The sequence below is a fragment of the Pseudoliparis swirei genome, chromosome 8 (assembly GCF_029220125.1).
Source record: "Pseudoliparis swirei isolate HS2019 ecotype Mariana Trench chromosome 8, NWPU_hadal_v1, whole genome shotgun sequence".
Classification (NCBI taxonomy): Eukaryota; Metazoa; Chordata; class Actinopteri; order Perciformes; family Liparidae; genus Pseudoliparis; species Pseudoliparis swirei.
Genome location: NC_079395.1, coordinates 4,124,524 through 4,194,932, shown reverse-complemented (window position 1 = coordinate 4,194,932; position 70,409 = coordinate 4,124,524). Strand labels below are relative to the sequence as shown.

Genomic DNA, 70,409 nt, shown 5'->3' with positions numbered 1-70,409 from the left:
ATGAGATTTGGTGGGATGATTGGTTATTATCCGGGGACCATTTGATTAGATTTTGGGATCGATCGGGTCAAAGGTCAAGGTCATGAAAAGGTCAACATCTTCTTGAATCGCATGAAATTTGGTGGGATGATTGCTTATTATCCGGGAGCCATTTGATTAGATTTTGGGATCTATCGGGTCAAAGGTCAAGGTCATGGAAAGGTCAAAATCTTCTTTTTACCATAGCGTGGTCAATTTTTATCCAATTGGCATGCAACTAATGCCAAAATGTTCATAATTCAATGCCCAATCTTGTGATATGCGAAGGTATGCGCTCTACCGAGTGCCCGTTCTAGTTATAATTGTGTCAATCCCGGCCAATTCGGAAAGCGCCCCACATCGTGTCGCAAACGTGAAGCGTCACGCCGTGTGACGCTGCGCGATGACGTCACTTCTCGTCTCCGCTCTGGCCAACATGGCGAAGGGACAACGTGGGAACACGGCTTCGTCTACGAAGACGACGGAAATGGACCCGAGGACCGAGGGCTTCAGTTTAATGCTCACGTCCAGCGACGACGAGGCGCCCGAGGAGATGACCTTTGAAGACTCGAAGGCGGAGGCGCTGCGGAGCATGAAGGAGGCGCTGCTCTCCGCCAGAAGGTAGCGCGCATGAGGCCGGAGAACCACACTCCGTTGAAAGGAGCCTGGCTTCGGTCGTTTTCCAAATTGAATGCACTACATTAAATTATTATTATTTATTTGGTCGCACTTTTCACGTCGGTGTGCATATTATACCCTGAGCGGTTCCCAACAAGTCAGAACTGTGTCTTTACACGCTTTAAGACTCGCGCATGCGTGTAAGCAACATACGTCTATTTGTTCATATGAGTGTAAGAGCCACTAAACCCCAGATAAATGTTAATATTATCATTCTGATGTGATTGCATTGCCATGTTTGCAGGGACAAAGAGCTGCTGAAGGAGAAGAGAAGGAAGAGGCAGGAGTTGTTCCAGGAACAGAAGGTGTGTGTGTTTGTAGAAACATTGGTGTTTATTCATATATATACCTGCGCAGATGTTAAGAAAAGCCTGTTTGTGAATATGTACATCTTCTATTAGAGTACCCACTTGTACAAATGGGACACATACAGTTATTATCTCAAAACAGATGGTGCAAAAAACTAGTGAAATATTGTGAATCAAACTTTTTAAATTTGTACTTAATTTGTGTTTACATAATTATTTATGGAGATATTTTGCCAATAAATGCAAATTTACTCTGCGACATGATGGATTAGTCCCGTCGACAAGTAAGAAAGACATAAATAATTTATATTATGAGATGAATGTTGCATCCTTTGCCTTCCAAAATATTGCCATATTTTCAAATGTTGGTTTTCTATTGAACTTCATCCACTCAAATTAATCCTTTTAATTGTTTCGTAGTTACATCTAATAAATAAAACTCCCTTTGTTCCCACAGAAAAGAAAACTCCTATCGGCTGAAGTGTTGGAAGAAATCAACTCCGCCCCTTCAAAGTAAAGTCACTTCCACTTTGAACATCTTCTCCACCAAAATTCACTCAAAACATGCTTTTATTTTCTTTAAACAGGAAGCAGAAGCAAACTGAGGCTAAAGGTAAAGAAGCTCATTTGTGCCCTCACGTATTTTAGACCTTTAGAGGAAACTGGTGTAATAAAAAGAGCTTCAGGTCAAATCTGTGTTTTTATTTGTCCTCCAGCGGCTGAAGAAGACGAGGGGAAGAAGGAGAGCGGGAAACCAGCACAGGCCCGAAAGTATGTAAACGCACCTTTTCCCAGAGCGAAGATCAGGAAGAAGAAACCTAACGTCCAACTCGTCGCTGCAGCAGTTTAAACTCCGGACCGGACTCTAACCGGACTCTTATGTTGTCATTTCAGTCTGAAGGGAAACTACACAGTGACGACAGTGAAGGGGCGAGTGGCGGCGGCCTCGCAGCAACAGGCGGCGGAGGACTTCCTCCAGTCCCGGCTGTACGGGCCGGGAAGCTGCAGGACCACGAGTAAGACGGGGAGCGTTACGCGTTGCGTATGGGGTGTTGTTTCCATAGCAACGGGATTATTAAAATGGCTGTTGTGGTTGAGGAAAAACAGTTTTAGTAAGGGTATGAAAACCATCGCACTTTTTTTTTTTCTCAAACTGCTGGTTTTTATATCGTGAGCAGAATAAGTTCTGCCATAAATTATTATACAGAAGAAAAAAAACTTTTTTTATTTGTGGGTGCATTTTGAACCAATTGTTTTATGATTTTAAGTGAACACAAATAATTTAGATGTTTATGCTTCTGAAGTGTCAATCGAGTGTTTTGTGGTTGTTATTTTTTTACAAGTATATTGATTTATTACATTTCACTGTTGACACTCAGGTAAAATATTTAGAGCAGATAAATCGTATAAATATAACAAATTCTTACATACCTGATTTAAAATCTGATCTTTTTAACAATCTGAATGAATGAATCCAAATTGATCAGAATTCTAGGAACTTATTTTGAAACTAATCCTATTAAAAGATGAATGCCGCTCCTCCCTCGTGTCATGTGACGTTCTGCAAGCTACACTCTGTGCCAGTAGTCTGAGAAGACGATGATCTGTCTCAATTTTGAGTTTTTGCGACAGCGACGCTCCGTCCGGTTCCACCGAGGCGTCTCCTCTCTCGTGGGACGCCTGGGAACCCGACGGCGACATCTTGTTGAGTCTTGACCGTCGTCCCGTCGGCTTGTTTTACGGCTGATGGCGTTGACCCGTTATCTCCTCTCCTCCTCCCTTCAGGTAACGAGCTTCTCTCCATCCAGAACAAGACGGGGAAACACAAAAGTGCAGCGGTGCTGTTTGTCAAGAAGGACTGGGGTGAGTTTGTTTTCAGGTCACTGTGGTGGTGGAGCAGCGACGTCATGCTGCTGTGGTACCATGAGGGTTTCACAAGGGATCTGGTGCTGGAAAACACTACCGCGTTTGTCCACCGGGGTCGCCAACATAGAACTTTAACCCTCTAACCCAGAAATAAGTTTTTAATTGGTTATTCTTTTGGCTCCTGCTACATTTTTCTGTTGTGTTGTTTTATATCTGATATTAAAGTCCATCTCCATGGAAACATAATGACTAGAAAGAGAATTTTTGCAAGATTAAGGACATTTAACTCTGTTTAGCGCATAACTGCAATACCATAAAAATAGTTGAATGTCTTTAATCTTGCAAAAATTCGGAACCCCTGGAATCTATCATTTTGTCACCAGGCTTTAAGCGTTGTATATTTTTCCAACTTCCACTTCCAGTCGATGTGGTCATGTGACTGAGAATCCATCATGGCTTCCTAGTTGCTCTTTAGAGCTCAGAATGTTTTGTACAGAATCTGGTAAATCAAAAGGTTTATTTGGTATGACATCAAATGGACACGTATGTTCAAGGACCATTGGAGATGAAAATCTCCCCGCTGGCGAGTTTATATTTATTGGACGTTCTCTAATCCGTCGTGTCCTCTGTCCGATCAGCCCTTAAAGAGAAGGCCAAAGCAGAGAAGCTGAAGAGAAGGTGGATCCACAAGCAGAAGCTCCCCCCCTGCTGACCGGACCCCGGTACTGCACGCTGGATTTAACTGGACCCCGAATGCAGAGGAAGCCGAGCTCTGGACCTCTCGTTGGGGACCGGATGAGAACCTGGCAGCAGCCCGGACCCCCGGCTCATCACCGACATGTTCAACAACCCTCACGCGGGTTTGAAATACAGGACGGCTCCTCGGCTGCTTTTTGTTTTTAAAGAGCAGAACATGTGGAGCTGTTTAGTGTTAAAGGTGGGATTGTGTGTCTAACCTTAAACTAGTCATTTGTTTCATAAAAGATTGTTATAAGTTGCTTTTACGTGATTAGATTACTGAGTCAAGAGATTGTCGTTGATTATCTTTTGACCCAAAATGTCAAATATTTTCTGCTCGTGACATTCAATGAAATGTTTATAAAAAGATTCTTTACAAGAACAATCAGTTTCTGGATGTGATTATTTGAGTTATTTCACTTTAAATAAAGCTCAAACCAAACATGTGCACTGGTCAAAGTCAGAGTCTGATATTAGCCAAGTTTATTTTGATGTGGAGAATGAATTTTAGTAAATTAATTGAATAACTCAGTTTTTCCAGCAACACAAACCTAAATTAATATAAATGGAAGCTTGTCTAACAGTCGTTTTTAAGTGGACCCTTTTCCCTTCCAGGCTCCGTATGTGGAATAACCACAAGGGGATTATTTTAGGATCTAACTGAACTGTATCAGGACTTCAGCTTTTTTTCATTTCCTTATTTTAATAAATCTGTTCACCCTCAAACAAATAGCACTTTGTTTTTTTCCTCTAAAATTCTGCGTAACGCTTTCCTTAAACGGGCTAAAAGACTTCCACCGTGATCTTAGCACCACTTTACGACGGCATGCGGAGGGTTCAGACACTTTGTCTAACACGTTTTTTCCAAACGATGCCACCACTGCTTGCGATCCAGGATTAAAAGAGAACGAGAAAAGCTGTTTTCCACCACGTCAGTCAACTCGACCTCCTGAGGCGAAACAAAAAACAACTTAAAAGACGAGACGGTGTGAAGCGAACGCCTCGGACTTCCTGTTTCTCTGCAAGTGGCGAGAAGGAACCGTCGGAGCACACGGCTGCGTTGTCTTCCTAAAGGATTTCTTTTTGATCTTCTGAACAGTGCGATTGACAAATACTGATTTTCTTTTAATGGTTTTATTCTCCCTCTCGACTCGGAGGTCTTTTCATACATTAATGCTTTTTTCTCTTCCCAAAAGCAGAAAAAATAGAAACTAGACGACAGCGAAAACGCTACCAGACAGCAACCGAAGTAAAAATTAAAATCCACAGAAAATAAAATTACGACATTTCACTGCTGCTACCCGACATCAAAGCCAACTGAAATACATCCTTTTTTTTGTTTTTTGTGCACGCTCGTTTGAAAATATAACTTTTAATAATTTTTCAGCAGCAACATGTTTTTTTTCTCACCCGGTCTATTTGTGCACATCCAACATTTTTACTACGGATAAGATGACGAGAATGTTGGAGGAACCCCCCCAAAAAAGAACTGGAACTACGAAAGAGAGACGGCCAGCAAGAGCTCCTCCTCCTTTTGCATAATCCAGAACGAACACAGTGTGCGGATACCGAAAGTCGTGTGTGAATCGGCGCCGACGCGTTAGCAATCGGAGCTAATTAGCTTAGCTCGCTTCCACTTTGAGTGGATGTCGACGGGGGACGGACATCTTAACTTGCTAAAAATTGACGAACAACTAAATTTGTATCAACATCTTGGGGCTTTGAAAAAAAGAAAGTGCTTAATACGAGCTTAGAAGCGCACGCGGCGCCAACTTGCAGCTAACTGGACAACAGCGTCGACAGCTAACGGCTAACGTGCACTAAAAGCAACGCGCGACGAGGGGAAAGAGCTTGAATTGCGACCGAGGGAGAGCTCAGACGCCGCTCTGGTCGTTTGCTGCTTTATTAATGCTCTGAATCCCACGGTAAGTGTGTGTGTGGGGGTGTCTACTTTTAGGCGGGAGCGCTAGTTCAAAACGCCGCCGCCGCCACTCAGTCAAAAGACGTCCAATCGGAGGCTTAAAGCTTCGACACCGTTTCCACAAATGTCCCAAAATACTTATCCTCTGTAAAAAAATAAATAAAATAATGTGAATCTAATCTTTGCTCAGAGGGCAAAAAAAAAGTGGAGAGAACTTTGAATTTTCCGAAAAGCGGATCGATGCGCGGCTAAATCAAAAACTGACCGGGGTCCGGTTCTAAAAACCGAGGAGGAGCGACGGGGGACATTTTGGCTCCTGAGTTCTTTGTGGGTTGAGCAGTGAGCGTAGACGGATACAAAAATAAAGATTGATAACAATGTTTGCGTCAAACATGCTGTGCAGGGTTTGCTTTAGGGGCGGGGTTAACAATTAAAAACCGGGTCAGAGGTCATTGCAGGGTTCCTACACAGTTTCTTTCCCGTTAAAGTTCTGGCGTTCCAGGACTTCCCAACTCTTCATCTCAAAGGAACCCTGGAGTCAAAATACCGTACAGACGAGGAACAACCTCCAGGAGCCACTGCTGTCGGGACAAAGAAGTAAAGGAGTGTGTTTTTCCTTTCATTCACTAAATATCTCACTCTATCGATACATTTCCATTTAGTTAGACTCGTATATAAACGTTAACATGTGCACACGCTGTCATCGGTGGGATCGTGACCTTTATTATTATAATAATAATGAGTGGAACTTGCTCTTGCTGGCGCTCAACAAATATACTGTGAATGCAAGTAACAATAATTAATATGATAATTAGAATAATAAGAAGAATCATCGTCTGCACCATACTTTGTAAACTGGAGAAACTAAAAAAAAAAAAAAAAAAACACACGAGCCAGGTAACCACGCCTCCACCGCGCCGCGGGAAACCACTAAAAACAAAAGGTTTTAAAAACGGGGAAACGTGGAGTTGAGTAATGCAGATTCTCTCCGGCTTCTTCAAAGTCCAGAGTCCGCGAGAGTCACGCGGATCTCTGCCAAAGTCCTGAAGTGGGGGGGGAGGGGGGGGGATCTCAGCGAGTTGGTTTACGGGGACCGGGTCAAAGGGTCGGCCGTGACGGTCAATCGTCCGTCGTCTTCGTCCTATTTTTCCATTTAACCAGTTGTTTTTTGGGAAGTCTGTCCCACCCCTGTACGGTGCCCCCCCCCCCCCCTGGTATATACGGGAGGGGGAGGGGGGGTATCTGCGGCATCTTAACACCAGTTTGAGTATTTTCCAAGTTGCCGTCCCCGCTGTCGGTCATAATGATGCAGACGCCAGCCTCGCACGGCTGGAGGGGGAGGGGGGTGTGTGGATCGGATTTTCATATTTAAGATGGAAAGACAGTTGGTGTGTGTCTGAATTGCTATGCTTGTGGTGTGTGTGTGTGTAAGCGATCTAAAGATCTGCCCAGAAAGGAGTCCTGATCCTCGGCGGCGAGGGGAGTCAGGTGGTTAACGTCGACACTGATGGAGGAAGTGGAAGGAGACATTTCTAGACAGGCCCTCAGAGTGAGAGAGTGTGTGTGTGTGTGTGTGTGTGTGTGTGTGTGTATACGCAGGGCTAGTGCAGGTAATCGTCCACAGAGGCGAAGGCGCAGGAGCCGCTGCCAGTCCGTGCCATGATGGTGAGGCACTGGGCGGCCTGACCCATGGCCTGGGCCAGGGGGGGCTGCTTGGGCAGGTTGTGAGTCTCTGGAGGGAGGGAGAGGGGGAGAGAGGGAGAGGGAGAGGGAGAGAGAGAGAGAAACACTGTCAGGACTGCAGACCCCACCGCCTGATGATGGCGTCAGTCGTGAAGCAGTCAGTCGGTACGTTTGTTCCGCCGCATTGTTTTACGACACCCAACGTGCGTCGGCTGACTCACCTAATATTGCACTGTTGAGAGTGGAGCACACGGGCTCCCTCTGAATGGCGTCCAGCTGGTAGCCGACCGGGCTGCTCCAGGGGTCCGAGTAGGCCAGCAGGCTGAAGGCATCCTGCAAGGAGACAAACAACAACAACAACAGGTGACCTCACTTCCTGTCGATCTGACACCACGAGTCCTTCCACGTTCTGTTCTCACGTTGGAGTAAAAAGGTGCTTTATATCATTATTATATGATGTTAAATATAATAATAACCAATCAGCAGTTTGTAAGAACTGAACATTTATAAAAAAACAGGCAGGCAAAGGGATGTTAAGTTGCATGATGGGAAATGTAGTACCCGATGTGTTGGCTCTTGTGAGTCCAACTATCCAGGAGGTACAATCCTAAATCCCTCCAGTATTACTGATGACACGGCACCACTTCAGTGTTTGGGGATTTCCCAAAATGCCTTTCTGCGCTTGTTACTGTTTTCAAGTTTCTGTCCAGGTTAGGGCACTTTAAAAGACATCCTTTAGAAATGACGGTTCATAATGTAATTTAACATTTAGTCGTTCCAAAGTGCAGAATATCTCAGCCAAATCGCTTTAGAAATATGTTGACGTGGGTGCAGTGATACTTGTGTGTGTGTGTGTGTGTGTGCATGTGTGTGTGTGTACCTTCAGCATCTTCTTGTTGGCGGAGTTCTTGCCACACTCGCGGCGGAGGTGTTCGCTCATGCTCTGGAGCTCCCTGCCGAAGTGGATCATCCTCTCGATGGCCGCCTGGCTGCCGCCGCACAGCTGCCTCTTGGACTGAGTCGACTCCACCTCTGCAGAGCCACGGGCCAGAGTGGGCACAGCGCTCACCCGCCAATATGCACTTACACACACACACACTCACACACTCACCCATGTCCGCGTCACAGTCGTCGGGCTCGGCGGCGTGTTTGGAGCTGCCGTTGAGGAAACCGTTGGAGGACAATTCGGTCACTCCGTTGGTGAAGTGGTCGACCTCCATGTCCACGTCGCTACTGAGAGGAGAAGGACGTTCAGTGGAGTCAACAGGTCCTCCTCCTCCTCCTCCTCCTCCTCCTCCTCCGGAACGAGGTCAACCGCGAGGAAAGAGCGGCGCCCCGGCGCCCCTGTAACCCTAACCCAACAGTGATGATGTCACAGCGTAACGAGGCGGAGGTGTTAAAGCCACCGGAGGAGGCCGACATTAAAGAAATGCATTTGACTGAATCCAGTCTAACAGCGCGTTGTCCCCCATAAGGGTCTGTGTGGGTTTGAGCTATTCAAGGTAATATGGGTTTAAGTGTGTGTGTGCGTGTGTGTGTTGCAGTTCCTACGAGGAGTGGGTACTAATCACAGGCTCCTTTTGAGGTATAAATTCAGCTTTTAAAAAAGAGTTAATTCCATGTGAGCGAGGTCCTCCCAGTACCTGGTTACGGGCGGCTGGCCGTGGCTCCCGTTGAGGCCGACGTCAGACGCCGGCAGGGTGGAGCCAGCGCTGGGGGGGCAGGGCTTGTGACTGTGAGGGGAGGAGCTGTGGCTCTTATTAGACGTCACGCCGTTACAGCAGTTGGTGTCGAACCCTGGGGGGAAATAAATGACATTCAAAAAAACGACGGGAAAGACGGTTTTCTTTTTTAAACAGATACTAGGAGGAGAAGAGAGGTAACTGGCAGTGAAATGGAGAAGTGTTGATACCTGGGAGGTAAGGCTGGGAGCTGCTGGCTTTGTGGCTGGGGCTGCTGAAGGGCCGGGGGGAGCCGGGGTAACTGTCCTGAGACTTCGGGCTGCGGCCCCCCAGACACCTCACCTCACTGTCGGTGCCGTTCACCATCTCGATGAACTGTCTCACCCTGGGGACGCAGGGGGGAGGGAACGGAGGAGGGAATCCAGTAAGACGAGGTTTCCTTTCATTACCTTCGCATTGAAAATGCGGAAGGTTATGTTTTGATCGCCGTGTATTTATTTATTTGTATGTGTGCGTGTTATTCGCATAACTCAAAAAGTATTAAACCGAATCGCGTGAAATTTGGTGGGCTGATTGGTTATTATCCGGGGACCATTTGATTCGATTTTGGGATCGATCGGGTCAAAGGTCATGAAAAGGTCAAAATCTTCTTTTTACCATACCACGGTCAATTTGTATCCAATTGGCATGCAACTAATGCCAACATGTTCATAATTCAATGCCCAATCTTGTGATATGCGAAGGTATGCGCTCTACCGAGTGCCCGTTCAAGTTTAAATATTGGATTTAATTCAATCAAAATGTGCGAGAGAAAACAACAACATCGGTCTTACTTGAGCATGAAGAGAAGGTCCGGGTTCCTCTCCAGGAGGTTGGGGTAGAGCTGCTGGGTGGTCTCGATGGCCTCGCCCATTCTACCGGACAGCACCAGCTTCTGGATTTCTGCAAACCGACAGTCAACATGTTGAGCGGCGACAGCGGCACCGTATCGATCCAGTGGGGCCGCGGTCCCGGCACCAGAAGTTCTGGTTATATTTAAAGACGGAAACCACAGGAGGACTCACTCTGTCGGTTTTTGATGGAGGCCAGCTCCTCGTGCACGGCCTGGTCTGTGGATTTGGCGAAGGCTTCCGCCGTGGCACAGTAGCTGTGGTGCACCAGGTAGGAAGCCACCATCCTGACGAGGTGCAAACAAACAAAAAAAGGCTCTGCGTGAATACACGCAGCGGAGACGCATTCGGCATCCCTCTCTTGTGTACAGTCTATTTGCTGATGCAGTGTTTGGCTTAATTTTACACCAGCATAACTGTAGAATACTATATTTTTTATTAGAAATACAAGATTGGAACCGTCCGTTTGACTCCCAAATCCGACAAAATTCTGTCTTCTCTTCACACAGCCCTTGATAATCTTGGAAGATTTGAGCTCAGAGGCCTCAGGTCATCAGTCCACATCCACTGGCTGACACCCGCACAGAAACTTCTGTTTCCTGGATATATATATATTAGTGCTGTCAGCGTTAACGCGTTAATCTATGCGATTAATTTGGCCGCGTTAACGCACTAAAATATTTTAACGCAACTTTGTTTTTATTTTTTATTTTTTTTAATATACTTTATTAATCCACAAGGGGGAATTAGTTCTCTGCATTTAACCCATCCTTAGTTATTAAGGAGCAGTGGGCTGCAGTGATGCGCCCGGGAAGCAACTGGGGGTTCGACTTGCTTCCGGTGTTCGTTGAAGTTTTTACACTCCTCTGAGTGTCAAACCGCGGCAGTACGGTTTGACACTGTTTCCGTTTTTAAAACAATTATTTCTCTGCGAAAATAAGGAGCAGAAATCAGTTTAACTCGTGGATGAATCAGTCGGGTTTCCTCCTCCGCTCCTTCCTCCCGTCTCCCCCTCTGATACAGAGGAACGGAGGGGCGACGTGTCGGGTGACGCGCGCGGAAAGAACTCGTCACACGAAACCTTCAACGTGATTTGTCAATCCGTTTGTCTGTCAACATTTCGGGGAAAAAACAACCAATGAACACTCAGTAAATCACAAAGGACCTCCCACCACAGATGAGGCTGGATGGAGGATGGCGCGGCTGTGTCCAGTCGCCGTCGCGGCAGCTCCGCGGAGATTGTGCGCTCTTTTAGTTTTTGTGTTTATTTTTAATATTTTCTTTGCCACAAACACATCGGCACTAACAGCATACGACCGCAGCACACTTTTGGACATAAACTTTTGCGCAAAACAAGGGTTTTTGTCCACTTTTTCCATCGATCCAGCGTGGCCGGCAGAGATTGTCGGCGAACCAAAACAACAACAGTGGAGCCGCTACTACGGGAGAGACGAAAACTTCGAGGGAAGCGGAGCGGAATTGAACAGACTGAGAGTTCAAGCCCACCGTCCACCTTTGCCCAGCATCCTTCTTGCTAACGTCCAGTCTCTGGAAAATAAGATGGATGATTTTAGGGCAAGGATCAGATTCCAACGGGACATGCGGATTGTAACATCTTTTGTCTGACGGAAACTTGGCTGACCCGCTGGTGCCGGATCGAGTCATATGCCCAACCGAGTCCTTCTCTGTTTTCCGTGCAGACAGAACGGAAGAGTCTGGTAAATCTAAGGGTGGAGGGTTTGCTTCATGACAAACAACATGTGGTGTGACCCCAAGAACATTAAGACTCTTTCTCGTTCCTGCTCGCGAACCTGGAACATCTGGCGATCTCATGCCGTCCATTCTACCTTCCCGGAGTTCAGCTCGGTCATCACCACAGCCGTCTACATTCCACCACAAGCGGACACCGGCGTAGCACTATCGGACCTACATGATGTGTTATGTCGGCATCAGAACAAGTATCCCGAGCGGCTGTGGTGGTGGCTGGGGACTTTAACAAGGCAAACCTAAAAAGTCATGCCGAACTTTCACCAGCACATTACGTGTGCTACCAGAGGGAAAGAACGTTGGACCACTGCTATCGCCATTCAAGAGAGGCAGCAAGGCTGTCTCTCTCACTCCGTTAGGGAAATCAGACCATGCCGCCATTTTCTGCTTCCGGAGTATAAACAAAGGATCGCGCGGAAGCGGTAGTGACGAGGAACGAATGCGGTGGTCTGACCAATCAGAGGCTGAGCTACAGGGCGCTCACGTATCGTCGACTGGGACATGATCCAATCCAGTTCCAGTGACGTCAGCGAGTTCGGAAGTAGCAATGAGCCTCATAGCAACGCTTAACGGACACCATCGCCCCACGGTAAAAGTTAGGGACTTTCCTAACCAAAAGCCGTGGGTCGATAGAGCCATCCGTGGAGCTGTGAAGGCCTGGACTGCTGCCTATAACTCGGTCTTGTATCCGCAACATGGACGAGTACAAGGCAGCGGTCTATGGACTGAGGAGGGCGGTGAAGGACGCCAAAAGGAGGTACCGAGACAGAGTGGAATCACAGATGGAGCAGCGCGACACCAGGCGCCTATGGCAGGGGCTACGGACTATCACAAACTACCAGAGGAGACCCGCGCAATGGTGAGTGCCGACGCATCCCTAGCGGACGACCTGAACTCATTTTATGCACGGTTTGAGGCTAGCAACAACAGCGCTAGCTCGCCGCTAACAACAACACCGTTAAGCGTAGCCGGTGAGTTCTACCGCTGGGGATGAACACACACTCTCTGTGACCGAGCACAGTGTGAGGAGGGCTCTGTTGAGGGTGAACACCAGGAAAGCTGCAGGTCCAGATGGCATATCTGGGCGAGTACTGAAGACCTGTGCTAACCAGCTAGCTCCAGTGTTCACCACAATATTCAACCTCTCCCTGGCTGAGTCCGTGGTCCCGCCTGCTTCAAGAGATCCACTATTGTCCCTGTGCCCAAGAATGCTTCTCCAGCATGTATGAATGACTACCGACCGGTGGCCCTCACCTCGGTGGTCATGAAATGCTGAGAGGCTGATAAAGGACTACATCTGCGCCTTCCTCCCTTCCTCCATGGACCCGCTGCAGTTTGCTTATCGCCCAAACAGATCCACGGATGATGCTGTCTCCCAGGTACTGCACACCACACTCTCTCATCTGGACAGCCAGAGGGGGCTATGTGAGACTGCTGTTCATTGATTATAGTTCAGCTTTCAACACCATAGTCCCCTCAGACTGGCGGCAAGCTGATTGAGCTGGGACTGAACACCCCTGTGTGCTTGGATCCTGGACTTCCTGACCGCCAGGCCACAGGTGGTCAGGGTGGGCAGACACACCTCAAATCCCTCACCCTGAACACAGGATCCCCCAGGGTTGCGTCCTCAGCCCCTACTGTACTCCCTGTACACACATGACTGTGTGGCCAGGTTCAGCTCAACACCATCATCAAGTTTGCGGATGACACAGTGGTGGTGGGCCTGATCTCCGACAACGTCGAGAAGGCCTACCTGGAGGAAGTTGCTGATCTGTCACTCTGGTGCCAGGACAACAGCCTCATCATGAATGTCACCAAAACTAAGGAGCTGATTGTGGACTTTAGGAGGTACAACAACAGAGGGCGTACTCACCACTGGGGATTAACGGGACTACTGTGGAGAGGGTGAGCGGGTATAAATACCTGGGAGTCCACATCACCGAGGATCTGACATGGTCAACAAACACAGACACTCTGGTGAGAAAGGCAAGGCAGCGCCTCTACCACCTCAGGCAGCTGAGGAAATTTAAAGTTTCCCAGAGGATCCTTCAGTCCTTCTACTCTGGAGCTGTAGAGAGCGTCCTGACAGGAAGCATCACAGCCTGGTTTGGCAACTGCTCCGCTCAGGACAGGAAGGCTCTGCAGAGAGTAGTGCGTTCGGCTGAGCGCACTATTGGAACTACACTCCACACCCTGCAGGACTTGTACACCAGGAGGTGCAGAACCAGAGCCGGCAGGATCATGAAGGATCCTCACCACCCCAACAACAGACTGTTTCAGCTGCTGCGGTCAGGCAGGCGCCTCCGTAGTCACGCTGCAAGAACAGAGAGACTGAGACGGAGTTTCTTTCCTCAGGCCATCAGGATTGTGAACTCCGACCTCACCAGGACCCCCATAGACCCACACAACTGCCCTCTTAGGCACACACACACACACACACACACACACTTACTGTAAATATTGTGTTGTTTTTTATTTGTAAATAGTGTGTACTTGTTGCCCTTGCACATTCCTGCTGAGCATTGCCACTTTCATTTCACTGCACACCCTGTGTGTGTATGTGACAAATAAAACATCTTGAATCTTGAATCTTGAATCTATAGCAGCCTGTCAGTCAGAGAGCAGAGAACACGGCGCGAGGACAATGAGCCTCATTACAGAGCTGAGATTGTTCTGGAATGTTTGATGTATAACACGTGGGGGTGTGTCACATGCAAAAGACTTTAAACGGTGAATTTAATTTTTTTTGTAAAATGTATAAAATGCCCCCAGCCTCCAGAGGGTTAACGTGACATATTTGAATCAGTCAGTTACCAAGGCCACTGGTTCTGCTGTTCAGTGGTAAAGATGACAGGACCAATGGGGTCTCAATATACTTCTTTTTTTTTACTAATCTGATGTTTCACTGAAGAAACAATTTATCATCCACGATATTAAATACCTCGCTGGCACTGTATATGTAGGAGCCTCTTTGAAAACACAGCGCTGTGTGAAGTTTTGTCTTTAAAAAGAAGGAAAACACTTTTTATCGCGATTAATTAATCGCAATTTCAACATGTGCGATTAATTAGTTAATTTTTTTTAATCGATTGACGGCCCTAATATATATATAATTATATAAATATATAATAATATAAATATATATATAAATATATAAAAATCAACCCCAATCCCCCGTCAAATAGAGATTGAATCCATTCTGGACGAGTAGTCATAGCAACAGAGAGCTAATCCCGTCAGAGTATGGCACATGAGGGATAAACAGAGTCCCACAGATTTTACTCCCCGATCGCGGCTCCCGCTCGCTCCCATCCGGGACGTGATCCTCGCCGCGTCGCCTACGGTGTCTAGTACTTCCTGTCTCAGTACTTCCCGTCTCTGGAGCACTCATTAGCAGCCGGTTGCATTTCAGTAAAGGCCTCTCAGTATCGTTGCATCGCAATTCTTAAACGGGCTACTTGATGCTCGGGACTTCTTACTTCTGGATCATGGACTGCCACTCGCCCTCGCGCTCTCCGATGGGGAAGCGGTCGATCTGGGCCTGGATCTTTGTCCTCCACTCGCGCATGTAGTCCTCGATGTCGAACACGAAGGGGTGCTGGCCGAAGTTCGCGTCCACCACCTCCCCTGGAGTCTGAAGGCCCACGGTCGGGTACAAGTTGGGCTGAAGCGGCGGGAGATTGGAGAGGAGAGAATTAGGATGATAGAGGGAGAGGGGTAATCTGGACTATGAATCAAAAGAGGGAAAAGAACATTTGAATGTAAACAGGAAAGCGGAAAATCTAAGAGGAATGTCCGTCTCCAATTATCCCGAAAGCTCGATCTGACAAGCGGATTCTACAATTTAAAAAAAATGCATTTCCTGAGACACTAAAGAAGCAAGAAGGATGATTTGTATTGACCATAAAGCATCCATTAAGCTCCGGTGTTATAATGTCTCCTTCACGGTCCGCTACTCAACTTCTCCATCTCCCCTTCATGCACGTAAATGTCTCCTTCGGGGATCAATACCGGCGGCGTGACGATGTTTGACGGCTGACTGACTTCAGAGCGGTTGAGAGACGTCACGATTTAATCATTTTCTTCCTGACGAATAGAAAATGTGTTTTGACACACGGTTGTTGACGCGTTGCATGCCAAAGCCAAAGGGTTAAGTAAGGGGCCATGACATCGGCCGAAGAGATAAACAACACGAGGTGAGGAGGCTTCTGTGGGTTCATTCTTCTACCGATCCAATTACAGCCTTGATTTGATCAAAGGGCTCCTGGACTGTGTGTGTGTGAGAGAAAAGTTCTTCTTGGATTGAAATTGGAGTATGACAACATGTTTACAATATTATAATTAAAAGGAGAGAATAAAGGTTGATTGTGTGCGGTTGTGAGGGGAGATTAGAGTGAGGACTGGTGTTAAAGACAGAAGTCGGTCTGATGCCGCGCGACCACCGACCGCAAAGCGAATTTGTGGGAGTTTGATCTCGGGATGATTTGTGTTTTATTTGCGTCATTCACACTCGATGCACTGCTTATCGCCACGGAAACCATCAACAAGTAAGCCATTCCTTTCCAGCGTGAAACCATGGGAGAGAACCACAAGTGCAGCTTTGTACTTTGGCGTGGAAGTGCCAGATATCGCCGGGAAACTGCTTCACTGCGGCGGTTCGAACCCAAAAATAAACGCGACTGAGATTTAATCCCAACAAACGGAAAGAAATGACGAAATAACATCAGGATGCAGAATGGTACAGAATCTGAATTCCTGCTTTGTTAGTGAGATGAAAACAAATGTTTTTTTTTTAAATGCTTGATTTATGAATGGAGTTTGGATCGATCGGTGCCACGCAAGCGAACGCTGTAGCTGCTGCGTCACGCTGTGTAGCCTGAAATACGACAGCTTGGTTATGGTTCAAATGAGTCAGGAGGAGGTTACGGGTGAGGGGACAACTAGTCCAGGGTTCTTACACATTTTGATCGATGGATTTCCAGGACTTTAAATCAAATTTCCACGACCAAACTGAAATCTCGGTATAAACATGAACAATGTAGAACATGTTGCGTATCGAGAGCGTACGCCGGCTTATATTTTGAGCGTCTTTCTTTAAAAAAACATATTAATAATTTCAAACTCTGCGTAAATGAACGGCAATGATTGGCTGAAAGAGGACACCTTCTATCTGCTATTATTGACAGTTGAAAACATAGCGAAAGCGTCGGGAGTGACTTGCATTTTTGCACGTTTTCAATCAATTTGAGGCTCGGGCAAAGCTTTGAAATTCTACTTCCTTTTGATAAACATCACGCGGCGGCTTCTAAAAGATAAAGCATGATGGATGGTCATCGTGTTTCATGTGATTATTACAAATGTTCATGACTTTTCCAAAACTTTGATGATTTAAGTTTTTTTCCATGACTTTTCCAGGCCTGGAAATGACCATTTTAAAATTCCATGACTTTCCCAGGTTTTCCATGAGCGTACGAACCCTGTAGTCGATTAAAGTCCCCATGAGAACAGGAGTACACGTGGTGTGCGTGTCCGTATCAGAGTTGCCTTTGTCACGGTCCAGCCGCCACAAAGGTCAGCTGTGCCGTGGTGACGTACCGCACGACTCTGGAGGACCACGAATGTCTGGCTCTCGACCAGGAAGCCCGTGTTGCCGCTCAATGGGCGATTGTTGTGGCTACGGCTCTTAGTTTCTTCACCCTCGATAAAAATAGGCCGCGGCGTCGACCTAATGAAGCGCAGGGGTGAGACGGGAGCGAGATTCCGCTCGGAGCAGACGTGCACGGACACGTTGGCGCCTTTTATTTTTTAATTCGACGGGTAAACATGTTGTCGAATCGGCAGACACGGAGCGGAACGAGGGCCGGGAGTCGACACGCTGGGGACCGGAGGAAGTCGAATATTAATTCTCAATCGCCGAGCGGGTTTTGCAATGGGCACGTCATCACTGCTGTTGCATCATATCGTTTATTCCACGTTACGTTGGAAGTCACTGATGTCAAAAACAGATTGCCCAAAGTCTCCTGACAATAGGAGCTGGATTACTCAAAAAAAGAATAAAAATCAACGCTGCATATTATCTTGCTAAATTCAAGAAAAGAAAAATACATATTTTTTTAAATGACCGTTTATGAGAGGAAACTTTGTCAGTGTAGAAATGATATAAAAAGAAAATGGCTTACAGGTCGACTAAATCTTAAAAAGCAGAACGGACACGTGGTTCAACATTCAGGCGGAGCGTTAACCGATACCACGCTCGTCATCTCAAGTGCCAAAGAGCAGCTCCATCCATCATTAGTCTCTAAACATCACAAGAGAACTCTCTCCCCAGTGTAAACAGACTCCTGTCCGACGGCCCCGATTAAGTATGAAATGAATAAGTCGCTTTACCAGAAAGGAGTGGACCGACTCTGGTACTTACGGGAAGGTCTGTGAAGGCGATGCCTGCAGAAGGAGAGAAAGTGTCAGCATGAAGAGAGACACACACATCAGAGGCCACAGTCATCGTTCTACACCTACCGAGGTGATTTAGTTACGCTCATCTTACTGCAGCAAACCAATTTCTTAAATGTCATGTAATCGTGAGATGCATTATTATTACTATAAATGCATTATTCACGGATTCCTTCGCGCAGGAGAAGAAAAGATGAACTCGAAGCGGTCGTTAGAATAATAATTCAATCCGATGTCAGACTAAGTAATTTAGTCTCTGCAGAACAAGAAGTCGCCACCTGCATGGGACACATCTATTTAGAATGAAAAAAAACACTTAAATAAGATAATTCATACGGTCCCTCTGCATGAATAAAAGATAATTTCTTAGTGTCACTGTTCTTATTTTTCTACTTATTTTTCGTACTAATGTTAAACTATGTATGAGGACCAGCGATCCCTCTCCCATTGTTATTTTGCCGTGTGTTTCTTGAAGATCTTTAAATAAACGGTCTGCTGCTCTGGCTTCTTCAAGTCCCCCATGATGATATTTACAGTTTTTTACCCTACAAATTTAGTAAAGTCTCGATCAATTTATCGTGTTTTACCACGAAATAATCCAATGTCGTCCCATCCCTATGACTTACGACATTAAAAGACATTCCGGCAGCAGGCGAGTAAAAAGAAAGAAGGCTCTGGTCCTTTCTGATCACCAGTAGCTTCGGGTGACCACAGGGCACCAACAACATATTCTCAGATTTCTGGGCTCCTCCTCACCGAGGCTGTGGCCGTTCTTTGTGTAGAAGCAGGTGTTGTTGATGAGGTTCACGCAGCAGCCGATGACGTCGCCGGTCGTGAACGTGGGTCCGTAGGGCTGCCCGGTGCCGGACGAGCAGAAGGAGTGCCCGTCGTCTCCGTGGTAACCGTACGAGTGCTTGTCCCAACCTGAGGGAAGTGAAGGTGTCACAATCGGAGAGGTGTGAAAAACGCAGGAGATGGTGGATCGTTGGACTAAAAAGAAAAAACACACACGATAATAAAAGCACACATTGGAGTCTAAAGTCCCGTGTTTAGGAATCATAGAGGCATCGATAATAAAGACGGAAGAGATCATGTTAAACAAATAAAAACGCTGGACTCTTGGGGACTTAATGAAAACATCGCTGGTCCGAAACAGAAATGCGTCGTCAACGTTCCAAAGCTTCGAGAAATGCGATACAGGTGTGTTTGGTTAACAGAGACAGTAAGCAGGCGCACATCAGGCTTCGGTGCCTTGCTCGAGGACGCTTCCCGTACCCTAATTGAACCGAGAAAGTCCGTCTTTTCAAACCACTGGACTTGCACATTGTTACCGTCGCATTGAAAATGCGGAAGGTTATGTTTTGATCGCCGTGTATTTATTTATTTATTAGTATGCGTGTTACTCGCATAACTCAAAAAGTATTAAACCGCATCGCATGAAATTCGGTGGGATGATTGGTTATTATCCGGGGACCATTTGATTAGATTTTGGGATCGATCGGGTCAAAGTCATGAAAAGGTCAAAATCTTCTTTTTACCATAGCGCGGTCAATTTTTATCCAATTGGCATGCACCTAATGCCAAAATGTTCATAATCCAATGCCCGATCTTGTAATATGCGAAGGTATGCGCTCTACCGAGTGCCCATTCTAGTTGTTTTTTTCAGTGGGAAATGTGGATATTAAAAGCGTCTATCCGTCAGCCGGGGCCGCTGCAGTCTGCTCTGGGCCTCCTGTTATCTCGCTGCGTCGGGCCTGGAGCTCCTGGGCGGGGCCCAGTTCTCAGACTGACTAACGGGGTGGGCTCCCGTTGGGCCTGATAACCTCCGAGCCGACATCCACCGACGCCGACGTGTCACGGCTGGAGGAACCGGCGGCGGAAACGTTGTCGCGCCGAAGCGAACCAATATCTACGATACATTAAAAATGACTGACGGGGGAATCGAGAAATGGGGCACGCGACATCATTTTTACACTTCGGCTCACCAAACGTGATACATCTTGTTAATTTGTGAGCTTTAGAGCTGCAGGTAGGGGGATTCTGTTATCTCATGACATAGCTAGCCTTTAACCCGTAATGTAATGTAACATATTCCACAGAAAAGTCAAGGGTGAGTTCAGTAATATGTATAACTGTTTAATAAATGTTCACTTCCGTTCAGGAATTTAGTATAAATACAAAAGGTTTAAAAAAAACATTGCGGTCTTGCTCTCTAAATACGGCTATCTCCGATTGGACAGCACATGTAGGTCAACCACTAATCCAGATGTCACTCGAGCATTTCCGTTGTAATATTGCGGCCCTCTGATCAAGGCCCGCCCTCAAAAACACACACCCAGATTATTCCATCCTCTGCCTCCAAGACTCGGTTTCTCCGATACGTACTGCGATAACAGCCAGAGGAACGTGAGCCGCTTTCCTCCTGGAAGAGGGGTCAGGACCCTTTTTGACTGGGAGAACCATAAAAGCCAAATATTTCTAAATATATTTCATTGAGAGCCATATAGTATTTTTAACGTATAATAAATTAAATACAGCTTGCTTTTAATGCGACTTCTGGTGCTGCATGATGCTACGGGGGGGGGGGGGGGGGAAACAAAGACATCTTTAAGAAAAGGACCTGACACATTACTTCTGCTGTAATCTGGCAAGATAGAGAAAATTACAGGGGGGCGGGCAAAATTGTCTGGGAGCCATATGCCGTCACCGGAAGAGCCAAATACGGCTCGCGAGCCATAGGTTCCCGACCCCCGTCCTAGAACAATCGCACACGTGTAGAAATCTATCCTACGAATAACCGGAGTGGATCGTCTCCAGAGCGCCGGCGGCACGCACCGCTACCAGACAATCAGTTCAGACAAGACGACGCCCACACAAACAGCTAGAGAGGTATAACGCACCCGAGACACGGGCGAGTTCTTCTCACTGCGCCCGCGAGGCAGAGACGACAAACACTGTGGAGGAAAGGGAAAAAAAACACACACTAAGGTGCCACCTTACCGGGGAGTCTGTTCATGTTCACGCCCTGAGCCGAGAGGCCGATGCCCATGTACCTGCGGAGCAGACGGTTGAGGGTTTAGTCGGACAGGTAAAACGATCACCCCGCATCGTCGTCTATGGCCGTTGCCGTTTTAATACTCAGTGTAAAAACGTGCGATTAAATATTTAAAACGAGCCACAGCACGTTTCTTCTTTTGAGACGTGAACAAACGCCACGGCAAAATCCAATTAAATGTGGGAATTTATTATTTATGATCAAAGTGTGGAGGCATCTTGGGTCAAAGGGGGTCAGTTGGTTCAGGAAAACAAGAACTCCGGCGGTCATGTGACCGTCAGACAGGAAGATGAGGCCATCCAAAGTGAACTTTAACCCTGTGAAGATGTTTAATCCAGCTTCCACTTCATGAGATTGTTCGGTGTTATGCAGTCTGCCGATATAAATGTCTAAAAATAATAATATTTGTATGGATTAAACTCACACATGCTACAGATGTAGAATACATTACTCAAACCAGCTTTCATATGTAGGAGTGCAAGAAGTGCATTGCATTTAGATTTGAACCACATTTTATAATCTCAGATAAGAGAGAATGCTAATCTCCTGTGGGCGATCGTCTCTTATTTAGATGATTCGTGAGCTACCGTAAGATCCCCCCCACTCAATTAACAGGATTGAAGTCATGCCGATTCGGTAAACGACACACAGACGTGCTCTGTGTCCTCACCCATCTCGGCCTTTGCTGATGATCTTCACCTCGAAGTAGTAGACGCCGCAGGCCGCCGGGATGGGGTGGGTGGCCCGTACCGACGCGGCATCTTTCGGGGTTTTGCCGTGACCTTCGGGTGGGGGCGAGACACAGACACGGGGAGCAGCGGGATGCGGTCAATATACATGCAGACGGGCCCGTTTTACAGGATCCATACAAAGGGATGTAAACACACACACACAGAGAAGCTTTTCTCCAGCTTCTGAACGCCACTTTACCTCAAAGCACAGTGCGGAAACGTATGTAGATTTTTATTTTTAGCACAAAAGGCTGCGAGGACGACGAAACCATCAATCATTGTCAGCCAGTGTTTAGAAAACAAAAAAAAGAGCTTGTCGTTTTGTGTTTTTGTAGCTTTGACCCAGAATACTAATCTGAGCAGAAACTCTATATTAAAAACGTTTTACTAATTAGTACACGTCCCAATATTTTTGTTTAATGTCATACCAACATACAGTGGCCTAATCCCAAATTATGTCGCGATTATTTTCTGCCTCACAATGTTGCCTCACTTTAGTGACATGTTCTAGCTGTTTAACACCTTTCCAGATGCGTTCTATAGAAATATAAATGACATCCCCATGTTCACCAAACAGACAGATGTTCGTTGGGGCTTTAAATATTTTAATTTCATTATTTGTTAATCTACTAAAGATTTTCTAAAACTAATTGGTAAATAACATTTCAGAAAAGTGGAAAAAAACTGGGTGCAATATTCAAACGCCTTGTTTTGACCTTTTATTATAGAATACATGGAAAAGCAGCAAATAATTGCGATTAAGTCGCTGTAACTAGACATTTGTTGTCATTTTGCATTTCAAATCTAACTAACGATGAATTGATTAGAACAAAAAGGTGCTGGTTAATCAACCACGGTAAGTTACAGCCTTGGTGTCATTTCTTTGTAGTAATAAGTTATGTTGGTTGGTTTCAGATAACACTGTTAAATAATCAATATTTATAAATTATGATTAAACTAAATTAAAAAGATTATTTCAGTGTATTTAGGTTAATATGATGACATCCCTGATTGCCACAGCGAGACAGTCACGTTCAAACCAATTAAGACTTCAAGAAGCGACATTCTTCTGCTCCCTGGAGGTGGTTCACGTATTAAATTCAAAAAGGTTGCAATGCTAACGTTCCACTGACAACCTGCACACCTGCTCTGAGACATCCAGGTGAATGTGTTGCATAGAGACAGAATATTCTGGCTGTCGCGAGGAGGAGTGCGCATGTGTAGAGGGCCTGGTCAGACCCAGAATAGGAGAACACACCCAGGAAGCACAGTTACAGCTTATTCCTTCTCTTATGTTTAAAAACGTTTAGCTTTTTCTTGTAGGCCGAAGCCTTAAAAAAAAAAAAAAAAACTCCTGGCAGCTTTCACTAAACGACTTGAATGTCACGTGATGTTAAACCCTCAACTCTGCCACCAATCACTACGTCACTGGAAGCCCATTAATTCTTCGGAATAACTTGAGCTAGTTGTGATACTCGACAGTGTATCTCCTGTACATTTAATATTAAATATTAATATTCTAATAATAATGCTGCAGTATCCCCCCCCCCCCCCCCCCCAATAAAAATAAGGTATGTTTAGGTCATGTCCGACTCACATCGAGCCAAACCAAGAGATGCACTTTGTTAATGTTTCCACATCAGACGCGTTAACGATATGTTGAATAAATAAATGTATTTAAATAATGTACACACCGCTTGAGCTAATACACTTGGTAATGTCAGCGAAAGGAGGGGAAGCTAACAAGCTAGTAGGTCAACGTTCCGGCTGTGGATACACGTCGCCAGCTGGTCGGGTTGCAAGATGTCCTCTCGCCTTGTTGTTGTTGTTGATGAAGCCTACTTTGTTTTTAGACCCGCTAAACCCCCCCCGCGTCCGGGTGTCAGTACCTTTATAGTGCACGCGGAGGTTGTTCTGGGACAACCCGATGTAGCTGAACTTGTCCTTCGGGCTCCAGGAGCGCGGAAGCGGGGTCTCTCGCTCGTTGACGGCCGGGTAGAGCCGCCGCAGCCGCTGGTTGAGCTCCTTCTCCTGCTCGTTCAGAGCGGAGTCTCCGTGGACGACGACCGACATCAGGAACCCGCAGCCCGAGGACTGCCCGGACATGGCGACCGCCAGACTCTACGGGGGGAGGGGGGGGGGGGGAGAGCGGCTCGTCAACAACAAGCCGAAGCCACTTCTGTCCGTCAGCGTCAAGTTTATAGATACGGAAAAATAAAGGAGAAAAAAGAAGGGAGGGTTAGCCAAGCTAGCTATCGGGCTAACTTGCTCCGCTGGTTAAGCAGAGCTAGTCAGTTGGGGCGCTAAGCTAGGCTAAGCTAACTGGCTCTGCTGGTTAAGCAGAGCTAGTTAGCCGGAGCGCTAAGCTAACTGGCTCCCCGGCTAAGGCGTTTAGCTCAGCTCGGGGTTTTTTGACGTTAGTTGACAAGAAGCCGTAGACAGAGACGATTACGACAGGGGACCGGGATTTAAGGAGAGCCGTTAAAAAAACAAAAAGACAAACCGTCGCTGGGATTAAAGTTACGTACTGACGTTAGCGGGTGAGTATGATGAGCTCGCGCTAGCCTCGATCTTTTGTTTGTTGTCGAAGCGTCATTCGCGAATCTGATTGGCTGAGAGCAGCCTCCACTCACTTCCTGTTGGAACGCGTCATAAATACACACAACGGAACGTGCAGTAGGTAAGACGGGTTGTTTTTCTATATACGGTGTCGTTTAAAAAAAAGAGAATGTCATGACAAAGGTAATGGGTGTTGAGCGCTTTAAAAATGTGTAATAAACAATAGGATTAAGGTTATTGATCAGCTTGCCAACACATTGTGTTATTGTTGTTATTGCCAGCAGAAGGTCCGAGTATATTATTGCATATAGATATTTTTTGTATGTAATAAACAACTTTATTACGCACTACGAGCCTCATCATTGAATGGCTGAGGTATAGTGCAGAAGATCATGTTCGAGTGAAAATCAATATATTAAACAACTAAAGACAAGAACAAATATTGACAGGAACATAATAAAGAAAAAGTTACACATAAATGATCACATAAGGCCATCAGACTAACTACCAGTTGCCAGATTTTCTTATTTCTTCTTATTTTATTTCTTCTGTTTGACATCGTCAATCTTATTTATTCTGCACATAATTTATTTCCTTGGTTCCCACAGCCACATTTCAGATGTTGGTAAACACCACTAGCTCCGTCAACACTTTTGCCAAATGACATTGGCAGTTTCCAGCCTAATCCTACCTTTAAATTTAAATTCACCCAATATTTAACCCTCCAAATCATAACTTTGCCAGATAAAAAACTGTAAAACCATAACATGCACAATAACCAAAGATGAAATGAGAGTGCAAAGTGCAAACCAATCACACGCCCTTGTTAATGTCAATAATGAAGACATCAAGGAAGATCATCTCTCTTGACAACTATTTGAAACAACTCCCACCAATCAAATATTTCTCAAATGAAATGTGTAAACAATGAGTAAGCGATAAAAAAATACTATATTATTTATTGTTTTCACCAAATTTCCAGCGCTATTTTTCACTGCCTAACTTAAATTACAACAACAAAAACTTCCCATAAAACATAATCCTGGCGGAAGTAAAGTTTCCTTCACACCGTAACCTCTAAAAGTTTGTCATCGGTTACTTTATTGTTGAATCATTCATTAAACGCATATGAATTTTGGGAAAAGACGCTGTATTTCAGCACAATATCGATATAAATAGATTTTGACACATGGGACCTTATCTTTTCAATCCAGCGGGTTTTAGAGGATGTTGCATAACACATATTAAACTGATTAAACAACCTGGAATGAACTACCTCAGTGTCTTCTGAGGGTCTGCGGTCGAGCTGCCTTGCTGCTTATGGAACCAAATCATTTGCACCGCACTGTAACATATATACGCCGTCATTTATCAATGGGTTGGCAGGGAATTAACTAAAATACAAACGTCCACGCAGGTTTTTGTTTTCGCGTCTCCAACAGCTGGGATCACGGTCGGGAGGTAGACGACAGGCTGAAAGGAAACTCGGCCTGCTCGGGTCTGTGAAAGTCCCTCACACCAACATGTGGGAATGTTCATTGCATCACTGAAGAGGAATCTGAAGTGATGTTACGGCCGCTGTAGGGAAGAACTTGCTCAGAGTCGAAGAGCCGGTCGTTTAATCATCCGCCGGACGAGGACAAGCTGTTCTGGGAGAAGATCCTCAATGTTTGTTTAGTGTCCCGCTCGGACATGTTTAACAGCGTCTTGACGGTAAAGGAAGAAAACGTGTCGCACAATTTGAAATAACATCAGTGTAGTAGAAGGGGAAAAATAAAAGTTTGTTTACTTTGAGTATTTGTGTTTGATGTTTATTCTTTTGTCTTTTTTTTAAAAGAAAAGCGCTTCAAAAGTCCTTTTTTAGGTTTATTAAAATAACTACAACATCAGGGTTTGACTTTAAATGACCACGAAATGGAAACACTTGGTTCCAGGCACGTGCACAGACATTTTGAGGCGCAGGTGCTCAAACCAAAAAAAGGGCACCCAATGCCAAAAAAAATTCTGACAGAGTTGAAGCATTAGCAGCAATAAACTGATAGCTGTCCTCGACCTGCGTTTTCCTCTGGGCAGCATCATCTTACATTTTCTTTATGAATAAAGATGAATTATTATATAGCAACAACAGTACAAGCGTTCTGATTGGCTAATGGGTCGTCATGCCAGCCACGTATTGCCCTCCTCGCTGGTCTGATACGGATCCGTATTGCCCTCTTACGTCATTTTCAAAATGAGCGATATTGATAGACATCAACAGCCAAGAGCAGTGGTCCTCAAACTAAGGCCCGCGGGCCAGATACGGCCGCCTCCACATTTGGCCCGGCCCTCTGAACAAGAGAGGCCGTATGATTTGTTTTCAGTCTGGCCACGCAAATCCTAGACTAGCCCGTTAAATAGAACGGAATAAGAATTCTCTCTCTCTCTCTCTCTCTCTCTCTCTCTTCTCTCTCCCTCTCTCTCTTTTCTCTCTCACCTCTCTCTCTTCTCTCTCTTCTCTCTCTCTCTCTCTCTCTTCTCTCTCTCTCCTCTCTCTCTTCTCTCTCTATTCTCTAAACATAACTAACGTCAGTAAACAGCTGGACGAGGCTTTGAAATCACGGATTTCGTGAGTTTTTGTTAATTTTTTTTTTTTAGGAAACGTCGGACCAGTTGTGACCAGTGGCGGCTGGTGAAATTTTTTTTTGGGGGGGCGCAGTTGGGCGACGCGGTTTAAATAGCACTCAACAATGAGAAGAAAAGAGGTTTTGAGTAGAATATTGTAAAAACCAAAGCTTTATTTCAAGAACACAGCGTGCTCAACACTGTCCAATAACAACTATCAACACACTGTAACTTTGGGCATGAGAGGTTCAGAGCAGAATTCTTTAAGAAACATTGGGTTGGGTTTTAGAGGTTTGCAAAATAAAAGAGTTTCACCCTCACATGAAAGAGGTTCAGAGCAGATGTTACAGATGTGGAGCGGGCATGGAAGAAGTCGGCTCAGATGGTGGATTTTCCCAGCACTTATTTATTCTGCAGAAGACAACAGAACACACACATTTGCCTTCTGATCTGTCTCTGCACTTCCACTTCCCTCAGCAAAATAAAACCATTGTCCATGGAAGACAGGACCACATTAAATCTAAATAATAACAATTCTCATCAAAACCATGACATGTAACATACAAGGGAAAACAGAGACCCTAATGGACAAAATAAATAACTACATGAGCTAGAGTCATTTCAGCAGAAACAGAGAAAATTCTAACTTTGAACAAAGGAAACACATACCTGCAGAAGACAACAGAACACACACATTTGCCTTCTGATCTGTCTCTGCACTTCCACTTCCTAGACACGCAAAACACAATTTACACAAGGAAAATATACGTCGGGCGACCGGATGTAGCTAAACAAACGGTGCCAAAGTGGCTCAATGAGACCGCCACCAAACGTATATGTTGACGGTCTAAATGACACGACAGCTGGACGCCGTGATCGTATTTGCGACCATTACTGTATGTAACATAAACGGTTAATTTCTATAAAAGAATATAGCCAAAATAGTGCAACATCGTTTTTCACTCAACTCACCCTCAGCAATATAAAACCATTGTGAGCAGGGTTGCCAGGTCTGTGTGACAAAACCAGCCCAATGGCCAATCAAAACCAGCCCAAATACCAGCCCAATATCAGAACTCAAAATATGCCCGTGCCAAACCATATACACTGCTTTTAAAGTCCAACAGCATTGCTATCATTGCCAAATATATTGTAATATCTACAAAGTAACAACATATGTTTAGTTTGCCAGCATTAAAAGCAGTTTTCCCTAAACAGTTATTTCCCCTATGTCCTAAAATGGCCTTGTGTAATTAGATACAGTATATTATCATAAATAAAATGTGTTACGTGCTGATCTGGAGTCAGTTTGGTAGGATTTGGGTATGAATAAATTATTTCATTTAAAATATGGATTTTTATTTAAAGATATTCATGTAATTTGCATGCAAAATAGGTCTACCTGAACCAAGGACAAAAATTCAACCCAGCAACACTTCAAAAGTGGCCCGATTCCGCAGGAAAACCGCGGACCTGGCAACACTGCTCTATGGGCTGAGGGAACATACGGGTCTCTGATCTGCCGAATAATCCAATCGCGTGCGCACATTTGTGCGCCCAAGATTCAGTTTCATCCGCCAATGTGAAGCCGGTCATTGCCAAAACGACTGAAATGTTGTATCGATGCCGTACACACGTTAGACCAGCGCCCGAAAAGGGAGGGCTTCTCTCCGTGATAATGGCGATATATTATATTTTTTCACATTAACTTAAGTGGTTGTTGACAGGGGCTTACGGTCTCCCACACACATTTAGCGCGTCAACACGGTATATTTACTATTTAAATGATTTGGCATATAATGTTTTTTGACAGATTTTTTTTTTTTTTTCTTCTTCTTCTTTTTTTTTCATCTCCAAATTTTAAGAGGGGCGGCGCCCTAGCGCCCCCTATGGACGAACCGCCACTGGTTGTGACGTCATGTTTTCAGCAGCGTAATGTTGTGGTTGATTTATCACAAAACAACGTCAGGGGACAAACACCATCATGACCTGTTTGTCTGGTGCTGCGGGTCAGAGGAGAAGGAGGTGCACCCGTTTGGTGGCGCGAGGAGACCTGCGCGGAGGAGGAAGTGGAGGAGGGAGGAGCGCGGCGGGGGGAGGGATAGGAGGGGGGGGGGGGCTCTTGAGCGCCGCGGAGCAGGTCGGGTGAAATTCTCACAAGAACTCAAATAAATGCCCCGTCGGATATTAAAACACATTTGGGGGGACTTGATGACAGAAAGAGTAAATTTTATTCTTAAATACGGATGAATAAAAACATTTGTCTCCAGCAAAAAGGGCACTTTACTCATCCAGGGCAAAGGGGCTGGTGCTTGAGCACCACTAGGGCTCTATCTGTGCACGTGCCTGCTTGGTTCCCACATTAACAGTCGTCTCCTGGGTGAAAGTTGTGTGTGTTGTCCCAACCTCAATCCAACCTCGTTTACTGATACTGATGTATTAATTCAATTCAGTTTATTTTATATAGCCCAAAATCATAAATTACAATCTGAACACATACGACATCCCTGACCTTTGACCTCACATCGGATCAGAAAAAACTCCCAAGAAATAGAAAAAAGTGAAGAAAGCTTCAGGAGAGCAACAGAGGAGGATCCCTCTCCCCGGACGGAAGCAACAGATGTCATGTGACCAGATGAACAGCCTTACAGAGTTACATAAACACATTCAGTAAATATGACAGAAATGTATGAATGAGGAGTATAGGTGTGGACCACCACAATCCATGAAACAGAAGGAGGTAGCGAGGAGGGGCATCAGCAGGAGGCCGGCGCAGTAGCAGGAGGAGGCATTGCGAAAGAAGCAGAGCCATTGAGGAAGGAGGTGTGTGTGTTTTTTTCTTCAAATTATTTAACTTTATTAAACATTTTTTTATAAACTGGAGGTTTTTAAAAAATATATATTTTTCATAAACTGGAGATTTTTATTGAATGTTTTTTTTTTGTAAATTGGATTTTTCTTTTTTTCAAATTATTTTATTTTAAGAGTTAAAAAGAAATTATTGAATTTTATTAAACATTTTTTCATAAACTGGAGATTTTTATTTCATGTTTTTTTTAATAAACTGGATTCTTCTTTTTCATATTTTTTCCAAATTATTTAATTTCATAAACTGGATTTTTCAAATTGTATTTAATTTTATTAAACAGCACTGACAATTTGTGTATTTTTTAAATATAAACTGTATTATTTTTAAATGTTTTTTTTCATAAACTGGAGGTTTTTATTTAATGTTTTTTTTCATAAACTGGAGTTTTTTATTTATTTATTATTTAAATTTTATAAACTGGAGGTATTTGTATATATTTTGTGTAAGTATTATTTTTGTATTTTTTTATATACTGGAGGTTGTTTTTCTTTTTCTCGGTGACATCAGCGGAGGATGATCAGTCTTCCTCTGTGTCACAGAGGAGAGGAGAGAGCTTCCACAGCAGCCTCTGGTGGTTCATCTCACCACTCAGAATGAGTCTTTATGCAAAGTGCTCGTGCTGACCTCCTTCTCCCGCTCACAGGAAATATGCTTAAGGAGATTTGGTGATTTCTTTTAATTAGAATAGTTTAGGCTGTATGAATATGACATGATTGTAAGTCTCTTTGTATAAAGTTTCAGCTAAATGAAATGTAATGTAATATAAAGTAACACTCAGACAGTGATACAATTTCAGAGTTAACACAACTCTGGTAAGAGTTATTATTCTACACTGAGAAGTGTTCATTTTGACACAAGTATTATTTACATTTGACTCGGAATTATCATCATAATCATAATCATGAAAATAGTCAAAATTTCACATGACGTAAATCTAAAAAATTTGGAAAAAAGATGATTTACTTCCATTCTCTATACGAGTCATCACTTGTTAAGCATGACAAGTATAAAGGGGCATAGTAGTTATGTTTTTAATTTCAGGAGCAAACTGTTGGATATCTTGTTGTTCATATTCATTAATAAATGTGGAGAGAAAACATAATTATTTCCCTTTTCCGGTGCATAAAAAGTGTTTTCCACAGTTTAACGCTGAGCTCAAGAACCACCAGGACATCGTGACGCTGAACTTCCCTTTGATGCGTTTCTGGCTGCGACGCAATCTGAAACCAATTAGAAACAAAAATGTCAGTGCTGTTTAATAAAATAAAATAAAATAAAATAAACTCCAGTTCATGAAATAAAATAAAAAATAAAAAATAAAAAACATAAAATAAAAATCTCCAGTTTATTAAAAAAAAAACATACAACAAAAACCTCCGGTTTATAATAATATTGTACAAAATCTAGAATTATTTTTTTTACCACCAGTGAGAGCTTAAAGACCTTCAGGTTTCTCACTGCGACAAAATCACGCATAATATCTCACAGATTCCACCACAAGGGGCATTAAAGGTTGAGTTAAATCTGGCATTTATTGGGTAATTAGTCATCTACCAAGCTAAACAGAGCACACATGTACATGTAGAAGGATGACAAGCCCCAAACTCTGAGCTCCGTTTGTACATTATGTTCTTGCTCTCTTCTTACATAAAGCCCCCGGCTCCATCACGCTATTGCCGCGTCGACGCGGTTACACAGGAACATCCCCCATTAGTGAATTCCGGAGACCCCGTTGTCGAGGCGTATTCAACGCAAGCCCGTCGTTGCCCGTTGGACCGGTCCCCGTTACGGCGGCATGCAGTCCCACAGCTCGTGGCAGACACACTGGCAGAGCCCGTAGACCATGATCATGGCCAGGCTGGCGGGAACCATGCTCACCAGCAGCACCCCGAGCGTCGTCCTCTGCACGATGAGCAGGTAAACGCCCATGGGCAGCGAGCCGAAGTACAGCAGCCCCAGCACCCACACCAGCGCCCGGGCCGAGGTCCGGCGCAGGAGGACCGCGCAGTTCCACGCCGTCCACCTCCGCGCGACGGACGCCACGGAGTCCAGGCTGGATGAGCGGTAGCCGCCGGTCGACTGGTGGTGCAGGTGGAGGTCTTGGGTGGAAGCGGGCAATGATGGCGGCGGCGGCTCCATGATGGTAATGACCACAAAGTTAGGGGAGCCCCGGATGGAGGAGTAGGGGGTGGAGGAAGAGAAGCCCGGCGAGGAGGAGGAGGAGGAGGAGGAGGAAGAAGGGGACGCCACAGGCGGGTTGCTACCCATGAGGGAGCTCAGGAGCCCGGGGCTGAGCAGCAGCTCGGTGGTCCTCCGATTCCTGCTTTGGAGCGCCAGCGCCGCCGCCAGGTTGCAGTCGTCCGGCAGGCCGCTGACGTAGCGGCAGAACGGGCACACCACGGCGTCGGGAGGCGACTCCCCCAGGTCCAGGATCTTGGCGAGGCACTTGGCGCACAGACGGTGGCGGCACTCGAGCGCCTTCGGCCGCCGCCTCCCCAGGTTGTAGGCGCAGTAGCAGATCTTACACTCCAGGTCGTCGGGGCTCAGCAGGTCCACGTGGTCGCGGCCGACGCCGCCGACGCCGACGCCGTCCTCGGCGCCGTGCGGCCCGATCACCATGACGACCCCAAGAGAGAAGTTCAGCAAAAAGTTGAGGTCCGGGCTCACGAGCGACACGGCACGTTTCCCATAGACGGCGACGACGGTCTGGGCTTCATTGTGGCTGTCCAACAGGCTCCTGCAGTGTGTGTGTGTCAGAGAGAGAGAGAGATTTGGAAGTTGATGAGGGGAAGACTCTGGTGAGTTCTGGCCTCTGGGGTTGCTCTGCCTCGGAGCAGTTGGAGTGTAATGGTGCTTCGTCAACAAACAAAAAAACGAGAGAGCGAGAGAGAAAGACACCAGAGAGAGAGAGAGAGAGAGGGTGGGGGGGGGGGAGAGATAACTGTTAACACAGCATTAGAAGAGAACAAACAGAGGACAAGGGACAACAAAGCAAAGCCTGTACACACCAGAGCTGGAATTTTCGAGAATGATCTTTTGTTGCTCAGTGAAATTCAGTCCAATTAGTGGCTGACACACACACACACACACACACACACACACACACACACACACATGCACACACACAGTAGCACACAGACACACACACACTTCTAACGTATATTTGTTCTCTGTTAATGGTGTGTGCAATAAAACACGAGTAAGTGGCTGCACGATAAGAAAGGGGTTTTAAAGGTTTATGGGCAAGACAAAAAGTTCATCTAATAACACTTTTCATCCCAAAACCCCTTTTTGGAAGAACGAGTTCTTCAAGGATTGTTGAAAGTCTTGATGTTTAAGGGTTTCCCCACCTGTAACAGTTTAGCTCCACACCTTCCTTTTTGTATTAGTTGTTTTCATCCTGTCACTAACTATCATGTCATTCCAGATCCTGCTTCCCATCTCGTCAGTCCAACTCCCCTCACCTGCCTCTGGTCACTCCCTCGTTAGTCCCTCATTACCTTCACCTGTCTTCATGCCCGTCTCACCTGTTGCCCATTCCCTAATTAGTCCTTGTCTACTTAGGTTCCCTCACTTGTCCTCTGCCAGATTGTCTTGTGTTTCTCAGACCAAGCCCTTGAGCATTCCACAGTGTGTTTGTTTATTCGGTCTGTTCCGTTCCTGACAACACTTTCAGTAAAGGATCATTATCTGTCTCCTGAGTTGTGCATTTGGGTCCACCCTAATCCCGGTGTGACACCACCACACGCCCCACGACACGTGATTGTAAACCAGCACTGTTGGGGAACCCTAAAGGCCCAGAACGTTAGGGTTCTAGACTAAACCCTTGCGGTATGAAATGGGTTCTCGGTAGTACACCATGTACAGGTATCGATGACACCTTTGGAATATCGACGGGTTCTTGGCGGAAGTCCCTGGGTGGGTTCTAGATGAAACCCATGGGATATGAAGGGGTTCTTGGCAGACCCCCCTGGGTGGGTTCTAGATGAAACCCATGGGATATGAAAGGGTTTTCTGCAGCACTACCTGGGTGGGTTCTTGTTAGTCCCCTTAGAAAATATAAATTCTGGATAGATACTCTCGAGTGGGTTTTGGGTAGGGATGCACCGATCTGATCGGCGGCGATCCATATCGGCCGATATTGCCATTATCGGTTTTGATCGGCGTTCTCAAAACGGCCGATCAGATGACGTAACATCTGCGAGAACTATCAGACGTTTCAATCGCTGCGCACCGCAACAGAGACGATGCGCTCGGCGAGGGCCGCAGAGTGAGAGGTCCACGAGGGGATCCTCACCACCGAGCGGCGTCCCCGTCCCCCGAGTTGAATCTCTGGGTCAACTCAGCCGACTCTCACATGTCTGAGCCCCTATACACTGTCGCTCACGGTAAACGCATTCGATCGGGAGCGCGCGAGGGTTTTGATAACGTTAGAGGAAGGATTTATGTGACAACATCCGGTTTTGCAAAGTTAGCGGAAAGAACCACGTGAAACAACATCCGTTTGTCAAAATAAGATGTCGACAAATCATACACGAACATATAAAAGTAAACAATGAACTGATTTTGTATCTTTATAGATCGTTTCTGAGATTTAGCTTAAATTATGCTAACATTAAAACAGTTTTACTGTGCTAAGGAAGAGTTTATAAAAATAAGTCAGACTTTTGTATGTTAAAAAAAGTCCTGTAAATGGATTTCCCCAAGAGTTCCAGGAAATGAATAATGCAGATGTTTCCATACATATCTGAAATCCCCGACAATAGCAATCAAACTATTTTAATGTGTATCAATTAGGACATTTTTCAAAGTAAAAGTCCTAAATGTTTAAAGAAATCGGTAATTTCTTTAATGTTTGAGTTGCTTTATATATGTATTTCCTCATAGTCCTAGGCAATAATGCTACACAATAAATAGAATGCTTCAATCGACACCGTGATCGGTGATCGGTATTATCGGATCGGGAGATACTGATTTCAGTGATCGGTGATCGGCGATCGGTATTATCGGTGATCGGCAGATACTGATTTCAGTGATCGGTGATCGGCACAAAAAACCTGATCGGTGCATCTCTAGTTTTGGGTGAAACTATTACACCATTGAAGGGTTCTTGGTAGAACCTCTAGGAGTGTTACAGTTGTAACCTCTCACAGATGGTTCTCGTAGGTGTGTGTGTGTGTGTGTGTGTGTGTGTGTGTGTGTGTGTGTGTGTGTGGGGGGGGGGTTAGGGTTAGATGGTCCTCCATTGTCATCTCCATCTACCTTGGAGACGACAATCATAGCAACTACAGAACCTGTAGTCAGCAGAACCACCACAGATGTGACGAATGTGAAACATTTGAAAAGCTAGTATAGGTGAAGGAGTGAAGGAGTGAAGGAGTGAAGGAGCGTCCTCGCCGGTGGAAAGTGGAGCAGTTCATTGTTGGAGGTCACGGTTTGGCACTGAGCTTCTGATCTTGATTCGGGTCCAGAACTGTGCATGCGGCAGAATGAAATGGGTCATCGCCTCTTTGTAGTTCTTGGTTTGGACCGTTGCTCCCGGCGACGGCTCATTGGGACTCCGTCATGTGTGCAGAGGGGTTTGTCGAATTAATCGCCGAGGACATGACATGACATCTGCTCGTCGCAAGTCACAGTGGTCTGACAAAGGAGGCGGACGTTTGGGCCAAATTTTGACAATGTTTGATGTAACTTATTACCTAAGAATATTTATGTGTATAATTGTTTTTGAACATTTATTTATTTCACATTTAAAAAGTAAGTATTTAATTATAAAAATGATACATTCAGTTAGCTTAATTTGTTATTTTATATTTTAAAAATGTAAGTTCTCAGGTCTTCAAATATTTTGAATTGCTGCATACTCAGTTCAACTAAATATATACTTGTAAATATAAACTGATTAATCCTGAACTCAATAAATTCCGTATCGCCTCTACTCAAAAGATTAGTCAAAATGTATTATGTGTATTAGAGATATTTTTTTCTTTCCGTCGTTTACATATAACATATAATATATAACAATATAGCTACACAGAACACACACACGCACACGTGCACACACACACACGCGGAGACGCGCGCACACAAACCTGACGTCAACGACCTGAACCAAAACAAAACAAACACCAGCTGACGTAATTAAGCGAACAAGACCGGAAGTGTGGAGAATTTGAATTTCACAATAAAAAGAGCACAGTGTGAAAACCAGTTGTTTTTGTGTATAATTACAGCAACAAATGAATATTTTACAAATCCAGCTTTGAATATACAAAAGTGCATTGTTGGATGCAGTATATTTAGACACACTTATAACACAATATAATTGTACTTTAGTAAATAAATAACGTTTGCTTGTTGTAAGGTCCATCTGCTATTACTGCTACTGTTCTCGTTCAAAACGTTGCTGCTTTTTATTTTGAAAAGCCGACACCGGAAGTGCCGTCATCCCAAACCATCCGGTTAACTTGACGCGGATCTCTGCGGAGTAGCGGAGCGGCAGAGCGTTGTGATCCAATGCTGGGGAGCCGGGAACCAGGAACCGCGGGCTGCGGGGAGGTGGCCGCCGGGCCGCCGGGGCCCCCCAGCCGGCCACTCTGCCGGGAGGAGAGGCCTCCGGGCGGCGCGGGGTGTCGCCTCACCGGCCTGGTCAGCTGGAGGCAGAGACCGTGCAGGACGTTAGCCCTGTTCGCTGCAGCCAACGCGGGGATCTGGTAGGCGTCATGACGCAGGACATCAGACTGATGCCTCCTGATAACTCTAAAAGATATACATTACATAGATCCCCGATTTATATGTATATATATATAAATATTTTTCCCTCCTTCACATTTAAGATATTTTCAAAGATATTTTCTTTTACTCTTTTTATTTATTTATTGAAATCCCTTTATGCATGTGTAATATAGCTCCTCCAATCATGTTTTTAAGGACATATAATGATTTCAGTTATTTTCACAAGGACAAAATAAATGGTATTTGTTAAATATCTCATGAAACTGAACAATCTGTAAACTATTCAGAAATGTTGTTAACATAATTATTAAAAAGATACATTTGTCCCAACAACATCATAACTGTGGGGGAAAATAAATAAATAGTTTTTATTTTAATTGATTTTTTGGTAATTCTTGCCTGAAATACAGACTTAAAAAAACAACCAGAATGAGCTTTCCGGCAGCATAACATAAGAGAGTACACAGGAAACATGGAAATATCTGAATTAAATAGGATTAAAATGCTGACAAGCTCTGAAAACCAAAATATTAAAATCAGAACATGTTATGCTGTTGACAAACTGGAGTCTGACGTCAGTGAAATATTTGCTTGGTTTCCCTTCAGCTTCGTGGCCTTCAGCTCCTTCCGAACCTACAGCCTCCTGGTCCTCCTGATGGCTCTGCTGGTCGTCATGACGACCGCCGGAGACTTCGCTAGGTCCAGATCCACAGGTATCACCACAATACTATATATATATATATATATATATGTACAGATCTACATACTGCATCCTACATAAGCTGCATTCTCTCTACTGGCCACCAGGGGGCGACTCCTCTGGTTGTAAAGAAGTCTATACTTCATGTGTTGAAGCTGCATTCTCTCTCCTGACCACCAGGGGGCGACTCCTCTGGTTGTAAAGATGTCTATGCTTCATGTGTTGATGCTGCATTCTCTCTACTGACCACCAGGGGGTGACTCCTCTGGTTGTATAGAAGTCTATGCTCCACGTTTTAATGCTGCATTCTCTCTACTGACCACCAGGGGAACTCACACGGCGAGGTTTTTATTTATTCCACTGATATTTCAAGGGCCCCACACCCGAGGCGGTGCAGTTGCAGACTCAGGGCGCCAACCTGTCAGAACACTCCCCGGATGACTGGTGATGAATGATCTGAGGATGCGGTGATGCTGAAACTATTCGGCGGTAGAGTTACCCACATGGTCTTCACATGTTGATTTTCACTCGCCAAGTGGTGGTGGGCGTTGTTGGATGCCGAGTGGAGATGTGCACGCCGAGGACTTGAAGCTGGCCTGCCCTCTACTGCTCCTCTCTATGTTGGAGCGGGGTGTGCTCTCCGCTCTCCTGGTCTCCACGGTTCACCCTGGTCCTGCTTCTTGCTGGGATCGCAGCTTGTCTCGCTGCCGCACTGCACCCAGGGCTGTCCCTCCTCCCTCACTGCTGTAGCCGTCCAATCCGTCAGGGTGATCAGCCGCTGTGATGTGTGACGCCAGCAAACTTGATTGAGCTGTTGCTTGTCCAAGCGTGTGGTACTGGAGTAGTACAGGAGGTCACACGCATCCCTGAGGGGGGGCCGAGGTGTGCGTCTCCTGCTGAGGGGTGTACCATCCTCACCACCACGCCCCGGCGCCGGACAGGAAGTCCAGTATCAGTCCAGCTGCAGTCCAGCCAGGTGACCTGCCTAGACCTGTCTGGCTTTGGTGTCGACAATAGTGTTGAACAGTGTTGAACGCTGAGCTGTAGTCCACAAACAGACACGACTGTGAGCCTCTCCAGGGTGGTGGAAAGGGCGAGGAAGTGGTAGAGCAGGGCGCCGGTGGATCCTGTTTTTGACTATGCGCAAATGCCATGGTCCAGCGTGCAGGCAACATGGAACAAATGAAGTCCTTGACCAACCTCTCAAGCATTTACTGACAATCGAGGTGAGGGCTACGGTCTCCAGAGGCGGGATGATGGTCGGGACCTGCCGCCTTCCGGATGTCCCAGGTTCGTGGTTGAAGTCGCCACCAATGGCAGAGCCGAGGTGTGCTGCTCGCTGGCTGCGCCCCGAGAGTTCCTTCAGCGCTATGTCCATGTTAGCTTGATTGAATGTACACAGTTACGTGATGTAAACTCTGTAGGTAGCAGAATGATGCGACACATAGCATTAGGGTACCCAGGTCCGGGTACCCTCCACAATCTTTCAGAGAGAGTCTTTGTCCGTGGGTAGTGGGGGTCGATTGGCTCGACGTCTCAGCCTAACCAGCCAATTCATCATAATTTGGGACGGTGATCGTTTGATAGAAGACACATAGAGAGCTGCTTCTTCACGCCATCTCACCTCCACATGCTTCTGTGCACTTGTAGCTCCAATGAAGGGACATGTTACTGACACATAACATAAAACACTTTCACATAAGTATTGTGTGGTCATGAGCAGCTTTTTTAGTGTTTTATGACTGAGTAATTTCCATGAAAACCTGTTTTATATTATTGTTCAATATTGTTATTCCTCCTCTCATTATTATGCCATTTTCCGTTGATGTGACCTTCCTGAATAATAGATCTGTTTTCTCCCACAGGAGCTCACTTGTGGCGCAGCATGACGGCAAGGTAGGCCATCTGAAGGGGATGTATGTGTATGTGTGTGTGTGTGTTTGTGTTGATTTTAGTTCTAGAACAATATCTTAAAGGCAGGTCTGGGATCAGGGATCATCTCATTGGTTGAGAACAGTTAGTGGGCGGGGTCAAAGCTCTGGGTTATCTTACTGTCTAATTTAATCGGAAAAGAGTAAATTGGAAAAAAAACATTAAAGTAGAAGAAATATAATTATTTGACGGTGGTTGATTTATATTTATTTATTTTTAATTCATTAGACATCCTCAACGGTCAGCAGGTGAGCAAATATAAATTAGATATTGATGTCACAATAATTGCCGTATAATTGTTCTTTTCTTTCACACAGTTCTGGTCGTCATACTATCGTATTTTAATTGAAATTAATTAGCCAAAAAAAGAGAAAAAATTCTGAAGAATCAAAGTTAAAGATGGATAGATTTGTGACAGTATTCATTCTTTGGGGGGGGGGGGGATACGGTGACAGCCCTAGCTGCAGGGTAGTCTGGGTAATTTGAACTCGGAAGCCCAAATCAGTTAGTTTAATACGACCATACTGCATTTATCTTTAGCTAATTGAGGATTAAGCTAAACATTATTAGTTGTTATTAATGGAGATGGAAATATGTGTTTATAAATCCAGGGTTCTGGATGTAGAAATCTCTCCATCAACGCGTTTCCAAGAGAACTTTTGAGACGACGTCTGCAACTAAAACTAAAACAACTATAACCGACAAAGACCCGTTTCCATCTGAATCGAGGGTCGTCTGTTAAGCGTCTGCAGCCCGGCGGAGCTGATTGGTCCCACATGACCGTCTGATCCAATGAAACTACGTGACGGCTCAGATTCAAGTCACGCGGAAAAAAACGGAAGAAAAATCACACACTGTGCGCTTGAGATATCGAGAGTGAATTTATTTCGTGAGCGCAGTCGGGGGTCAAAAGAAGTGACGGGATCACCTGAAGATTCGGGTTCTGGGCCCCGAGTCACGTGACAGTGGAAGTATGCCATAAGTACGTCTCTGCATTGTTTAGCACCGATACTTTTTCTGGGTTCCTCTTTTCACGGATGACTTGTGTGGAACAGGAAACAGGAATACAACTCAAGGGTCATTTCTTGCCTTTTTGCGACACACGTTTGAGACGTAACAAACAAAGAGAAACAAAAACAGTAGAACATTCCTGTCGTACATTTAAATAAAAAAAATACGACTGCAGCAAACTGCCCCTGGAGTCCTGCTCTCGGTGCAGCTTGATCCTGGACCACGATGGATCCAGGTCTCTGTGGGCTCAGACAAGGAGCATGCTGGGTAGTGGAGTAGCCTCAGGTCCGAGGAGCTCTTAAGCCCCACCCCTTCTTTTCAGATGTTGATGGACTCATCTAACAAAGAGCCAAATATCCTCTTTAACATAAATGGGTCCAGATGCTAACTGTGCCACCTTTTAAAAAATGAATTCCAAACAACTATCCTGAAATGCTGCCAAAAAGTCAGTCAATATTTCTTTTCGATTTCCCTTTTTATAATAAAAAGATATATAATAATCTGGATGAGATTCGGTATCTTCATTTTATCCCTAGATGCACTTTTTGGAGCATCCACCGGAGGAGCTCTTCCGTAGCATTTTTGGGTTTTTCTACGACCAATTTACTGCTCGCCACAATTAGGTTGCGCAACATATCGATATATTGATACTAGACTGGACACGGTGTTAGATTCAGGATATCGTAATGTTGTATTTTCCTTGTTTTAAAGGCTGCATAACGGTAAAGTTGATGCTGTCATTTTCAGAACCGATTTTTTTCTCATTATATCCACGTTACTGACGATCATCGCTCGAAAAGAAATGCTCTCAAACAAAATCACGATATTGGATTCTTCTCCAAATCGCCATCAAGAATATGAACAATATGTTGAATGAAGGTGCCGAGTTGTTTAGGCCCCTCCCACACGGACGACTTTGTGCCGGCGTAAAAATCTCTTCAACGCTCCGACCGACATTTGCGTTCTCGCACACAGCTCCTGTCTGGATTAGAGAAGTTCAACCGGGTCTCATTTTGAAGTGTGTATGTGTGTGTGTGTGTGTGGGGTGTGTGTGGGGGGGTGGTGATCCGCTACTGGATGCCTAGCCCGGAAGGCTCGGTGGGATTCAGTGGCGGTGACGGGGATTTGTGGGCGCCAGGCTGGATGCAACACATCGGAGTTATGTAACCGGTGAGGCCCGGTGGGTCCAGGTCAGGGCGACTCGGGAGGGTTTCAGGGCGTAAAGACACACAAATAGTTTCAATAATCAGGGAGACGTGTCAGCGTGAATACAGTCTTCAAGGGGAAGGAGGTATCCACAACATTAATTCTTCAAGGAGTCTAATGACGCCATGACAAAACGACTGACTCTAGTTTTTTATCTCGAGCTATATTTTGGGTCATTTTTACCTCATAGAACATAAAAAACTGATTTTTGTGTCAAAACAAAACAAGGCGATCGGTCCACCACGTCTGTTTGAAGGATGTCAAATGGATTCTGCAGTGAAAAGAGGTTCCAACACTTTGATGACGTCTATAATGGTCATGTGCATTTTTATTTTAAAGTTGAACAAGTATTAATCTGGTTGAAGTTTGACCGACGGCTGTTTCACTCATTATCACCCTCTCACCTCGTTTGCATATCTAGTACTAAAAAACTCTTTGCCCTCTCTCTCTCTCTCTCTCCCTCTTTCTCTCTCTCTCTCTCTGCACATTTGGATGGTGTTGTTGTCACCTGCTGTTGTCCGTCACAGGTGTCTTGTGGGTAGGCTCAGAACAAGTCTCGGGCAAAGGCTTGTGGGAGATTAGCAAAATGCGAGCTGACAGCTGGGATGTTTGAGCCAGCACTGTCCTTCCCTGTTGTGCGAGTGTGTGTGTGTGTGTGTGTGTGTTTGTGTGTGCTGTGAAAGATAATATAAAACTAAAGAGCTGCACTCAGTGAAGGGCAGATTTCCGACAGGTGTGTCACGGACAGAAGGATGACTCGCCAAGCTGTCGGCCAGCTTAGCGGCGGCGAGGCACTGAGCGGAGTGTGAGAGTGTGTTCCTGTAGGTGTGTGAGCCCAACACACACCGTCCAAAAGAAACAGCGGAAGTGAGGATGGATATGAATACGCCGCGTTATCCCTCGCGGGACGGTTAAGGGAAGCGAGTGAAAGGCCAAATGAGGAAACTCAAAAACATTGTCAATTGAATCTATCGAGCGTTTTTTAAGAAGGACGGAGATATTTTCAGTTCATGCTCGTATGTTGAGAAAGATTATGCGTCTAAAGAGTTTTTCAACCGAGTGAGAACGAGAATCAGCGGTTGACAAAATCAAGACGTCCTGTATCGGAAAACTCAAAGCAACGCCAAAACTAAAATTGGTAAACAAGTCTCAAGAAACTGTTGTTTACAGATGTGAACTGATGTTCAAATGCCCTCAAGCGTTCGGTTCAATGCCACTAGAACGGGCACTAGAAGGTGTTTTTCGATAAAGTTTGAACCACCGCAAAAACGAGAGGTCCTTAACTGGCGACCCAAAATATTCCGGGAAACGATTGGTTAGCCGTGAACAGACGCAAATGCGCAGACTCATTTAAGACACATAGAAAAGACTTTCCCATACACATTTTTTTTTTTGGCGGAGGATTCCATTTAGATTTTGTCATGAATCGGCAATAAGTTTACCGGGCGACGGTAAGGCTCGGATTTACCACGAGAGACTGCTGTCTGCGTCCCGCGTCGATGAAGTATTTGAGTATTAAGTCATCTGTTTACATTCTGTGGTCATTTTAAGCCAAATCCCGAACCTAACTAAGGAGTTGCGTTGCATAAACCTAATGAAGTAACCGTGGTAACCGCGTGTTAAGAAAAAACACCACTTTTTAACTTCATTATTTGTAACCGACCAATGAGATCAGAAAACACTCGTATATTGTCTTCTGCAGGGCGACGAGACAGAAGTAATTTGTCATTTTGTTTTCACCATCGTCTTCGAGTGTGAATATCAAAAAGACACGTCATGTGGACAGAACGTCACGTGACTTATGATATGTGGGTTTTTGTTTTCGGTGGCTTTGAGGAACGACTTCGCGGTGCCGCTGTTTGTTTCCACAACAAACACCAAGTGTCTGAAACCTGACCTCTGTGTGTGTGTGTGTGTGTGTGCGTGTGTGTGTGTGTGTGTGTGTGTGTGTGTGTGTGTGTGTGTGTGTGTGTGTGTGTGTGTGTGTGTGCGTGTGTGTGTGTGACTCGGCTGTTTCTCCTTGGCTTCAACTCATTCAGAGGTGTGGCTTGTAGCAGTCCAGTCAATTAGAGCACTTGACACAGATGGGGATGGGGGGTGTGCTTCAGAGGAAGCCTTTTGATTGGACGGAGGCCGACTGGTAGAAAACAACACAACAATCGGACCACGAGTCAAATGACGCGACGGAGCCGCACGTAAACACAGTCACGGTGTCGAGACATGGCTTGGATTTCCAAGAAAGTATGCGTGTAGTAACGTCCGCCTGCTTCAATGTCCTGCTTCGGAAGTATTTTTGGAGATTTAGTTTCCTTTAATCTGAAGCTGAAATATGCGGGGAAATTTAAACTTGTGTACAATATGTTTTAGAAAACCAAGTTTTGTTTTGTTATTCTAGTGCAGTTTATCTGAGGTTAGAAGTAATGGCAGATATTTTTCAATAATAATAAAAAAGTTATATATATATATGTATATATATATATATATACATGTGTATATATATATATATATACATGTGTATATATATATATGGTTGAGGTTATTGGTGGTGGTGTGGTTGTTGGTGGTGGTAGTGGGATTAAGGTTTTCACTGGTGGTACGGTTGAGGTTGTTGTTAGTGGTGGTGTGGTTGAGGTTATTGGTGGTGGTGGTCACGGTGGTACTGGGGTTGTTGGTTTGGTTTAGGTTGGTGGTGGGAGTGTTGGTGTGGTTTTTGTTGGTGATGGTAGGGATGAGGTTGATGATGGCGCTGATGGTCACGGTGGTACTGGGGTTGTTGGTGTGGTTAAGGTTGGTGGTGGGAATAGTGTGGTTAAGGTTGGCAGTGGTGGTGTTGGTGTGGTTGCTGTTGGTGATGGAAGTGGGATGAGATTGTAATTTATGGTACGGTTGAGGTTGTTATTGGTGGTGGTAGTGAAGTTGAGGTTGTTGATGGCGGTGATGGTCACGGTGGTACTGGGGTTGTTGGTGTGGTTGAGGTTGGTGGTGGGAGTAGTGGTGTGGTTGAGGTTGGTGGTGGGAGTAGTGGTGTGGTTGCTGTTGGTGATGGTAGTGGGATGAGGTTGATGGCGGTGATGGTCACGGTGGTACTGGAGTTGTTGGTATTTGTGTGGTTGTTGTTGGGGTTGAGGGTGGAGTTGAGGGTGGTGGTGGAGGGTGTTGTTGTTGCTACCCCCCTTAACCCCATCCCCTGTCCTCCTGATTGCTGTCAGTTGGAATGAAGTGTGATCAGGTTTATTTTTAGAGGCCGCTTGAAATACTCGAACCGGGGCTTCATTGAGGATAAACACAAGCTGCTCTCTCACCGTGCGGCACGTTAACTCAACCCTGAGTTTTACTCAACCCTGAGTTTGTTTTCTCTTTTTTTTCACCGCAAAGACAAGTTCTAGCTGCCTCGATCATCTTGACTATCCGGTGGTCGGCTGCCTTTCTTTTTGGCATAGTCAAATCTTCTGAAATTCCTCAACCGTCTTGAGATGTCTCCTGAAGACCGTGGGGCAGGACTGAGGTAAGACTGGAGCTGTGTCCGTGTGATCTGGTGAAGAATGAACTCAAAGACTTAAAATGAAATTTAAAGGATCTACACTTCCTTATTTACCTTCTATTTCCTCACTTTCTCTTTTATTATCTTGCCATTTAGTCGTCTGGGATTAAGTTTGTCAGATACAAACGCGTTAAAGATTTCTTCTGTGCCAAAACAATGGAGGGAAAATAATAATTAAAATGTTGCCTTTCCAGAAATATTTATTTCAGTTACCCACAGCTACTTTTAACGAAAGACTGAGCTTGAAAAAAGATGTGGTAAACTGAAAAAAAAATCTTTATGTGGCGATTTGGGTGAAATTAACCTTTTTAATGCTAAGGACTGAAATCGTGTATTTCTTTGTTTGAATTGCGCAATACGCTTAACAGTTTAACGTACCAGCTGTATGACCAATTCTCCTGACGAGTGAAATTGGCTCAAATTATTTGGCACGTTTGTCTCCTAATTTCGGTCCAAACAGATCAACAACGCCCAAAATGGCCTCGCTTTCCTTGGAAAGCCGTACACAATGCTAGCTTTTGGCTTTCTGTCGTGGGCAAACCGGCCTTTTGCGAAAGCAATCGCCGTGAACTGGATCCTTTCTCGCTCCCTTGATGTCAGCTCACCGGACATTTGGAGAACGTAAACAGGTATTAGTTGCTTCAGAGTCAGAGTTTCTGCGGCATGTACCCAGACAGACAGCTGGGGGAAACATATCTGCACCCCCCCTCCCCCCCTTCCTCTCAATCACAAGCGAAGAGCTGCGGATGCTTTTGACGCCATTCCTCGCATTGTTTGTCTCGCTCTATTTTTAATAGTGCCGTGACCGGGGGCTTGTTAGAGGCTCAGACGCGCTGCTTCCTGTGTTGCCTCAGAGATTACTGGTCGGGTAAAAAGTGACATCTGCCGCCGCCCTCCCGGCCCTCCCGGGACACGGGACAAGATCCAGTGTTGAACGTTGGACATCTTGTTCCCCGTTGTTCTCCCTGAATGACATGTAATGTAGTGAAGTGGTGAAAACACGTCTTGAATGATTGATGGACCCACCAGTGGCCGATGGCGGCGTTGGTGGTCTGAAATGATCCGGGGCGTTGAAATGTGATCTTTTCACTTCTCAGTATCCAAAGTGTTCCTGGAGCTCAGACAGCATGTGACGCGAGGGCTGAAACACGTCATGATTTGCACCCCATGCGTCGTAAGGTGACTGTTATCCTTCTGGATTGAGCTTGTGAGGTGGAATTCGATGACAAATCTCTGAGAACAGAGGCAGTCGGAGAGAAAGATGGGCATATATATATTTATATATTTTATATATATCATCTCTACATAGAATCCAACTGTATAAGATCCGTCAATCACATCTACTGTGTTCAATTCGGAGAAAACAATCTGGGAAATGTACATATATGTATTTTTTGGTACCCCGAGTTTTTCTTAGATTGAGACCTTTCGATACAGCCAATCAAATCCTGAATAAAGCTCTAACATCAGCATCATATCATTGGAGAGTCACAGATACAGGTACTTTTTTAGACTTGCATCTCTTTCCAGGGAGACGTCTGTCTTTCGTGGAACGGGGAAACGCTTATCCTTATACTCTCACTTGCTGCTGTGGTTGTCACGCGTCCGACCCGTCATGTTTTCGTCCTGTAAATCAGCGTCGTGTGAGGGGCGTGTGCCTCGAAGTCGGGTAGGAGGGCAGCAAGTTGATCAGGGTTATTTGAGACTGGGTGTTTGGGTCAGGTGGGAGGGGCGGTGTGTGGTGTTGGTGTGTGTGTGTGTGTGTGGGGGAGGGGGTTGGATGAGGTTATGGTGGAAGAAAGGGTAAAACAACTAAATGAAATGGCGGACTCTTTGGCGTGATGACTTTTAGTAGTTTCATAGTGCCACCTGTAAGCGACTGCCTTTTTTAAATCATCACATTTCCCCTGAGTGGTACTTACTGACATACTTTCCCTAAGCGTGTGTTAACCGTCAAAAGAACATATTTATTTGTAGATTAGGGAATTGAAAGTGCAAAAAAGCTGACTCATTTCCTGGTTTTCGGACTTAAACCTGCAGCGCTCTATTCCAATGACTTCATTCACTCACTTTTCCACCATGAGAGTGGCATTTGTAGTTTTTAATGTTAGAGTTGTCCTGTATAATTATGTAGTTTAACAGCGTGTGATCAGATCCCCAAACCCTAGCTTAAGCCCCTTTTTGAAATAGTGAACAACTATTGGAAAAATACCTTTTCTTATAAATATAAATCACACGTTTTCCTAATGAGCACAGGACCCTCACAGCTGTGTTCATGGGTGGGAATTTGCTCGGTAAGCCGAACTCCACGGTGAATCCCCCAGCAGCTGTTTCCACGACAGCTGCTTTCACAGGACATGTAGTTCCCATCCTCTCAGTTTAGTGCATTTTCAATGAATCTGATGGAAGCTGTTGAGGCAGTTTCAATTTGATCCGAACACCAGTGGCATTTTTTCTTCAGCTTTTGGTATTCTTCAAAAACATATACATCGATATTTGTTTTGATCGCCGTGTATTTGTATGCGTGCGTGCGTGTTATTCGCATAAGTCAAAAAGTATTAAACCGAATCGCATAAAATTTGGTGGGATGATTGGTTATTATCCGGGGACCATTTGATTAGATTTTGGGATCGATCGGGTCAAAGGTCAAGGTCAAGGTCATGAAAAGGTCAACATCTTATTTTTACCATAGCGCGGTCCATTTGTATCCAATTGCCATGCAACTAATGCCAACATGTTTATAGCCCAATCTTGTGATATGCAAAGGTATGCGCTCTACCGAGTGCCCATTCTAGTTGTAGAGAGTTTTCCTTTTTTTTACGCTAAGGGAGGTAGCAGGACTTTGGCTGTCTCACTCAGTCATCTATTTATCTCACATGTCTTCCACATGAGCCACATGGGTTTTTATTTTTATAGCGGTTATATGGGACGTGAGCACGAGGGCTGACGACGGAGCTTTAAAACATGAGATGCTTTTTAGGGAAAGCTTCTTACCTCACCAGGTGGCCACTCCGAAACACAGCATGGAAACCACATTCACGTTCCAATTCTCATCCGCCACCTGTCTATTGAGTCATCATGCCAGTTTTATAGCGGGCTTCTTAATTTAGACTATGGCATTGCATTGGGTGGGCCTTTATTTATTTGACTAAATCTGATCAATGACCCTCAACCAGTATAATGCTACGCCTCTAAACAGTGGCGGCTGGTGAAATTTTTTTTTGGGGGGGCGCAGTATTTGTTAAAAAACACTCAAACATGAGAAGAAAAAGAGTTTGAGAGAATATTGTAAAAAAAAAAAGCTTTATTTAAGAACCTGGCGTGCTCAACACTGTCCAATAACAACACACACACACTTTGTAACTTTGGGCATGAGAATTTGGAGCAGAATTTAATTAAGAAACATTGGGTTTTTGAGGTTTGAAAATAAAAAGACCTTCACCTCAAATGAAGAGGAGCAGATGCAGATGGAGATGTTACAGATGAAGAAAGAAAGCTGAAGCTCAGATTCAGGATTTTTTTTATTCACTTGCAAGAAGACAAACAGACACACACACATTTGCTTGATCTGTCTTCTGCACTTCACTTCCCCTCAGCAAATAAAAAATAATAATTCTCATCAAAAAACCATGACATGTAATATACAAGGGGAAAAAAGAGAGACTAATGAAAAAAATAATAACAATATGAGCTAGAGCAGCTTTTTCAGCAGAGAAAAAGAAAATCAAAAAAACAAAAGAAACACATACCTGCAGAAGGTCTCTGCATACACTCAAACACAATTAATACACACAAACCATACACTAAAAGGACAATAAAATGTAACAAAAAAAAATCAACGGAGGCAAAAACCACTCACCAAACCCAGATAATATATGTTTGCAGGTTCAATGACACGACAGCTGTGCGCTCGACACTGGATTTTATTATATTTGCGTATATTATACAATTAATCTATAATCTAAAAAAGAATAAAAAAATAGTGCAACATCGTTTTCACTCACTCACCCTCAGCAATATAAAAAACCATTGAGGGTTGCCAGGTGGGGTGTGTGACAAAAACCAGCCCATGGCCAAATCAAACCAGCCCAAAACCAAATATGCTTTTTACATAGTCAGCATTGCTATCATTTTTGTAAATATATTTGTAATATCTACAAAGTTTATAATAATGCATTAAATTAGCATTAAAAAAACAGTTCCCCTAAACAAGTTTTCCCCCCCTAAACAGTTATTTTCCTATATATTATTAGTTGTGTAATAAGATAATACGTATTGTGTAAAATCTGTATGATGCGGGTATTTGTTGATAAATATTGGTAGGATTTGGGTATGAATAATTTATTTAAAGATATTCATGTAATTTGCAGACATTTGCAAAAAAATTCACATAGAGAAAAAAACACCAAGGATGCAAACAACAATTCAATAAATATAGTAAAATTCCCTGCCGGAAAAAACCAGGCCTGGTGCCACTGCTCTGTGGGCTCTCTGGGTCTCGGATCTCTCTGATGGCGAATGGCGTCGCGCGTGCGATTGTGTCTTTAAAATTCTAATCATCATCCGCAAAACAGCCGGTCATTTGCAAAACGACTGAAATGTTATTGCGATGCCGTTACACACCACACACCCCGCAGCGCCCGAAACTAAGGCTTCTGGATATATTATATTTAATATATATATATTTTCTTAAACACAGGTTATTTAGGGCAGGCACACACCTCCACACACATTTAGTCGTCAACACGGTTTGGCATTTGACAATTTTTTTTTTTTTTTTTCTTCTTCCTTTTTTTTCCAAAATTTTTTAAGGGGCGCCCTAGCGCCCCCTATGGACGAACCGCCACTGCCTCTAAATAAACCTCTTCAATCATGGTCAAGTCAAATTTTGAGACTGTTTTGAATGTAAAGTCACGACATACCATATCAGTAATTACATGATGACCATCTACACATATCAACAAGTCAAGTTTCTTTATATATAAAGCACATTCAGGGACAACACAAGGAGAGAAAAGTGGCGAACGAAATTTAAAGGTACAATTTAAAAAAACTCTTGACCTTTGGGACAGCTGGTCTCAGAGGGCTGAATGTGGAGATTGACAGAATAGATGTGAATGAGTCATAGGGAGGTGTAGCCCCGAACACAATAATGATCAACACTATTACCTCTAAACCAGGGGTCAGGAACCTATGGCTTGCGAGCCATATATGGCTCTTCACGTGACGGCATATCCCAAACAATTTTGAGTTGGAAAAAAAAAATCTCCGCCCGCCCCCCTGTAATTTTCTCTATCGCGCCAGATTACAGCAGAAGTAATTTAAGGTCCTTTTCTTAAAGACGGCTTTGTTCTATTATTAAACTAAACGTCTGATATTGATCGTCTCTACACAACAGCATGTCATTTCTGTCTCTACATGTCGCGTTTATACTTCTCGTCACCTGCACCCCCCCCCCCCCCCCCCAGTAGCATCATGCAGCACCAGAAGTCGCATTAAAAGCAAGTCATATTTAATTTATTATACGTTAAAAATACTATATGGCTCTCAATAAAATATATTTAGAAATATTTGGCTTTTATGGCTCTCCCAGTCAAAAAGGTTCCTGACTCCTGCTCTAAAGTTCACAAGCTCACAAGTTGTGTCATTTAAATCTGAGTTTTGCTGCAGTAAAGTTGAGTCGTCTGCAGAGCAGTGAAAATAGCGCAGCGACTGATGATACTTTTCTGATTGCCTTGTCTATAAAGGTCCAAAAATAATAGAATACAAATTAAGAAAAAAATCATAAAATTAAGAATTCAATTCAGTTTATTTGTATAGCCCAATTTCACAAATTACAAATTTGTCTCAGAGTGCTTTACAATCTGTACACATAGACATCCCTGTCCCAAAACCTCACATCGGATCAGGAACAACTCCCAAATAACCCAAGAATAAAAGCACCTAATAAAGTTTTGGCAACGACTTCAATGAGGTTAGAGAAACATTATCTTTTGTCGTTAAACAAAGCCTTTCAGACACCTGTATGGCAGCTTACACCGTCAAGGTGAGTCATCTTATAGCTTCTCTGTCTTTTCTTGTAGCTGGGAGATCATCGACTCGGGTCAGGACGGCCAGTCCGAGACCGGACCTCAGCTCAGCGACTCCATCAGACTCTTCCTCCAGGAGACATCGGCCTTCAGACAGCAGAGCCCCGGCAAGGTGAGGCCGAGTTCTGAAGACTGGCGCTTCACATGGTGGAGAAGAGCGATGTAATCCCACCATGTCTGTCGCATTTCTGCATTTTCTTGACTACGTCAACATTTCAGGAACATTATTATTTGCTTACTTTGAGAGAATCAATACAACTCTCGCATCTGTGTATGGACCCAGAAATTGGTTAGCTTAGCTTTGCATTAAGACGGCAAGCTGAGGGAAACGCACAGCCTGGGTCCTTCGAAAGCTCAACACATGAAACTAATTAGTTTATTCATAAATGTAAATTAAATGTGGTTTTTAGGCTTCAGGATTAAGCATATTTTCCAAAATGCGGACCTTTTCCTGCGAAAGTAACGGGTACTGAATGTGTACGATAACTAGTTAACGGTGTCCTTCCTTGTCGTTGTCTTTCTCTTCTAGTTTTGTCTGCTTTTTTGCAGTATATGCACCTTCTTTGCCGTTTTAGGACGCTACATTCCAGGGATCATTATCTTATATATTCTTGGTGAGTACCCTTTGGCATGATAGAAATGGTCTCATCATGTGCAAGAGACGTATATGTATTCTAAATATTCTACTTTATAGAAAGCTTCATCTTATTTCTACCACTTGCACCGTCTACCTTGATAGAGTCGTGCTACTTACATGTTTTCTGGTATGTTAATTGTTTTCTATGAAAGAAAATACACATTATGACATGTTTATTATCTTGTTGCAGTTCTCGGCGTTTTCTTTTGGCCTCTGGTCTCATGTCACGAGGTCGGTGTGTGGCTGGATCCAGTTCTGCAGAAGCTGGACTTTGGCATCGGGGAGTTCCTTCAGAAAATCAAAGAGAACCATGGTACGTAGGAAATATGTCAATACATTATATTTTGAAAAAGTTTTGTCCTCTATTCCTTTCAAACTACATGAAGAATAAATAAAAAAACTTTAATAAAAAAAACCGTGAAACAGCAAAATGGAAATATTTTCTTGAAGTGGATGCAGATGGAATCTCAATAGGTCCATTACAGATATTCAATCATGAGAATGTTGTACATTATGTCCGTACATCACGGCCCCAACAATCCTTCTTTTACTGTTCGTATTCCGTATCGGACTAAAAGACTAAATCTATCGCATCCATGTTTCCGTCCCGTCAGAGAGAAGAATCACGCTGGCTCAGACAGAGAAAGAAGGCATCGAGTCGGACCTCTCCTCCATGTTTCCAAAGGTCGGTCACTCATCTTCGATCTCGCGATGCATCTGTGGACGGCGACGGGGTTCAGTGAGAGCTAACCCAGTCCACGTGATCCACATCCGGATCAAGGCCCAAACGAATTTGCTCTCCAAGCCAAAACTGGTTCCAGAAGGAGCAACATGGGCCCATTTACTCCATCCTTTAATTAACTAATGTAATGCTGAGGGAGGCGACGTCACGCTAGAAGGACTGTAGGTTGAGAAAAGAGAGCGGGACACAAAAATAAGGACTCCGATTTTGGATTTGACCGTGTGAGACTTGACTCACGTGTGGATTTGAGACTGGAAAGCAAAAGTCCGCTTACATTTTCCCAGACTTTCTCGCCAAGTCTTGCGGCTTTCATCAGCTGATGCAATTGTTGCCGACGAGGGCAGAACGTTGACCCAAAAGCAGCACACAGGATCAGATCCAGGTCGCAAAAGAGTTTTTAATCAAGCCGAGCAGAACCACAGTCTGGCAACGGGAGGAAACTAAAATGATCTGACCACGTCAGGCAGGAAGACACGGACTAAACAGGCTGGGGAACGAGACACAGGTGGATACGATGAGGGCGGGGCTTGATGCTCACACGGGAGGAACCAATCAGGAACAAGACAGACAATCACAGGGAGGGCAGTGCAGGCAAACAGAGGACACAAGGATTTCAAAATAAGACACAAAACAAGACACAGATACTCCGGATCATGACAGTTTGGACTGTTTGAACCGACTGGCGGTGACATGTACACCATTTTGAATAAAGTGTGCAACTTGTGAAATTATAGAATTTAGTTTTTACTTGAATCTTGTCATGCTAATTTTGTTGTTGCAATGTTGGGGACTTTTTACTTATCATGATCAAAGTTCCACAGATGGAAGGTGGCGTATGCCGTACACAGGACATGACATGAGAGACAGGGATTTCAAAATAAGACAGGAAAACTCAGCAATTTGATCACAACTAAGGAAACCAATTCCAGAAACTCTGCAAGTGGACTTTGTGTTAAGAGCTGAACTCTTCGACCCAAAAGACTTGTGAAGAAGACATCTCCACAGGCCTTCACGCGTACACAGCAAACGACTGCTTCATTATAATGTCTCCTCATCAGTTGGATCATGTGATCATCTGCTGCGTCTCGACCCTCTAAAATGTGTCTCGGTGTCTTTTTGTCCTCCGGCAGCTCGACTCCACAGTCTGTAAGGAAATGTCTGTGTCGGACACCGAGGCGTCTGATATGACGTGGACGGACAACGGCACCTTCAACCTGTCAGAGGGACACACGCCTCAGACCGAGAACTCAGAGGGTACGTTTTGGGCTTGTTTCTGGAGTTGTAGGAACCCCCATTTGCATTGTGTCCGCACCACAAGAGCTAAGAATGATCGCAGTTCGTAGGACGCCATTTTGAGAGACTTTTCTTTAGCCCCTATTTCGAGCGGCGCAACACACGGACTGAATGAGCCGCCGCTCAGTACCGTTAGCACGAAGGCTAACGTGGTAGCACCGACCCTCTGATGCCGATTCTCATCGAAACGGCAATCGCGACGGCCATTTTGCTCGCGTTTATTTGATTGTGGCACCAGAGTTGTTTATTTATTTCAGGGTTTGTTCGGTCATGGAAAACCTGGAAAAGTCATGGAATTTTAAAATGGTCATTTCCAGACCTGGAAAAGTCATGGAAAAAATCTTAAATCATAAAAGTTTTGGAAAAGTCATGGAAATTTGTTATAATCACATGTTCATTTATGCCGAGTTTGAAATAATAAATATGTTTTTTAAAGAAAGACGCTCAAAATATAAGCCGGCGTACGCTCTCAATACGCAATATTTTCTACATTTTTCATGTTTGTACCGAGAGTTCAGTTTGGTCATGGAAATTTGGTTTAAAGTCCTGGAAATCCATTGGTCAAAATGTGTAAGAACCCTGTTATTTTTATATTACAAAAAGGCTCAGTGCTGCTCATCCGATTACCATGCCCCTTATTTTTATATTTTATATTTAATTTAATTTTAGTCATTAGTATTGTATTGTGTATGCATATATGTTGTATATATACATATATATTTTATTTTATATTTTACTTTGTATACTTCTTGTATACATCTATATCTTTCACTTGTATACATCTATATCTTTCATCCCTGTTTTTTATATTTTATATTTTATTTTTTATTCTTGTGTGTTTAGTTTATTGGTGCTGCTACTGCTACGACAAATTTCCCCTTGGGGATTAATAAAGTATTTATCTATCTATCTATCTATCTATCTATCTTTTAAACGGTCTTTCTTCTCCCCTCCCAGACCTCGACAGAGAAGAGGCGTTCACCGGAGGCCTTCTGGAATTCCCCTCGCTCGACAACGGCGCAACGACTAACGGCGACGACGACGACGACGACGACGACGACTTCAGCCTCGGCCTCCCCTCGCCTCCCCCCCAGCTGCCCATCAAATCCAGGCACACGCCCTCCCGTCACAGAGACCAACCCGCCGCCGACCAAGCCCTCAAATTGGTCAACCAGATGGCGAGCGACTTCATCGCCGCCGCCGTCACGGCCGCCATGCAGGAGCGGATAGAGGCGGCGGTTGGCTTCCCGGCGCCGAGCTCCGACTCGGAGCGGTCCGGACCCCCCGATGGCGCCGGGCTGCCGGAGCTGGCCGAGGAGTCGGACAGCGAGGTGGAGGACTTTGAGCTGCTGGACCAGTCGGAGCTGGAGCAACTGGAGGGGGAGCTGGGAGGGGAGGGGGGCCCCCCCGCCAGAGAGGATGCTCGGGCCCAGAGGGACAAGCCGGCCTCTCCGGGGTTCTTCTCCAATCTCCTGAGACGCCACTGATTGATGAAGAGTACAATCGGGAAGGAAGGAGGAAGGAGGAGGGGTGACAGAGGACATGTGGAGGTGTTCTGGTCACGGAAGACTGTTGGGAGGGTCGAGGGGGTCGGAGGGGGAGCTGCGAGAAAACAATGTTCCCATTTTCTTTCTTTTCTGTAGAATCAACCAATCAAAACAGTTTTAAAAATTAGTTTTTTAAAAAATGCAGGCGGAAGTTACTTTAATCAGATGGTCGCAGCCTAATGCCGAGTTCAGAATACACAATATTTAAAAAAATTATGGCCCGGAAAGTGAGCGCCGGCTGCCGACCTCGTAGTGACAAAGTGCCGATGAGGCGCCTGGGACGACTCGGTGTGAGCGAGAGGAAAATAAAGTGAAAATAATTCACTTGAGAACGTGGAGGTTTTTTTCTTTCTGTGCAATCTGCACATGTTTATTTATTTACCTATTAATTCTGTTCAACATTAGGTTCAGGTCAGATATTTGATAACTGGTCCATGACCATTACGATATATACAAACTTATTGTGTGGTCGGATCTCAGCTCAAATAAGGTATGCTGTAATTACATTTATCTTTTAAAAGCAACTTTTTATCACCTAATCAAATTTTTTCTGATTAATTTTTATTATTATTAAATAGTATATAAACACATTAAGTGTTGTTCAGGCACTAACTTATTTTTAAGCAAAAAAAGACGTTTGTGGACATCTATAACGATAACAGTGGGAGGGGCTTAACGGTTCGGAAACAGACCTGAAACCGTTAAATAGTTTATAATTAATAGAATAATACGATTAGCAATCAAAAGTAAATTGATATTTTATAAATTGTATTGAAATGCTGCTGTGTTGTATTGTTTTATCAATCACTCACAATCTGTTTATGCACCTCAAATGTCTTCTAACACTACAAAGTGTTCAAACCGTCTAATAACTATAAATTGCTTATGAACGCTTCGTAGATGGTACTTTTATCTGGATTAGTCACAAAATATTAAAACTGATAATTTCCTAAAAAACTGAACCGTTCAGACTAATGAATATGATAATAATATATGACGCAGAATTAATGCTTTCCCTTATTGCAAACTTGAATTCATCCCTAAAAAGATGCGTTGTAAAGACCAGTATAACTGCAGCGCATTTCACCAGTAAAGCGTGGAGAAAAACCTTGTTATATATTTGTTATGTTTATTACAACTCACCGCTCACAACGCTCACCTGACACCGAATTGATTCATCCAACTACATTACCCAGAGTTCCACAGGAAATTGTAGGCAATCACAAATACCTTTAATAATCAGAATATTCACTACTGGCTGGATAGTCGACCATAACGATTCAAATCTAGGAAACTTATTTTCTTCTTTCCTTTTTTTATTTTCATGAATAATGTATGCAGTAGAATCACAAAAACATGCAGCAGCTCTCAAAAACTGCATGCAAATCATATTTTGAGGCATAAATACATATATTTAAACATTTAAAAAAAAAACATTTTACTTCCAGTGCTTTCATAAAGTTCACACAGTTCATCCTCTAACTCAAAATTTCAAATTTCAATTTCAAATTTCAAACAAAATGTACCGAACTCGTACCCTGACCCGAGGCCCCAACCGCCTCAGCTGGCCCAGGTGTGACCAGCTCTTTATCCTCGCAGGCCTGTTGGGGGTTTGTGGACTGGGAGAAGACCAGAGGCCGTGTTCCCCGGGGGAGGGGGGGAGGGGGAGTCCTTTGGGGGCTACATAGGGAACATGGGGGTACCTAGGTGGCTGCTAGTCTGCCCAAAGTGTGTGGTTGCATGGACAGGATCTCAAGCTGCGAGCTGAGGGAGAACCGCTCCTCTGCTCTTTGAGGTTCTGTTCGCTCCGTCAGGACCTTGAGCTGAGCACCTGGGGCGGTTTGCAGGTCGTGTGTCAAGGTTTTAGGGATGAGAGTCAGTACCTGCAAAATCTTATCAAATAAACCAGCGGTGAACTGAAAGATTACATCATTCTTTCATGTTACAGCATAAGTACTACATTACCCATGAGCCTCAGCTCATTGCATTGACTTCTGCCAACAGACCTTTTCTCCTTGCCGGATGTTTTATTGTGAAAGTCTCTTATTTCCTAAATATTTTAAACCAGATGTTTCCTGGAAAGAACCCTAAAATGTGTTTAATTATCTGTAAAATAATGAATTTGAGAAATTTGTGAAATTATTGGCTGTAAAACGATGGATTGCGCCCTCCAGGGTCGAAGGTAGTTCAAGTAACTAAAAAAGAGAGTTCAAGTAACTGAAAATGCAGATATAAGCAGGACAAGCTTCCTCCAGAGGGAGGAGCTCTAACATTGTGTGTGATCTCTGGGTTACTATGGAGACACCCTCCCCGAGCCCTGATTGGTCAGTTCGGGCCTTCTTCTGCTCTCTAGAACACGAGTCGGACTGAGCCCATGAAGACCTCCGTTCCTCACATCACAGGATGATCCAAAAAATAGAGGTCAAAATAGAGTTTCAGTGCACTGCAAGTTAAACGTTATGGCTTCTTTCCATTTGCACCTTTAATTGTGATTTAATGAAGCGTGGGTCAATCGTGGATTCACAGAATGAAGATAAAGAATGATTGAACTGTTTCTGAAACATGCCTTGGACATTGAAATACGTCGTTTTCATATAATATATAGACACACGGCAATGTATAATGTATCCTCTTGAATAATCATGTGATGCTATAACTCTAACGATGACATATGTGTTTATCAGTGCCTGAGAGGACTTCGTAGTGGCTGCAGTTCATTTCTAGCTCACATGTAATAACTGTATAGGACAAAGAATACTTCATAGGACTTCTTAATACGAGTGTATGCAGGTTCAGGGTTCACTGAATACATATATTTTATTTTATATTTTTCGCCAACTGATGAAAACGGTTCATGTTTTTCGTTTATCTTCCGGTTGTGTCGTGGTGGCTTCAATGTGTTGGTCTAAAAATCAAAAGTCCTTTGAATTCAGTTCCAAAACCGAAATGCATTAACAAAAATGTACTTTTATGTAATTAAAGTCAATAAAAGGTTGTAGCGCAGTCGGTGGAGTCGCTTGTTTGACGTGTGGATGCAGCTGTATCTCTCATGTTCACAATGTAAATGATATAAATACATGAAGTAGTTTATGAATTATGTATTATATCAGAGAGACAATAATAATTACATTCTGATTATATTTCATTCTGGCTTCATGCAGGGTAGGACAATTCTCATATTTTTTAGGAGGCAATTTTTTCCCCCATTGACTGAAATCCAGGGGAATTTAAAAAGAAATTGGGTGAACTTTTTGAAACTTGTGAAATAACATTCAACCTGTGTTCTAAAATAATAAATATACTTATTCAGGCTTAAAGTATATGAGCAATTGTCATACAAATGGCAATATGAAGAATATTTGGGAGAGATGCACCGATCAGGTTTTTGGTGCCGATCACCGATCACTCAAATCAGTATCTGCCGATCACCGATAATACCAATCACCGATCACGGATCACTGAAATCAGTATCTGCCGATCCGATAATACCGATCACCGATCACGGTGTCGATTGAAGCATTCTATTTATTGTGTAGCATTATTGCCTAGGACTATGAGGAAATACATATATAAAGCAACTCAAACATTAAAGAAATTACAGATTTCTTTAAACATTTAGGACTTTTACTTTGAAAAATGTCCTAATTGATACATTAAAATTGTTTGATTGCTATTGTAGGGGATTTCAGATATGTATGGAACACATCTGCATCATTTATTTCCTTGAACTCTTGGGGAAATCTATTTACAGGACTTTTTTTAACATACAAAAGTCTGACTTATTTTTATAATCTCTTCCTTGGTACAGTAAAACTGTTTTAAATGTTAGCATAATTTAAGCTAAATCTCAGAAAAGATCTATAAAGATACAAAAACAGTTCATTGTTTACTTTTATATGTTAATGTATGATTTGTCGACATCTTATTTTGAAAAACGGATGTTGTTTCACGTGGTTCTTTCCGCTAACTTTGCAAAACCGGATGTTGTCACTTAAATCCTTCCGCTAACTTTATCAAAACCCTCGCGCGCTCCCGATCGAATGCGTTTACCGTGAGCGACAGTGTATAGGGGCTCAGACATGTGAGAGTCGGCTGAGTTGACCCAGAGATTCAACTCGGGGGACGGGGACGCCGCTCGGTGGTGAGGATCCCCTCGTGGACCTCTCACTCTGCGGCCCTCGCCGGGCGCATCGTCTCCGTTGCGATGTGCGGCGATCGGCGCCGATCAGATCGGTGCATCCCTAATATTTGGCAGTAGTCTCCAGATTCAAAGTGTTTTCTTAGGGGTTTTTTAACAAAAAACAAACAGAAAACAAAAATTAGACAATCATATTAAATTGTTTTCTTATTTCTTTGTGGTTATTTATTGTCATAACATATTTACTAACAACTATTAACAATTATAACTAGGCAAAATGGGAGGCAAAGAATGAAGTCAGAGGGTCTAACAGAGACAGAAAGTAAAACCTCTAGTGTTTAGTTTGTGTTTGACCTTGACCTGTTTTGAGTAAAGGATTACATCTTTGTGTGGAAGAGTTGTCGGCATTTGGGTCAAATCTCTCTCTGACTACGACATCCTGACACAAACTCAAGAACACACGGGAAAACGTTGGACGCGATCTCACCAGATCCAGGCGTCCTATCCTTTATTTAACCTTCAAATGATCGACTGCCATGAGTAGGGATGGGTATCCTTTGGGTTTTTCCCGATACCGGTGCTAAACCGGTACTTTTAAAAAGATACCGGTGCTAAACGGTGCCTGAACTAATACTTTTTTTTTAAACGCACAATGAGGACATTAAAAATCTCTTTGGCCATATTCCCTGTAGAAGCCGTTATCATGGAGCACTGACAAACAACGGATATCAGACTGTTAACATACACAATATATGTTCTCCGTTATATGATGTGTGTGTGTATATATATGTATATATATACAGGGGAGGTTTTTCCTACAGGCGGTATAGGCGGCCGCCTAGGGCGCCACTCAGAGGGGGGCGCAAAAAAATGCGCCTTTTTGCTGGGCAGTTTTTTTTTGCGCCCCCATCTATATCTCCAACCAATATTTTGACGGCAATGCCAGCCGTTAACAGAACAGAAAACAAAAAAAACATTAAAGCTGCAAGCAGCGTCAAACGGGTCCTCGCTCATCTGCGCCGGTCGGGGACGCCGGCGAGACGCGACGCCGGCGAGACGCGACGCCGGCGAGACGCGACGCCAGCGAGACGCGACGCCGGCGAGACGCGACGCCGGCGAGACGCCGGTCGGGGGCGCCGGCGAGACGCCCCCGACCAGCGCAGTTGAGCGAGGACCGAGGACGCAGGCACGCCGGTCGGACTTGACTCGGGCCGTGACTTGTAACGAGCACGAGAAGTTTGGGGCAGATTCGAGTGAAGCTCGCCTAGGGCGCCAAATGTGCTAGGGCCGCCCTTGTATATATATATATATACATATATATACACGACCGTTCAAAAGTTTGGGGTCATCCAGACAATTTTGTGTCTTCCATGAAAACTCACTTTTATTTATAAAATGAATTGAAAATTGAATAGAAAATATAGTCAAGACATTGACAAGGTTAGAAATAATGATTAATATTTGAAGTATTAATTTTGTTCTTCAAACTTCAAGCTCAAAGGAAGGCCAGTTGTAGCTCATATCACCAGCATAACTGTTTTCAGCTGTGCTAACATAATTGCACAAGGGTTTTCTAATCAGATATTAGTCTTCTAAGGCGATTAGCAAACACAATGTACCATTAGAACACTGGAGTGATAGTTGATGGAAAAGGGCCTCTATACACCTCTGGAGATATTTCATTAGAAACCAGACGTTTCCACCTAGAATAGTCATTTACCACATTAACAATGTAGAGAGTGTATTTCTGATTAATGTTATCTTTATTGAAAAAACAGTGCTTTTCTTTGAAAAATAAAGACATTTCTAAGTGACCCCAAACTTTTGAACGGTAGTGTACATATATATTTATATACATATATATCTGTATATATATATATATTGTCATGTGCAGACCTTATAGGGTGAATCCTGTCACTGTTTTGATGGACACAGAGAACAACCAATCAGAGGTACTGAAGATGACATGATCATGTGACAAATAAAGTTTTGCTTCTAACAGCGAGAGTTACACTGAAACAAAGTGATGCCCCACGGTCTTTATTCCTCCGTCATTATATTCCCGGTAACACCGGGTATACAGCCGGGATCGCTGTACATCAACACATCTGCTAGCAGACTGTCATGCTCGTAGCTAGCGCTAGCTACGAGATGGCTTAAACATGGTTATAATGGCTAATTTATTATTTATTTGCCTACTTTTATGAATGCAAGACTTGCAATCAACGTTCCGGTACTAATCTGAGTTAAGGCTGATCTTGTATTCATCGGTCTCCACGTGTTCAGGGGGACCGGTGACGGTCTCCCCGTCGCGTCCAGCCTGACGCTGGTGTGCTCGACACGGGTTCACTAGTCACACACGGCCACGCCTCCGCTGTCAAAGTTAAATATGAGAGGCTATCGTAACCTGCTGACAGGGCGGAGTCACCAGAGAAGTTCACAACAATAGTTTTTTTCAATTTCAATCGGCTCAGGCACCGAAATGTGCGTTGTGTTTTGATCCGGGTAGCACCAGTTGTATTGGAACCGGTGCCACATTGGCACCGGTTCTCGGTACCCAACCCTAGCCATGAGTTACATCCTCGATCGTCTTTTCTTTCTTTTTGGACATATTGAATATCCAGTCCTACTGCATTTTAATGGTTACTTTTGTTTCCTGAAAACTGCAAACCCTGTTCACCGCTAACCACCAGCATTTACAAGAAATGAGAGCAGTTCCTTACACCCGTGTGTCATCTTAACGTTCTGTTAAAGTGACCCACCCTCCTTAAACTCATAAACATTGGAATGAATAAACAACCTGTCAATCATCAAGCTTATTGTCTCCTCACAGTTTCAGATAAACCGAAAGTAAACAACAGAGTGCGTGATTGTTTTTTGGAAGCAAAGTTACAGTCTTATATGCTGACGATGAGGAATTCACCGACAAAATATCCTCTCCTATTTTAAACCCCCATTCCCAAGATGTATAATCAACATAATTACATGAGAACAAAGTAAGGTAAAAGTCACTAAACTAAACTGTGAAACCATAATTGGTCGCACTTTCCATGACGCTCATGTCTATAATTTCTCATAAACTTTCATCATGGACCCGATGCATCAAATGAAATCTTTATAGTTTATGACATTTGCAATTATCTGATATTTTATGAACTTGGATCTGCACATTTGCCTATCCTGACGATTGAAAGAAAATACAATCCACCCTCCGACCATCATGGCTCTGTTGTGTTGGCACACGTGGTCCCTAAAAGGAAAGGCACCCAGGAGAGAGATTTTGGGGGCTTGGCACCCGGGAAAAGAGATCTGCAGGTGAGGGCACCAAAGCAGAGAGACTGGAGGGGCTACAGTTGGATCCTCTTGTCCTTTTTTGGCCTTTATTTTCTTCTCCAGTGTCTCCAGCTTTTTGCGCATCTGCTCTTGCTTCTCTTTTATGATTCGTTGTTTTTCCTCTTCAACCCTCTTCTCTGCCATCTGGAACATGTCAGTGGTGTAATGGCTTCCTCCATTCTCACGCATCATGTCTCTGATCTTGTCGAGCAGCTCGCCGACCTGCGACTGATCCGTCGCCTCGTTATTGAAGACGTGGTAGTTGCCGTTACATTTATCAACGAGTTCCTTCAGGTCTCCGCTGTCCTTCAAGAACTCCTCAACAGGTTTCCCTTTCAGCCGGTCACCGTGGGTAAAGAGCACCATGCTGTGTCTGTCTGCTTCCTCTCCGAACACTTCCTGAATCTTCAGCACTGCATTCTTTTCTTCCTCTGTGTGTCGGCCCAGTTGGACGACGATCAGGAAGACATGAGGTCCAGGAGCAGCATACACCATGCAGCGGGCTATTTCTCCAATGGTAATCTCTTGGTCAGTATCGGTATCAAACAGACCCGGCGTGTCAATAACAGAAACCTTTCCCCCGTTCACTTCCCCAACGGCCTTTTTACAGACTTTAGTCAAAGATTGAGAGGCTAACTCTGATTTAAAGATCTGTTTTCCCAGAATGGTGTTTCCTGTAGCGCTCTTCCCGACTCCGGTCTTCCCCACCATCACGATCCTGAGCTCCTCAGTATTGAACGTTGGTTCTAAGGGCGAGAACATATATTTTAATTCTTAGTTCTCAGAGAAGAACATTTTGAGTGTGTATGAAATGGTTCCAGAACATCCACACTCAAGTCATGTGTAGATGAGGTCATGTAGAGAATGTGTAGATGAGGTCATGTAGAGTATGTGTGGATGAGGTCATGTAGAGAATGTGTAGATGAGGTCATGTAGAGAATGTGTGGATGAGGTCATGTAGAGTATGTGTGGATGAGGTCATGTAGAGTATGTGTAGATGAGGTCATGTATAGTATGTCTGGATGAGGTAATGTAGAGTATGTGTAGATGAGGTCATGTATAGTATGTGTGGATGAGGTCATGTAGGGTATGTGTAGATGAGGTCATGTCGGGTATGTGTAGATGAGGTCATGTAGAGTATGTGTAGATGAGGTCATGTAGGGTATGTGTAGATGAGGTCATGTAGGGTATGTGTAGATGAGGTCATGTAGAGTATGTGTAGATGAGGTCATGTATAGTATGTGTGGATGAGGTCATGTAGGGTATGTGTAGATGAGGTCATGTCGGGTATGTGTAGATGAGGTCATGTAGAGTATGTGTAGATGAGGTCATGTATAGTATGTGTGGATGAGGTCATGTAGGGTATGTGTAGATGAGGTCATGTCGGGTATGTGTAGATGAGGTCATGTAGAGTATGTGTAGATGAGGTCATGTAGGGTATGTGTAGATGAGGTCATGTAGGGTATGTGTAGATGAGGTCATGTCGGGTATGTGTAGATGAGGTCATGTAGGGTATGTGTAGATGAGGTCATGTAGAGTATGTGTAGATGAGGTCATGTAGGGTATGTGTCGATGAGGTCATGTAGAGTATGTGTAGATGAGGTCATGTAGGGTATGTGTAGATGAGGTCATGTATAGTATGTGTGGATGAGGTCATGTAGAGTATGTGTAGATGAGGTCATGTAGGGTATGTGTAGATGAGGTCATGTAGGGTATGTGTAGATGAGGTCATGTAGGGTATGTGTAGATGAGGTCATGTAGAGTATGTGTAGATGAGGTCATGTAGGGTATGTGTAGATGAGGTCATGTAGAGTATGTGTAGATGAGGTCATGTAGGGTATGTGTAGATGAGGTCATGTAGAGTATGTGTAGATGAGGTAATGTAGGGTATGTGTAGATGAAGTCATGTAGAGTATGTGTAGATGAGGTCATGTAGGGTATGTGTAGATGAGGTCATGTAGAGTATGTGTAGATGAGGTCATGTAGAGTATGTGTAGATGAGGTCATGTAGGGTATGTGTAGTTGAGGTCATGTAGAGAATGTGTGGATGAGGTCATGTAGAGTATGTGTAGATGAGGTCATGTAGGGTATGTGTAGATGAGGTCATGTAGAGTATGTGTAGATGAGGTCATGTAGAGTATGTGTAGATGAGGTCATGTAGGGTATGTGTAGATGAGGTCATGTATAGTATGTGTGGATGAGGTCATGTAGAGTATGTGTCGATGAGGTCATGTCGAGTATGTGTAGATGAGGTCATGTATAGTATGTGTGGATGAGGTCATGTAGAGTATGTGTAGATGAGGTCATGTAGAGAATGTGTAGATGAGGTCATGTAGGGTATGTGTTGATGAGGTCATGTCGGGTATGTGTAGATGAGGTCATGTAGGGTATTTGTAGATGAGGTCATGTGGGGTATGTGTAGATGAGGTCATGTAGAGTATGTGTAGATGAGGTCACGTAGGGTATGTGTAGATGAGGTCATGTAGAGTATGTGTAGATGAGGTCATGTAGGGTATGTGTAGATGAGGTCATGTAGAATATGTGTAGATGAGGTCATGTAGAGTATGTGTAGATGAGGTCATGTCGGGTATGTGTAGATGAGGTCATGTAGGGTATGTGTAGATGAGGTCATGTAGAGTATGTGTAGATGAGGTCATGTAGGGTATGTGTAGATGAGGTAATGTAGAGTATGTGTAGATGAGGTCATGTAAGGTATGTGTAGATGAGGTCATGTAGAGTGTGTGTAGATGAGGTCATGTAGACTATGTGTAGATGAGGTCATGTAGAGTATGTGTAGATGAGGTCATGTAGGGTATGTGTAGATGAGGTCATGTAGAGTATGTGTAGATGAGGTCATGTAGGGTATGTGTAGATGAGGTCATGTAGAGTATGTGTAGATGAGGTCATGTAGGGTATGTGTAGATGAGGTCATGTGGAGTATGTGAAGATGAGGTCATGTAGGGTATGTGTAGATGAGGTCATGTAGGGTATGTGTAGATGAGGTCATGTAGAAGATGTGTAGATGAGGTCATGTAGAGTATGTGTAGATGAGGTCATGTAGAATATGTGTAGATGAGGTCATGTAGAGTATGTGTAGATGAGGTCATGTAGGGTATGTGTAGATGAGGTCATGTAGGGTATGTGTAGATGAGGTCATGTAGAGTATGTGTAGATGAGGTCATGTCGAGTATGTGAAGATGAGGTCGGGAAGCTTCTGTCCTGTAAAACTCTGTAAAAGTACAAAATGAATCTAGATTTCAGAGTTGTTTCGCCGTGATCGTAGACAGAGAACGGAGGGAAGTAGAGAAGAGTGTGAAGGAGTGCTGAACTCTTGGAGAGAGTTGATGTACTTACCACAGTTGACGTCTCTGGCCATGTTTGTGCTCTTGAGGGCTGAGCTGCTGGATTGAAGACTTGAGTTTCTGCAAATGCACCAGAAACAAGTTTCATTCACCAAACCACACCCACATCACAGCGTTGACTACAAATACAGGTTTGTATAGTTCACCTACTGCATTCACTTGTTTTGTATAAGATGTTTTTGAGTAACGTAACTAAGAACAAGTATGCACATTCCTTCCAACCTTGTTTGTTTAAGTGTGAAAATCTTCTTGCCAGACAAAAACTTTCAGATTACATTTGTTGTGTCCATTGCCAACGTGTTCGAATCACCTTTTCTTCATCTGTCCACGACAATTGACCCTCTGCTAAGTCCCGCCCCTCGAATGCGGCTCTGACAATCATAGCGTAGCATCAGCCATCTCCGACAAGGGTCCAACAACTATCCGCTTCTACGCGACTCTAGCTACTGAATACTGAATGTAAAAATAAACATAGGTCTTCCCAGGTGCATGCTGGTTCTGTACCTGCCTACTCCTACCTATAACCACAGCTGTCCATTTGTAAACACATATCTTTTGAGATTTATACGAGAGCACCCAGGTGCCAAGCCCCCAAAATCTCTCTCCTGGGTGCTGTAAAGAATATATATTATAGCTTAGCATAGCCTAGTATTGTTTGCATATAGATTATGTGTAAGGTGGAAAAACACTGAATGAGAGTTGAATACTTCGGCAGGGCGCTCTGGCGCCTGAGCTGATCTAAAGAAAGATAACAGTGACACCTAAGGAATTTTTATGCACCCCCCCCCCCTTCTGCACTGCACTCATCCAAGAAGATGACTAGACAGAGAGCTCATTGTATTCATAGTTTAGAAAGAGCAATCACAGTCCTTACCTCACCAGGAAGATAGATAAGGAAGGGTCCAGATGTGGCCATTATTCTCCTTTTAGACACTCGAGGCCACTCACTGACCCCTCTCTGACACACACACACACACACATGGCCTTTCTCCGACCCACACACACACACACGTGAAGGGCCCCTTTTGACAAATGACCTCCAGCGCATCCCACCTCGGAAGAGATAAGATTATCTTAGGAAACTCCCCAGCTCAGACAAAGGAAGCTACATGTGAATTCCATCTTTCTTCCCACACTCTTTTTCACAACATATGCACTCATTGGCAGACGAGAAGAACCAATGAAGGAGCGACAACGGCGGAAGCAGAGGAACAAGAGCCAATGAGAAAACCCCACCCCCTTATCTCCTGACCAATCAGAACTGGTCCTTTCGGCTATTTAAAATGGCCGAACACTCCGAACCGGCATCCTTTCTGCAGCGCTGGGGCCATTGGTGACAGCTCTGGATTGGGGTCCATGCGCATGATTGTCTATTTGTATCTTGATTTTGAATAAACGCTTTATAGATGTAACGTAAAAGTCTACCGCTCTTTCTTCCCGTGAGTGCCGTCCAGGTGGTGTGTCGCTGTCCAACTCCAACAAATGGTAGCAGACGAATGGTTGTGAAAGCCGGTCCAGAGACCTGAGGAGGACAGCACCTGAGACCCCCGGACGGACCACTGCTTTCAAGGCCCACTCCAAGAAACTGATCGAACACCGGTGTCAACAAAAGGTAAGACTGAACCTGTTATTTTCAAATCAGTCAAATTGAACACTCTAAATTTGATCAGGAGTATTGGAAGTGAGTATTGAAACTGCCAAATTTTTGACTTAATTTAAATAATAGAATAAAGCGTAAAAAGGGAAATCACGATACAGTGTGACACAAAAGTCCTCTAACATATGTGAGGCCAGCGAGTAACGCTGGAGAGACGACCCCGAAAGGAACTGGGGCCGCGTAGCCTAAAGTCCTCTAACATAAGTGAGGCCAGCGAGTAACGCTGGAGAGACGACCCCGAAAGGAACTGGGGCCGCGTAGCCTAAAGTCCTCTAACATAAGTGAGGCCAGCGAGTAACGCTGGAGAGACGACCCCGAAAGGAACTGGGGCCGCGTAGCCTAAAGTCCTCTAACATAAGTGAGGCCAGCGAGTAACGCTGGAGAGACGACCCCGAAGCTGGGGCCCGCATAGAAATTAAACACATGTGTAATGCATAAAACTGTGAATGAATGTTGAATACCGGTGGTGAATAAATGTTGTCAAAGTGGAATCAACAGAGCAAAGTCGAAACCTAACGGTGACAACGAAAGCTCTGGTCTGTTGAATTGCACGAGTGATAAATGAGGATTTATTGTTCTGAAAGGCACGTTGCCGAGTAAAGAACACATTGTATGGCAATTATGTAATATGTGTAAGAGCAGTTACGAGTTTGAGATTGAGGAGGATACTGAGAAACAACGAGGAAACTCCGCTTAACAAGAGCAGAAACGTAAACACGCGAGGGAGAGACCAGCGGCGAGCTGCTGCGCGTCCCCGTGGAGGGCACGCGCCTTCACACAACAGAGTAGCCCCCCTTCCCCATTTAGCTGCGCGCGCCGTTCTCCACCCTGCAGGCACCCAGAGCAAGCCAAGTTGAGAGCAGAACAGAGCAAGAACAGTAACGGAAGAATTCCTTTTGAAGATAACTATTAATTAGTAGAGTGTGCGACCATCTTTTACTTTTTGAAATGATGTTTTAAAGAAATGCATTGTTTTGCCAAATTTTTAATTTTTCTTTAAATTAACTGATCAATTGCCCGGCTAGCTCAGTCGGTAGAGAATGAGACTTCTAATTCAAAGGTTGTAGGTTATTCAGTTTTAAATTGATCCCCTTTATTATTTTATATAGTCATCTATTTTATATTTTTATTATAATTTTTCCTCAGTCTCTCTTAAAGATTTGACCCCTTTCAAGCATAACTGCAGTTTTTTCAGCCACAAGGCACCTCTCTTAGCAGTTCAGATAAAATATAAAAGAACACAACAACAACAATTAGCCCCCTTCCTCCTGTTTACCCTCCCCAACCCACACGGTCCCCAAAGATGAATCCCCAGCCGTTGAATAACGGGGGGTACGGACAGACTGACGACACACGACACCATAACGACTCCAACTATGTACCTGGTAGAGGAGACAGGACAACAGGCCCATACAATTGTTACATATGTGAGGAGCCAGGGCACTTTGCCAGAGACTGTAAGAGGCCTAGAGGTAACTATTACGGAAGAGGAGGAAGAGGAAGATACAGAGGAGGAAGTTATGGAGGACCTGGAGGTTATAGAGGACCCCAGGGAGCCCCTGTTCAACAACAGCAGCAGACTTCCCCACAACAGCCCCCCCCCCCCTCTGCAGCAGCCACAGCAGACAGCAGCACAACCTGGACCTTAAGTCCCGTATCCAGCCCCTCCTCCAAATCCATAAGCACTGATCTATCAACAGCCACAGCAAGCCACGTTTGCACCGCTTCAAGCTTAGTTCCCTCAAACCTTATGTCCCGCAACAGGCGGGTCAACAGCCCATAAATGGGGCCCCACAACACAGAGATAATATGCATAAAAGAAGCCCGTTCAGGAGTAAGAGGGATAACAACTGGGGCAACGGAGGCTTTAGACGAGTATTAATACATTTTTAATTATAGTCAGGCTGGACATTGGGCTAATTTGTGTCCTTATCCACCGCAGGGTTAGCAGTCTCAGTCAGGACCGCTTCAGTACTCCCATAATGTCTACCCCGCCATAACAAGCACCCAACACATAGCCACAGCCACAAGGCAATAGTGATCCACAGCACCAGGCCCGGACCAGAGACACAGAATTAGGCGTGCCCAGATCCAACAGCTGACAGCGAACTGTATCCACTGAACAGAAATGTGCCACACCCACTCGTCACCCAATGATTCAACTGGAGACTAAAGAGACACTGAACAGGAAGCAAAGCGTCCGGTGGGACAGAGTAGATGATGATGACATCACACCTCTGCATGACAACATCCAGCAGTGGAGACTTTGGTTCAAAGTCCTGCATCCCTACTCGCCACCAGGGGACCAAAGACATTGTGCCCTTAACTACACCTTGATACAAGATGAGATCTGAGATCCTGAGGGACTGCCTGCAACACGAGATTGAGGTTCATGAAAACCCAACTGTGGAGGCTTGGAGATCTATGCAGAGAAGCAAGGAGTAGCAGCGGCCGTTGAATGAACACCAGAGTTGCAGGTTGTATGCAGTCGTTGACGCCGCAGCTCCACCTCACAGTGTTGGTCCAGAGTGGAGGCACAGAGAAGAACAATGGTGGAAGCAGAGGTTGAGGCTACGGACTGGGTGCACACACACAATTAACACTTGCATTACTCCACATTTGAGAACATGTAAAGAACTGCACACACATCGGAGGTCCAGTTAATATTAG

The 70,409-nt window shown here is 44.4% G+C and overlaps 5 protein-coding genes across 8 annotated transcripts; 2 read left to right on the top strand and 3 right to left on the bottom strand.

Moving 5' to 3' along the window:
- The first annotated feature begins 435 nt into the window (after positions 1-435).
- Positions 436-5,043, top strand: nol7 (nucleolar protein 7). The gene is made up of 8 exons (XM_056420300.1): positions 436-639; positions 941-1,001; positions 1,462-1,517; positions 1,592-1,617; positions 1,721-1,775; positions 1,899-2,020; positions 2,790-2,867; positions 3,509-5,043. The coding sequence occupies exons 1-8, from the start codon at positions 455-457 to the stop codon at positions 3,580-3,582; spliced, it is 657 nt and encodes a 218-aa protein (XP_056276275.1). The 5' UTR covers positions 436-454; the 3' UTR covers positions 3,583-5,043.
- Positions 5,044-6,231: 1,188 nt separating this feature from the next.
- Positions 6,232-24,578, bottom strand: ranbp9 (RAN binding protein 9). 3 transcript variants are annotated; one of them, XM_056420284.1, is made up of 15 exons: positions 24,316-24,578; positions 23,677-23,908; positions 21,727-21,838; positions 21,002-21,054; positions 18,758-18,925; positions 17,970-17,992; positions 15,031-15,215; positions 9,959-10,071; positions 9,728-9,836; positions 9,125-9,279; positions 8,856-9,009; positions 8,324-8,445; positions 8,093-8,244; positions 7,434-7,545; positions 6,232-7,261 (listed from the first exon to the last, which is right to left on the bottom strand). In XM_056420284.1, the coding sequence occupies exons 2-15, from the start codon at positions 23,891-23,893 to the stop codon at positions 7,131-7,133; spliced, it is 1,806 nt and encodes a 601-aa protein (XP_056276259.1). In that variant the 5' UTR covers positions 23,894-23,908; positions 24,316-24,578; the 3' UTR covers positions 6,232-7,130. The 3 variants fall into 3 exon arrangements, with proteins under 3 accessions (XP_056276259.1, XP_056276261.1, XP_056276260.1); XM_056420286.1 differs by having other exon boundaries at positions 24,320-24,336; XM_056420285.1 differs by lacking the exon at positions 24,316-24,578 and adding an exon at positions 24,291-24,307.
- A 6,247-nt stretch (positions 24,579-30,825) lies between these two features.
- rnf182 (ring finger protein 182) lies at positions 30,826-32,631 on the bottom strand. Of its 2 annotated transcripts, XM_056420298.1 has the most exons (2): positions 31,695-32,631; positions 30,826-31,036 (listed from the first exon to the last, which is right to left on the bottom strand). In XM_056420298.1, the coding sequence occupies exons 1-2, from the start codon at positions 32,433-32,435 to the stop codon at positions 30,893-30,895; spliced, it is 885 nt and encodes a 294-aa protein (XP_056276273.1). In that variant the 5' UTR covers positions 32,436-32,631; the 3' UTR covers positions 30,826-30,892. The 2 variants fall into 2 exon arrangements, with proteins under 2 accessions (XP_056276273.1, XP_056276274.1); XM_056420299.1 differs by lacking the exon at positions 30,826-31,036 and having other exon boundaries at positions 31,323-32,631.
- A 3,667-nt stretch (positions 32,632-36,298) lies between these two features.
- On the top strand, positions 36,299-58,252 carry retreg1 (reticulophagy regulator 1). Its single transcript, XM_056420291.1, has 9 exons — positions 36,299-36,529; positions 37,158-37,264; positions 39,117-39,147; positions 51,025-51,142; positions 51,560-51,644; positions 51,858-51,980; positions 52,282-52,352; positions 53,540-53,663; positions 54,660-58,252. Exons 1-9 carry the CDS (start codon positions 36,333-36,335, stop codon positions 55,187-55,189), a joined length of 1,386 nt encoding a protein of 461 aa, XP_056276266.1. The 5' UTR covers positions 36,299-36,332; the 3' UTR covers positions 55,190-58,252.
- A 4,237-nt stretch (positions 58,253-62,489) lies between these two features.
- LOC130198378 (GTPase IMAP family member 9-like) lies at positions 62,490-66,096 on the bottom strand. The gene is made up of 2 exons (XM_056421530.1): positions 66,075-66,096; positions 62,490-63,466 (listed from the first exon to the last, which is right to left on the bottom strand). The coding sequence occupies exons 1-2, from the start codon at positions 66,094-66,096 to the stop codon at positions 62,490-62,492; spliced, it is 999 nt and encodes a 332-aa protein (XP_056277505.1).
- Between the last annotated feature and the right edge of the window lie 4,313 nt (positions 66,097-70,409).

Coding starts and splice junctions, on each gene's coding strand:
- nol7 (XM_056420300.1), top strand. CDS start 455: ATGGCGAAGGGACAACGTGGGAACACGGCTTCGTCTACGAAGACGACG. Junction 640..940: donor GCGCTGCTCTCCGCCAGAAG/GTAGCGCGCATG, acceptor CCATGTTTGCAG/GGACAAAGAGCTGCTGAAGG. Junction 2,021..2,789: donor GGGAAGCTGCAGGACCACGA/GTAAGACGGGGA, acceptor TCCTCCCTTCAG/GTAACGAGCTTCTCTCCATC.
- ranbp9 (XM_056420284.1), bottom strand. CDS start 23,893: ATGTCCGGGCAGTCCTCGGGCTGCGGGTTCCTGATGTCGGTCGTCGTC. Junction 10,072..15,030: donor TGGCAGTCCATGATCCAGAA/GTAAGAAGTCCC, acceptor GCACCTCGTCAG/GATGGTGGCTTCCTACCTGG. Junction 8,245..8,323: donor CGACTGTGACGCGGACATGG/GTGAGTGTGTGA, acceptor GTGGCTCTGCAG/AGGTGGAGTCGACTCAGTCC.
- rnf182 (XM_056420298.1), bottom strand. CDS start 32,435: ATGGTGATCGGGCCGCACGGCGCCGAGGACGGCGTCGGCGTCGGCGGC. Junction 31,037..31,694: donor CGACGCTCGGGGTGCTGCTG/GTGAGCATGGTT, acceptor AATTGGTTTCAG/ATTGCGTCGCAGCCAGAAAC.
- retreg1 (XM_056420291.1), top strand. CDS start 36,333: ATGCTGGGGAGCCGGGAACCAGGAACCGCGGGCTGCGGGGAGGTGGCC. Junction 51,981..52,281: donor GAAAATCAAAGAGAACCATG/GTACGTAGGAAA, acceptor CCGTCCCGTCAG/AGAGAAGAATCACGCTGGCT. Junction 53,664..54,659: donor TCAGACCGAGAACTCAGAGG/GTACGTTTTGGG, acceptor CTCCCCTCCCAG/ACCTCGACAGAGAAGAGGCG.
- LOC130198378 (XM_056421530.1), bottom strand. CDS start 66,096: ATGGCCAGAGACGTCAACTGTG. Junction 63,467..66,074: donor GGCCAGAGACGTCAACTGTG/GTAAGTACATCA, acceptor TCTCGCCCTTAG/AACCAACGTTCAATACTGAG.